At 41.7% G+C, this 72,089-nt stretch overlaps 1 long non-coding RNA gene across 1 annotated transcript; it reads left to right on the top strand.

The window, feature by feature from the left end:
- Positions 1–34,976: 34,976 nt before the first annotated feature.
- On the top strand, positions 34,977–69,168 carry LOC101176759. Its single transcript, XR_178742.3, has 3 exons — positions 34,977–35,242; positions 56,226–56,401; positions 68,002–69,168. It is a non-coding gene; the product is annotated as an uncharacterized LOC101176759 (long non-coding RNA).
- Positions 69,169–72,089: the final 2,921 nt, after the last annotated feature.

Here is a 72,089-nt window from a genome sequence, read left to right as displayed (position 1 = left end):
CTAGGGAAAAGGGATTAGAGATGTCATCAAATATTTGAAGTGTCAAAAATAGCTGTGCCAATTTCCATCCCACTGACAATGTATCAAATTTTAAAGGAAAACCCTAAGAGCTCGTTGATGCCCTCTTCCTGAAAATTCAAAGCCAGGCCTTTGTTCAAAGCCAGGAGGTGGTGAAACAGAGCTGGGAGCAGTATAAGACTATGTGGGACCACTGTTTCCTCTGAAGATGTAGTGAGAACAGACCAAGGAACTCAGGGTAGAAATACAAAGGGTAGGTACATGACAGAGGAGAAAATGGAAATGTGGAGGAGGTTGGCTTTTCTCATAGAATCCTGACACTTTTTCTAACTCCGAGAGCTTTTTCAGAAATAAATTTAATAGACAAGGCTGCCAACTAAAAGTCTTTTTTAAAAAAGTATTACAATAATCAGTAGTAAATCTGAAGTATTAAAGATAATAGTAGTGGTTAGAGTCATATACAAATTCAACATTAAGGCCTTAAATCTAACTTGTCAGTCAGTTATTTTAGCCAGAGCATTTGCATGGACACCAGGCCCCCTGGAGGCCCTCTGCAACTCTAGAGGTTCAAATAATGATGCCTAACACCATGTGGCAGATATGATCAAAACGAATCTACATATATTCCTACATGCATTTAATTCACACAGCAGATGAAGAAACTAAGGCATAGTGGAGTAGCTAGGTAATTTTCTGAAGTTTAGAGTGGTAATAAGTAGAGGAGCAGGATTTTAATCACTTTGCTCCAAGAAGCTCTGATTGTATCAACTTCTGTGTGGTTGACCAGTTGGCTGCTTGCGTCCACCATTCTTCCTTTCTGGAAGCGGCTGGGGATGCATTCACTTCCCAGCCTCCCTTGCAGCTAGAACATGCACACGTACAACCCAATATTGGCCAATGGGAACTTAGGGAAGTCAGCTGGGGGACTTCAGGGAAAGACTTTTTTTTCCTAATAGAAGAAGATGCCTGCAAAGAAACCTCTTTCTCTCTTCCAAATATTGTGGGAGTGTAAATGTGTCACTTAGAATGTGGCAGTACTTTTTGCACCTATGCTGCCAAGCTTGCAGATTGCAGAGTGGAGTGATGGAAAGAGGCTCTATTCTTCATGATGCTATTGATCTGCTAATCCAATCTCAGCCTTGCCTGCCTATCTCTCAACTTCTTCTATTGTAAGATTATTAAGTTTCGTTTTTGTTTAAAACCACTTTTAGTGGATCTGTTCTGTTACTTGTAGCTGAAAGCAACTAAAACATTATTACTTTATGCCTCCAAGAATACTTAATTAATTGTAATCTCAGTATTTTGAAACTGTATTTTAAATGGAGCTGGGAAACTCTATAAGAAGGCTGGGCGTGGTGGCTCACGCTTGTAATCCCAGCACTTTGGGAGGCCGAGGCGGGCGGATCACGAGGTCAGGAGATCGAGACCACAGTGAAACCCCGTCTCTGCTAAAAATACAAAAAAAAATTAGCCAGGCGTGGTGGCAGGCACCTGTAGTCCCAGCTACTCAGAGAGGCTGAGGCAGGAGAATGGCGTGAACCTGGGAGGCGGAGCTTGCAGTGAGCCGAGATTGCGCCACTGCACTCCAGCCTGGGCGACAGAGAGAGACTCCGTCTCAAAAAAAAAAAAAAAAAGAATACAGAGCACACATTTCATATACACCAATCAGACTCCTGCTTCATTCTGTTCTTTGAGCTACAAACACAGAAAACATTGTTAATGACAAATTGAGTCATTTTTAAATGAATCTCACTAAAAGTACAAATAAAAAAACTAATTCAGTTTTTTTAAGCTGGGGGAAACCTAGTTTTAAAAAGTGCTAATTTACTTGGCTGTGCAAAGGCCTAGTAGTAATTGTTGAAATAAAGAGAAATCAGAAATATGAATTGGAAGTACCCCCTGCCATGGACCAGGGTGTGTATATTTTGCTCTGTACTTTTACCATAAATAGTTTTCAAAATTTTATATAACTATTCATCAAGAGATGATCATTTATACTTTGGAAGTTTAAAAATTCAGAATGGTCCTCACTTCTGCATACTTCTATTGGAAAACAGGATCATTATTCTGTTTGGATAGAATATAATGTAAGGGAATAAAATCTTGAAAGCAGTTTTGGTAGAAATCAAAATTTTTGCTTCAGATTACACTGCCCTAAATGGCAACCTGACTGAGAATAAATTAGTGTGAACTGATTCCACACTGTCAGGCAAGCTGTCCGCACCTGCTGAGGTGATAGTTGAGGGTGGGGGAGTTCTGTATATATTTAGACAAAGAGAGAGAGATGGATTTGAAGGAACTGGCTCATGCAATTATGAAGGCTGATAGGCTGGAGACCCAGGGAAGAGCTTATGTTGGAGTTCAAGTACAAAGGCCATCTGCTGGCAGAATTCCCTATTCTTCTGGGGAAGTCAGTCTTTGTCTATTAATGCCTTCACCAGATTGGATGAAGCCCATCCACATTACAGAGAGTAATCTGCTTTACTCAAAGTCTACTGATTTAAATGTTAATCTCATTTAAAAATACCTTCAGAGAAAGATCTATTTGGTAAAACATTATTCTATTAGGTTGGTGCAAAATAATTGTGGCTTTTGCCATTACTTTTTAATTATTATACTTTAAGTTCTGGGATACATGTGAAGAATGTGTAGGTTTGTTACATAGGTATACACATGCCATAGTGGTTTGCTGTGCCCATCAACCCATCATCTACATTAGGTTATTTCTCCTTATGCTATCCCTCCCCTAGCCCCCCCACCTCCTGACAGTCCCCATTGTGTGATGTTCCCCTCCCTGTGTCTATGTGCTCTCATTGTTCAACTCCCATTTATGAATGAGAACATGCGGCGTTTGGTTTTCTGTTCCTGTGTTAGTTTGCTAAGAATGATGGTTTCCAGCTTCATCCATGTTCCTGAAAAGGACACGAACTCATCCTTTTTTATGGCTGCATAGTATTCCATGGTATATAGGTGCTACATTTTCTTTATCCAGTCTATCATTGATGGCATTTGGGTTGGTTCCAAGTCTTTGCTATTGTGAACAGTGCCACAATAAACATATGTGTACATGTGTCTTTATAGTAGAATGATTTATAATCCTTTGGGTATATACTCAGTAATGGGATTGCTGGGTCCAATGGTATTTCTGGTTCTAGATCCTTGAGGAATCACCACACTGTCTTCCACAATGGTTAAACTAATTTACACTCCCATCAACAGTGTAAAAGCGTTCCTATTTCTCCACATCCTCTCCAGCCATCTGTTGTTTCCTGACTTTTTAGTGATTGCCATTCTAACTGGTGTGAGATGGTATCTCATTGTGGTTTTGATTTGCATTTCTCTAATGATCAGTGATGATGAGCTTTTTTTCATGTGTTTGTTGGCTGCATAAATGTCCTCTTTTGAGAAATGTCTGTTCATATCCTTCACCCACTTTTTGATGGGGTTGTTTTTTTCTTGTAAATTTAAGTAGATTTAAACAAATTTGTAGATTCTGAATATTAGCCCTTTGTGAGATGGAAAGATTGCAACAATTTTCTCCCATTCTGTAGGTTGCCTGTTCACTCTGATGATAGTTTCCTTTGCTGTGCAGAAGCTCTTTGGTTTAATTAGGTCCCATTTGTCAATTTTGGCTTTTGTTGCCAATGCTTTTGGTGTTTTAGTCATGAAGTATTTGCCCATGCCTATGTCCTGAATGGCATTGCCTAGGTTTTCTTCTAGGGTATTTATAGTTTTAGGTCTTACATTTAAGTCTTTAATCCATTTTGAGTTAATTTTTGTACAAGGTGTAAAGAAGGGGTCCCGTTTCAGTTTTCTGCATATGGCTAGCCAGTTTTTCCAACACCATTTATTAAATAGGGAATCCTTTCCACATTGTTTGTTTTTGTCAGGTTTGTTAAAGAGCAGATGGTTGTGTATGTGTGGTGTTATTTCTGAGGCCTCTGTTCTGATCCATTGGTCTACATAAAATGAGTTAGATATTTTGAGATATCTGTTTTGGTACCAGTACCATGCTGTTTTGGTTACTGTAGTCTTGTAGTATAGTTTGAAGTCAGGTAGCATGATGCCTCCAGCTTTGTTCTTTTTGTAGGATTGTCTTGGCTATACAGGTTCTTTTTTGGTTGGATATGAAATTTAAAGTAGTTTTTTTCTAATTCTGTGAAGAAAGTCAATGGTAGCTTGATAGGGATAGCATTGAATCTATAAATTACTCTGGGCAGAGTGGCCATTTTCACTATACTCATTCTTCCTATCCATGAGCATGGAATGTTTTCCCATTTGTTTGTGTCCTCTCTTATTTCCTTGAGCAGTGGTTTGTAGTTCTCCTTGAAGAGGTCCTTCACATCCCTTGTAAGTTGTATTCCTATGAATTTTATTCTCTTTGTTGAAATTGTGAATGAGAGTTTATTCATGATTTGGCTCTGTGTTTGTCTATTATTAGTGTATAGGAATGCTTGTGATTTTTGCAAATTGATTTTGTATCCTGAGACTTTGCTGAAATTGCTTATCAGCTTTAGGAGATTTTGGGCTGAGACGATGGGGTTTTCTAAATATGTGATCATGTCATCTGCAAACAGAGACAATTTGACTTCCTCTCTTCCTATTTTAATACCCTTTATTTCTTTCTTTTACCTGATTGCCCTGGCCAGAACTTCCAATACTATGTTGAATGGGAGTGGTGAGAGATGGCATCCTTGTCTTGTGCCGGTTTTCAAAGGGAATGCTTCTAGCTTTTGCCCATTTGGTATGATATTGGCTGTGGGTTTGTCATAAATAGCTCTTATTATTTTGAGATACATTCCATCAGTACCTAGTTTATTGAGAGTTTTTAGCATGAAAGGGTGTTGAATTTTATCGAAGGCCTTTTCTGCATCTATTGAGATAATCATGTGGTTTTTGTCATTGGTTCTGTTTATGTGATGGATTACATTTATTGCTTTGCATATGTTGAACCAGCCTTGCATCCCAGGGATGAAGCCAACTTGTTTGTGGTGGATAAGCTTTTTGATATGTTTCTGGATTCAGTTTCCCAGTATTTTATTGAGGATTTTCACATTGATGTTCATCAGGGATATTGGCCTGAAATTTTCTTTTTTTGTTGTGTCTCTGCCAGGTTTTAGTATCAGGATGATGCTGGCCTCATAAAATGAGTTAGGAAGGAGTCCCTCTTTTTCTATTGTTAGCAATAGTTTCAGAAGGAATGGTACCAGCTCCTCTTTGTACCTCTGGTAGCATTCGGCTGTGAATCCATCTGGTCCTGGGCCTTTTTTGTTGGTAGACTATTAATTTGTGCCTCAATTTCAGAACTTGTTATTGGTCTATTCAGGGATTCGACTTCTTTTTGGTTTAGTCTTGGGAGGGTGTATGTGTCCAGGAATTTATCTATTTCTTCTAGATTTTCTAGTTTATTTGTGTAGAGGTGTTTATAGTATTCTCTGATGGTAGTTTGTATTTCTGTGGAGTCGGTGGTGATATCCCTTTATCATTTTTTATTATGTCTATTTGATTCTTCTCTCTTTTCTTCTTTATTAGTCTGGCTAGCAGTCTATTTTGTTAATCTTTTCAAAAACCAACTCCTGGATTCATTGATTTTTTGAAGGGTTTTTCGTGTCTCTATCTCTTTCAGTTCTGCTCTTAGTTATTTCTTGTCTTCTGCTAGGTTTTGAACTTGTTTGCTCTTGCTTCTCTAGTTCTTTTAATTTTGATGTTAAGGTGTTGATTTTAGATCTTTCCCACTTTCTCCTGTGGGTATTTAGTGCTATGAACTTCCCTCTGAACACTGCTTTAGCTGTGTCCCAGAGATTCTGGTACATTCTGTCTTTGTTCTCATTGGTTTCAAATAACTTATTTATTTCTGCCTTAATTTCGTTATTTACCCAGTAGTCATTCAGCAGCAGGTTGTTCAGTTTCCATGGAGTTGTGTGATTTTGAGTGAGTTTCTTAATCCTGAGTTCTAGTTTGATTGCACTGTGGTCTGAGAGACTGTTATGATTTCCATTCTTTTGCATTTGCTGAGGAGTGTTTTATTCCAATTATGTGGTCAATTTTAGAATAAGTGCAATGTGGTGCTGAGAAGAATGTATATTCTGTTGATTTGGGGTGGAGAGTTCTGTAAGATGTCTATTAGGTCCACTTGGTCCAGACCTGAGTTCGAGTCCTAAATATCCTTGTTAATTTTCTGTTTCGTTGATCTGTCTAATATTGACAGTGGGTGTTAAAGTCTCCCATTATTATAGCGTGGGAGTCTAGGTCTCTTTGTAGGTCTCTAAGAACTTGCTTTATGAATCTGGGTGCTTCTGTATTGGGTGCATATAAATTTAGGATAGTTAACCCTTCTTGTTGTATTGATCCCTCTACCATTATGTAATGCCCTTCTTAGTCTTTTTTTGATCTTTGTTGAATTAAAGTGTGTTCTATCAGAGACTAAGATTGCAACCCCTGTTTATTTTTTATTTTATTATTTTTTTTTTGCTTTCCATTTGCTTGGTAAATATTCCTCCATCCCTTTATTTTGAGCCTATGTATGTCTTTGCACATGAGATGGGTCTCCTGAATATAGCACACCAACGGTTACTGACTCTTCATCCAATTTGCTAGTCTGTGCCTTTTAATTGTGGCATTTAGCCCATTTACATTTAAGGTTAACATTCTTATGTGTTAATTTGATCCTGTCATTATGATGCTACCCTGGTTATTTTGCCCATTAGTTGCTGCAGTTTCTTCATAGTGTCGATGGTCTTTATAATTTGGTATGTTTTTGCAGTGGCTGGTACCTGTTTTTCCTTTCCATATTTAGTGCTTCCTTCAGGAGCTCTTGTAAGGCAGGCCTGGTGGTGACAAAATCTCTCAGCATTTGCTTGTCTGTAAAGGCTTTTATTTCTCCTTCACTTATGAAGCTTAGTTTGGCTGGATATGAAATTCTGGGTTGAAAATTCTTTTCTTTAAGAATGTTGAATATTTGCCCTCACTCTCTTCTGGCTTGTAGAGTTTCTGCAGAAAGATCCACTGTTAGTGTCTGACTGGCTTCCCTTTGTGGTTAACCCAAACTTTCTCACTGGCTCCCCTTAACATTTTTTCCTTCATTTCAACCTTGGTGAATCTGACGATTTTGTGTCTTGGGGTTGCTCTTCGTGTGGAGTATTTTTGTGGTGTTCTCTGTATTTCCTGAATTCGAATGTTGGCCTGTCTTGCTAGCTTGGGGAAGTTCTCCTGGATAATATCCTGAATAGCATTTTCCAACTTATGGTTCCATTCTCCCCATCAATTTCAGTTACACCAATGAAACGTAGGTTTGGTCTTTTCACATAGTCCCATATTTCTTAGAGGCTTTCTTCATTCCTTTTCATTCTTTTTTCTCTAATCTTGTCTTCACTGTTTATTTCATTAAGTTCATCTTCAATCTCTGGTATGCTTTCTTCCACTTGATCGATTTGACTATTGATACTTGTGTATGCTTCATGAAGTTCTTGTGCTGTTTTTCAGCTCCATCAGGTTGTTTATGTTCTTCTCTAAACTGGTTATTCTAGTTAGCAATTCACCTACCCTTTTTTCAAGGTTCTTAGCTTCCTTGCTTTGGGTTAGAACATGCTCCTTTAGCTCAGAGGAGTTTCTTATTACCCACCTTCTGAAGCTTACTTCTGTCAATTCTTCAAACTCATTCTCTCTCCAGTTTTGTTCCCTTGGTGGCAACATGTTGTGATCCTTTGGAGGAGAAGAGGCATCCTAGTTTTTGGAATTTTCAGGCTTTTTGTGTTGTTTTTTTCTCACCTTCATTGATTTATCTATCTTTGGTCTTTGATGTTGCTGACCTTAGGATGGAGTTTCTGTGTGGACATCCTTTTTGTTGATGTTGATGTTATTCCTTTCTGTTTGTTAGTTTTCCTTCTAACAGTCAGGACCCTCTGCTGCAGGTCTGCTGGAGTTTGCTGGAGGTCTACTGCAGACCCTGTTTGCCTGGGTATCATCAGTGGAAGCTGCAGAACAGCAAAGATTGCTGCCTCTTCCTTCCTCTGGAAGCTTTGTCCCAGAGGGGCACCAGCCAAATGCCAGCTGGAGCTCTCCTGTATGAGGTGTATGTTGACCCCTGCTGGGAGGTGTCTCCCAGTCAGGAGGCACGGGGGTCAGGAACCCACTTGAGGAGGCAGTCTGCCCCTTAGCAGAGCTCAAGCGCTGTGCTGGGAGATCCGCTGCTCAGGCAGGAATGTTTAAATCTGTTGAAGCTGCACCCACAGCCACCCCTTCTCCCAGGTGCTCTGTCCCAGGGAGATAGGAGTTTGATCTATAAGCCTCTGACTGGGGCTGCTGTCTTTCTTTCAGAGACATCGTTTCTAGAGAGGAGGAATCTAGAGAAGCAGTCTGGCTACAGTGGCTTTGCAGAGCTGTGGTGGGCTCTGCCCAGTTCAAACTTCCTGGTGGCTTTGTTTACACTGTGAGGGGAAAACCACCTACTCAAGCCTCAGTAATGGTGGACGCCCCTCCCCACACCAAGCTCGAGCATCCCAGGTCGACATCAGACTGCTGTGCTGGCAGCGAGAATTTCAAGCCAGTGGATCTTGTCTTGCTGGGCTCCATGGGGGGTGGGATCCCCTGAGCTAGACTACTTGGTTCCCTGGCTTTAGTCCTCTTTCCAGGGGAGTGAATGGTTCTGTCTTCCTGGCCTTCCAGGTGCCACTGGGGTATGAAAAAAACTCCTGCAGCTAGATCAGTGTCTGCTCAATTTTGTGCTTGAAACCCAGGGCCCTGGTGGTGTAGGCACCAGAGGGAATCTCCTGGTCTGTGGGTTGTGAAGACCATGGGAAAAGCATAGTATCTGGGCCAGAGTGCACTGTCCCTCACAGCACAGTCCCTCACAGCTTCCCTTGGCTAGAGGACGGGTTTACCCTACCCCTTGCACTTCCTGGATGAGGTGACGCCCCACCCTGCTTCAGCTCACCCTCCGTGGGCTGCACCCACTGTATAATTAGTCCCAGTGAGATGATCTGGGTACCTCAGTTGGAAATGCATAATTCACCTACCTTCTGTGTTGATCTCACTGGGAGCTGCAGACTGAAGCTGTTCTTTTTCAGCCATCTTGCCAGCCACTGGCTTTTGCCATTATTTTTATTGGCAAAAGCCACAATTGCTTTTTCACCAACCTAATAGAATAATGTTTTACCAAATATCGGGGTATCATGGGTATGATGGTTAATTTCACATATCAACTTGACTAGGCTAAGGGATGCTTAGAGAGCTGGTAAAACATTACTTCTGGCTGTGTCTGTGAGGGTGTTCCTGGAAGAGATTAGCATTTGAATCTGTGGACTGAGTAAGGAAGATCCACCCTCATCAGTGTGGGTAGGCATTATCTGATCTATTAAGAACTGCAATAGAACAAAAAGGTGGGAGACTGGCAAATTCTCTTTCTCTTCTTAAGGTGGGACATCCGTCTTCTCCTGCCCCCAGACAATGAAGCTCCTGGTTTTTGGGCCTTTGGACCCTAGGACTTACCCCAGCAGGTCGTGCCGCCTCAGTCCTGTCACACTGGTGAGGGTAGATTTCCCCAATCTCTGTTGTCCAGCTTATAGGTGGCAGGTTGTGAGAGTTCTAGGCCTGCATAACTGTGTGAGAGCCAATTCCTATAATATATCTTTTTTCCTTCCTTCCTCCCTTTCCTTTTTTTCCTTCCTTCCTTCCTTCCCTCCCTCCCTTTCATTTCTCTTTTTCTTTTTGTTCTTCTCTTTCTCTCTCTCTTCTTCCTCTTCTTCTTTTTTCCTTTCTTTATTTATTTCCCTTTTTCTGTTTCTCTGGAGAGCCTTGACTCGTCCAGTTGCCTCACCAAGTTTACACACAAAATTAACCATCACAGGGGCACAGTCGACTGAGAGCTTGCAGCTGCCCCACGTTCGGTCCACTGGAACATTCATACCAGGGCCATGTTTCCTGGGGGCTGTTCCCTGCCAATGGCTAAGTGCAGGGCGAGTACTAGAGTCAAGCCATTCCTGCCCTACATGGGCTCCTCCAGTAGATAGCCTTTGCTCAGGATTCCCCATCAGCCTGGCAGAGACTCTCTAAGCTGCACTGCAGGTGGAAGCTCCACTTATCTAGTTCTCCTTGTATCTTGCTCTTTTTTCACAGGTTTTACCCTTTAATTGAAATTGAAATCTCCTTTCATATTTTCCAGCTCCTTCCTCTTTTATCTTTCACAGGAAATATATACGAATATAGTTAAAGACATACATCCACCATCAAAAATTTTTAAAACTGGTATATAGGTTTTCCAGCCAGTGTGTACTAGGAATTGGCTCACACAATTATAGAACATTAATAGTATGGAACATTATAATTCATCAAAAGCCAAATGCAAATGAAAGTTGACGCATAGTTGAGAAAAAATATTTCAGAATATCATTTTCTGAGCTACACAACTCCATGGATTCCATTTAAATAAGAAAAACATAGACGATGAAGGGAATGGTAAAACCTATTGGCTAAAACATTGCTAGAAGTTAGGGTTAAGTTCTTGTAGGCTGCAGAATGGACCAGCTAAACCTAGTTTAGAACATTTCAATTTTTACTTGACTATATTTATAAAGAGCAAACTCAGTATCTCAGTGAATTTGACTCCCAAATAAGACCAAGAGTTAGTCCTTGAAAGCCAAAAAAATTGGCAGGCCAAAGCAAATCTCTGCTCCTCTAGTGTTGAAGGTGAAAGAGGGAAAAGTTCCCAGCTAGCTGTGCGCTAATTTTAGAATTGCAGAGCTCAATACAAGAAGCCAACCGAAGTCATGCAAACACCGTGGGTAAACAATGCCATGCCAGCTGCTTTGGACAGACCAAACATATGGCAGGTGAAGGTAGACAAGATTTCCTCTGAAAGGTTCACTTATTATTCTTTATAATCTTAGTTCTCAGTGGGAAAAAAAATGAGATTGGCCGGAATTTTGGAGTAGTATGTTTATCTGCTTGTTTATTTTTAAATATCTTTATATTTGTTTTCTCACATTAAAATATGAAAGCATTCTCATCAAAGACAAAATTTCAGCAATCCTGAAGTGGATATTGTGAAGAGCAAATGTTTCCTAGCCCCTCCATTTCCCCTGCTTGTTCCCCTCCTTTCTGTGACTCTCCTGTCCCCCTTGCAGAAGTAAGCACTGCTAGTAATTTTGTGTGTATCTAAACATTTTTCTAAGCACATGCAAAGAGAATAGACTATTTTAAAAGAAAAATCTCTCACCATGTGTTTTTGAGGCAATCGATACCTTTTGTTACCACTCTCCAACATGGCTGAAAGATGCGACGAAGGAGATGGTCTATGCTCAGGACTCCCTGTTCGCGTTTCTGTTTCTCTAAAACTTCTGTACCTAATTTTAATTAATTTAAATGTACATAACTACACGTGGCTAGTGGGTACTGTATTGGACAGTGCAAGTCTAGGAAAAGTAATCTTTCTCCAGAGAAGACCCCATGGAAGGATTCGGAGGAGGAGAGCCACATCCCCATACTCCTTCCACCTGGGTTTCCTTTTCAGTCCCTGAACCATTGGATAACTTGGACTCTGCAGACTACAGCCTTTAGACACAGCCAGGAAATATAAAACATACCACACTCATTGGAAGTAAAGGTAGAGAGGAAGAATTGGGTCGGTCACCAGTTGCTATTTCCTCTTAGAATAAAGCAAAATATAAACTCTCTGTAACCACAGATTGGAAATCAATTGAGTCTATTTCTTTGGGTTTATGAGGACAATCACATAAACAAATCTTGCTAGATAGTCACGTATTTATTGTGAAGAGGCCTACAGAGAAGGAAATCCCCAGTTTTCCTCCATACCCCAGGTCAACATTTAATTGGCCTCACTCTACATTACTCAGAAGACATTTTGGTTCTTGTCTACTTCCTGGTACTCACTATGGAGCAGCTGGTCATCATCTCTCTTCTTGGATTATAATTTTAAAAAGCCTCATTCAGCTTCCATATTTGTTCTATGAGCTTCTCAGCCTAGATCCCGGGTAATCATAATCAGTCACAAATTGCTCCCTTTGACCTAAGGGGCAGTGAGCAAATAGCTGGAAAAGTTGAAGATGATACTGCATGGAGACACGAGCTATCAGATGGCCTGTTCTTGGCACATGAAAGGGTATGATCTATAACTTGTACAACACAGATACATCTTGAGATCCAAAACTGAGCATAGAGCTTATTTTCTTCCATTTCTACTCAACTTGCTTGTGTGGCCAGAGGATACCATTTTGTATACAGGGCCGCGTTAAGACTTCCAAGCATGCTGGAGGCAGAAATCCTGTTTGAAGCTAGTGGATACTTGTAGTGGTTTATTTGTTTCCCAAATGAAAATAAAAAATAAGACACAAATCCCATCTTTTATGATTAAAAAATAATTTCAGTTCACTATTTTAAAACAAAAATACAAAAAAGTAGAAAGAAGGGAGTAATAATCACCAAAGCCTTCCACCCAAAGATGATAACTAGTTATGTTTTTTTGTGAATATTATTACAAACATTTTTTCTCTGCATGTACATATGAATATGTACCTCCACTCTTAGGCCTGCAACATCTGGAAGGATGTGAAGGCAAAACCCATTTTCGGAAAGAAAGTATGGATGATAGCTCACTAACTTGGGTCAATAAGATGGTACAGAACATTGCCTTTCCCTTGGAATTACATTTCAGGGCAAAAGCAGTCACCTCAGGTGGGCATCTGGCTCTGAGCCTCTTCTCTGGTCTATCATTCTCTTCCCCTCTTCCCCCCTATGATTCTTATATGCAGTGGTGAGATCTCGGCTCACCACAACCTCCATCTCCTGGGTTAAAGCAGTTCTCTTGCCTCAGCCTCCCAAGTAGCTGGGACTATAGGCGTGCACCATTAAGCCCAACTAATTTTTTTTTATTTTTTGTAGTGACAAGGTTTCACCATGTTGGCCAGGCTGGTCTTGAGCTCCTGACCTCAGGTGATCCACCAGCTTTGGCCTCCCAAAGTGCTGGGATTACAGGTATGAGCCATTGCGCCCGGCCGATAATTCTTACAGTTTCTTCTACTCCCTGCCCACTCCCTGGAGGATCTAGCTCCATTCTAGATGTTCAGGGCCCTATCCTGTGCCATCCCCAAAGGGCTTCTCTCTTTACTAAGCAGGGTAGAAGAGGCTAAGTGTTGCATAGAGAAATTGGCTTTGAGGACCAGCACTCACCATCAAGTTCATGTTGAGGGCTAAACCTGTCCACCTGAGTACCTTTGCACCACAAACGTCTACCACTGGGAAACGGTACAAAAAGAGGAGAATGTGAGTTATTCTAACACTTTGAGGATAGGAAGAGGCACCAATAAAACCTGAATTCCATCATACTGTTTTGGCAATAAGGCCAGACTCCCTCCCAAGACATTCCCTTTAAGCCTTGATGTTTTATCTGTAAAGTGAGAAGAGTGATATCTTCTTCACAGGGTTGTTGGGAAAATAAAATGAGATACATGTAGCAGATTAAAGAAGGCCAAGAGTGAGATAGACCCCCTAGGCAGCTGCTCTCCAAGAGGTCTCTAAAAGCATCAGTGCCCTGATATTCCAGGATAAGATCTTTAGCTGTGTAAGTTCAGAATTTAGATTATTAGTTCGTTTAGATAGGGCCTTATGGTAAGTATTGGTATTGCAGAATATACTCACATTACCAAAACTCACTAGAGACTGAACTATAAACTAGAAAGCAATTTAATAAACAATAAAAATTATGACATCTTGCTGGTCAGTAAATCTGCAGGGAAGGTAACTTATAAGCAGAGTATTCCTCAGTGAACTGGAAACAGAGCTGGATTTTTTTTGGGTAATCATAGTGATTAATGTCTTCTAACCATGATAGCCTGGGGGCAACCACCATCCCAACTGGGATAGTGCTGCTGCATGGACTGAATGCTGGAATGTGTAGATTAAGGCAGGCTTTTTTCTGTGTACTGCCTGGATGAATAAACCTTGTCTTTTTAGCTCCCACCACACCCACCATCACTGCCCCCACCTTCTTCCTGCCACCACAGTGCCCAGACTTGGATACGTTAACATTTCTCATTAGGATGCAATCATGCTTCTACTTAAATTATCTTAGGAAGAGCACATAGTACTATTGGAAGTTAATAGGCATTACTATAAAACAGGTGCCATCGTCAAGAAAGTTTAAAAAACACTGAATTAAACAAGCTAAATACTTAAAAAAAAAACCATCAGATTTCTCAGAGGCTGAATAAAAAAAAAACCATCAGATTTCTCAGAGGCTGAATGTGAACTATGTCGACATTGTTCACCATTCCATCTACCTCCTTAAAAAAGAGCACTTACTAAATCTCTGTTGAGTGAATGAAAGTCCTAGATGATCTTTCTATGTGACTTTGGGCAAGTTACTTCACCTCTTTATGTCCAGTTTCTCATCTGCGAAATGAGGATAAAGTATCTACCTTACAGGGTTGTTACGAGGAATAAAGGAGTTAATGTATGTAAAGTGCTTAAAACAGTGCCTGGCATATATTAAGCATCATGTATTTTGTATTCATTACTTCCATACCTGTTTATACTTTCACTGCATATGTGTGCATCCATAAACATGTGGTACAATTTTGTGTTTTACAAGTTTGAATAAATTGAACCATACTAGATCCATCAATTTGCAACTATTAATGTATGTATTTTTTAGTTTATTCATTTTTATTGGTGTGTGATATTCCATTGTATAAATAACTGCAACTAAACTATCTCCTTTTTTTGTGCATTTAGGCTGTTTCTAGTCTCTGCTATTATGAATAATTACATTGCAAATATTCTTATACGTCTCCTTATAAACGTTGTGTATAACTGCCTAGATAAATTTTGTTTTTGTTTTTGTTTTGTCATATTCTCACAAAGTAATCTTATCATTAAGTCCTTGGGGGGAATGATACCAATTACATAACATATTGAAAAGCTGATGCCTGGCTCAGAGAGGATGCCCTATTATTCCACATGATTTCATCTTCCCAATCAAAGCATGTACTCTAAGGAGAACAGGAAATGGGAGAATGCAGCAGGTTATACTTCAAAATAGCCTCATGGCCCTGGGGCAGATTGTTTGTTCTTTGGACCTCAGTTTCTTCACCTGGAAAATGAGTGGTTATCACTTAGGTCCTTTCACACCTCCGAGTTTTTAATGTCTGTATTCTACATGATCTAGAACACCACTGGAGCAAAAAAAGCACTCAATAAATGCTTGTTGATTGAAATGGGGCCAAGGTGACAAGACGCACTTTGAAAAAGCTGTTCCATGAGTGCCAGAACAACATGTTCCCATAAAGGAGTGGAAGAGCACAAGACTAATATAAAGCTTTTGGGAAACCTTAAAGCAACAGGGAAAGTCCCCCAAAGCAGAAATTGGCTAGATTACCACAGGAAAAATATCAGGAAATTGCACAATTTTGTAAGAACCAGATTAAAAATGCTAAGGGAAGGAGACATTCTACTTTTAAGAGATGTGAAGCAAGAGGCAAGAGACAGTTGTTGCTCAGAGTGAAATAATGTAGGAAGTCAACAGCCTCTAAACATCCTCTCCACCACAAAGGTCTGCTCTTGTTGGAGATTTTTAAAAATAGAACAAAAGGTTATCACTCCCACCAGCAGACACAACGTCCTAATGTCTCCAACCAAAAGTTCTCTTCTTTGACCCTGCTTCCTCCTCTAATTACCATCATATGGCTAATGGCATCGCCCTTTACCCTATCGTATCTCCTCATCCCTGAAAGGAGAAGGAGAGGGACCTTTTGTTATAATAATGCAACCAAGTCTTCTTCCATTATAAGAATGCACCATGTTCCTCCCAGGTTGCACTGAGTGGAACCAATAATCTGGAGGTGAAACAAGGTGGGACAAAATGAAAGTGCACAGAGGCGAGAAAGAGCAAAATTGAGATGGTGACATGTTACACCAGAAAATAGAACATTTCCGGCTGTAGCTGGTACTGCTGGTTATTTCATGACATGGTTTGGATCTGTGTCCCCACCCAAATCTCATGTCAAATTGTAATCTCCAGTGTTGGAGGGGGGAGCCTGGTGGGAAGTGATTGGATTATGGGCAAATTTTCCCCTTTGGTGCTTTTCTTGTGATCGAATTTTTATAAGATCTGGTTGTTTAAAAGTGTATAGCACCTCCTCCTCTCTTCCTCCTTCTCTGGCCATGTGAGATGTCTTGCTCCTCCTTCGCCTTCTGCCATGATTGAAAGTTTCCTGAGGCCTCCCCAGGAGCTGAGCAGATGCCAGCATCATGATTCCTACACAACCTGCAGAACTGTGAGCCAATTAAACCTCTTTTTCTAGTAAACTAGCCAGTCTCAGGAATTTCTTTATAGCAGCGTGAAAATGGACTAATATATCTCCTAACATCTTTTCTCTCCTCTGCGAAATGAGGATAAAGTATCTACCTTATAGGGTTGTTATGAGGAATAAATGAGTTAATGTATGTAAAGTGCTTAAAACAGTGCCTGGCATATATTAAGCATCATGTGTTTTGTATTCATTACTTCCATACCTGTTTATACTTTCACTACATATGTGTGCATCCATAAACATATGTGGTACAATTTTGTGTTTTACAAGTTTGAATAAATTGAACCATACTAGATCCATCAATTTGCAACTATTAATGTATGTATTTTTTAGTTTATTAATTTTTATTGATGTGTAATATTCCATTGTATAAATAACTGCAACTTAACTATCTCCTTTTTTTGTGCATTTAGACTGTTTCTAGTCTCTGCTATTATGAATAATTACATTGTAAATATTCTTATACATCCCCTTATAAACATTGTGTATAGATGGAAATAGAAGTTTAAACCAGGATGTGGAAGTTCAGCCACAAAACCTACTTCCCAGCCTGCTTTGCAATTAAACATGGCCATATGACTAGGATCTGGCCAATGGGATTTGAGTGAAAGACATATGTGTAAATTTCTCACACATTCTCTCACTGTAAGGGCATGTTAAAGGGAAGAATTGTGTCCTTGCCTTGCTTTCTGACTGGAATGTGGATGGTGGGGGCAGTTAGAGCAGCTCTTGTGGGCTATCTTATCCACTGAATTGTGTCCCTGCCAAATTTATATGTTGAAGCCGTAAGTCCCAATGTGATTGTACTTGAAGATATGGCCTATAAGGAGGTGATTAAGGTTAAATAAAGCTACAAAGGTGGGACCCTAATCCAATAGGACTAGTGTCCTTTAAGAAGAGGCACCCAGAGGAAAGGTCAGGTGAGGATACAGTGAGAAGGTAGCCATTTGCAAGCCAGGAAGAGACACCTCACCAGAAACCAGCTCTGTTGACACCTTGGTCTTGGACTTCTAGCCTTCCGAACTGTGAGAAAATGAACTTCTGTTGTTTAAGCCACCAAGTCAGTGGTATTCTGTTATGGCAGCCTAATACAGGCATGAGATAGAGGCCACACATTGAGGATGGCAGGACAACAAAATTAGAAGGAACCTGGGTACATGGTGGCTGTGAAGTTGCCCTGCCAACCTTGGATTACCTTCCTGAGGTTCTACATGAGATTGCACAAGCTTCTGTTATTTGGGGGTCTTTATTAAAGCCTCAAAGCATGTATCCAAATTAACACAGCAACCCTCCTGGGTAAAGAAGGATTGGTTCAAAGTGAAACATTCCTATGTTGTATGTTTATAATTAGCTATAGTGTTTAACTGTATGGTAATGTTAGTTAATAGTGCATCCATAGTGAAATAAATCATTTTAAAGCATACTTTTTGGCTTGCAACCCAGTTAAGATCTCTAACAGAATATCAATTACATAAACAATTATTTGACATGAAGTGATGGCCACTAAATATATATTCTGTAAACTGGTATCCACACAGTGATGCTTTAGTGCTTTCTTATAGCTACCTTCTCCTTCATCTTCCATTTTGTAGAAAAGGAGATGGTACTGGAGATTAAGAATGTCTACCTGGAAAAGGACGGGTATCCACTGTGTCTGTGATGCTTCCAATTTGTAGTCTCACACACCCTCAAGAAACTAAGCAGAGGCATGAAAATCATGATCCACAACTGTTGTCCTCAGAAACATCAAAAAAAGAATTTATGATGATGGACAAAATTTTTGAAGTGGCTCAAATTTATTATACTAGTTGGTTGTCTTTGATAAGTAACTAAAGTTTAAGTCAGTTCTCTGTGCAGACACAGATGGTAAAACGTATCCTTAAAATTTCATAAAAGCAACAAAGTTAATACTATTGAAATAATTTCTGAAGTTGATAGAAGGGATATGTTGAGACAATTTATGATGTGGTGCATGGAAACCGCTCCTGTATTGCAATTCTGAAGAATGGCCTGGCAGACCATGAGCTATTTATACAGTGCACATGTGTGTATATACAACACACTTACAGACTTTGTGCACGATTTGTCTTCCACCTCTCCAAAGTCCTCTTCAGAACCAGGGATCTCTGCATTTGCTTATTTCCTGTGACATTTGCTATTTCTCTGCATCTGGCCCCGTTTCTTCTCTCACAGTTTATAATAACCATCCCACCCATTAAAGATATATGGACAGCCACCCCCTCCAATTGTTAATACTGCTCTTAAAATGGATGGCAAGGTCTCTGCTGAGTATGTTAAGGATTCATAAAATCAAGTCTAAACTTTCAATTTGTCACTCTTGGAGTGTGGGAACCTGACCTCTGATATATAGTCTATCTCTTATCCTTCCATCTCAAAGTTTTCTTTCTTCAGTTTTTTTTTTTAATAAACATAGTTATTGAGCACCTTGTGGCAGATGTGGTGTTAGACTGTTTTGCATACATTGTCTTACTTAAAACACAAGAGTAGACTCTGTTGGTATTGTCTATCCAATATCACATGCTCCCTTATTTCTTACTAACAAAACTTGAAATTTGCAGAAGAAATGGACCCAGATATATACTTGCTTTTCCCACCCTCTTTTGCTGGTAGACATAACTGTGTCAGACATGACTGTGCCACCAGCTGGCCAGTGAGTAGAAGGATACTGTTGTAGAGCGGTGGTTCTAAAGCTGCATTTGCTCTCTTGATAAAGGGAACAGAGATAGCTGGCATTACGGCATCTTCTTTCTGCCTAAAACCCAGATGTGATGATGGCCGGAGCTGTTGCAACCATCTTGCAGTGGTGAAGATGTCAGCCATAATATCACTGAGCTGTTGAACCTATGTAAGCAGCTGTCTGAACTAACTGCCAAGATTGACATCCTTGAACTTCTGAACCTGTGTCAGCAACTGCCAAGTTCCAAACTTCATATTATGAATAAATAAAACTAGCAACTCCTTGTTTAAGTCCCTATAGTCAGATTTTGTTATTTGCAGTTATCCTAATTGATACAACTCACAATGACACTGAAGTTCATTTTAATTCTGCTCAGTCTATCTTTTGTCTTCTTTTCCTCTCCTTTACTGTATTCTCAGTCCATTTGTTTCTCCTCTCAGCTCTGTTTATCCTGATCCCTTTCCATCCAGTGTTTCTACTTGATTTCATTTTCTTTCTGAGTTTTTCCTCCTTGCTCTGTTTCTTCCTGGAGTCTATAGAGGGCTGTCCTGTCCATCTATTGTATGATGAAATCTGACTTGGTCCAGGGAAATCAGTGATGTGGCTTTGATGTCCTTGTGGCCAGCCTTTCTTATGTTACCCTAACCATGACACATACATACTCCTAGATGGTTGAGGTAAGATAAGAACAGAGTTTTCCTTAGGTCTTCGAAAAGTATCCTGTAAAGAGCAATGATTTCCATGCTCTATGTGTACCCTCACAATACTGCTGCTGTTTGCCTACCTAATAGTCATTCCCTCGTCCTTCCTTCCTAGCCGAACCCTGATATTTTTCTGTGATAATTGAGGCAGTTTGTGCTGATAGAATGAAGGCCCCTCCTCCAGCCACAAGAAATGATCTATAACTATTCAAAGAATAATGCTAATCCCATTTCCCTTGACTGAAATGGTCCATTTCCATCTATTCATGCATGCAGTCTACCTTTTCTATTAGCACCTTCAGCATATGAATCCTAGTTATTTTTAAGTCCCTTTGTGATAATCCCAGCATTTCTAAGCTGTCTCTGTTGGTTGCTTTATCCCTTAATGATGGGCCTTTCCCCCCCTTGCTTGTTTATGTCTCATAATTTCTACTGAATGCCAAGCATTGTGTTTGAAGAACGGTAGGGGCTGAAGTGAATGGTATTCATGCCCAGGAATGGCCATGCCTCTTGTTCTGTCAAGCTGTTAGTGTGGGGGAGTTGAGATAGGTCTGGATTTTGTTACTGCTGTCATTACTCGTAGTGTACCACAGACTTCGGATTCCTCTGGTGGGATGCTGTCTTTAGCTCTTGTTCAGTGGGAGGCCTTGGGTACTACAGTAAGTTTTTCTGCTTTTGCTCCACTCTCAGATTTCAACTGTCCTTGCATGGTGGTTCCATGGAGGGATTTGCTTTCCCTGGTCTTGCTCCTCTTCTTGCAGTAGGCTACTGTCACTTTTCAGCTGGTGCTAGGTTCTTGATTGGGTGGGGATGGGACACTCTCAATTTTTCTAGTCCAGCCTCAGTCTTAGGTAGAAACTGTGCAGCTTGGCTTCTTCCTCTCCCTTTACTGCCCATGGCCCCAAACTCTGTCTCCTAGTGGTGTGTACCCTTAGGTAGGAGAGATTTTTCCTGTAGCCTCCCCAGAAGTGGCAGAACTCTGCCTTGTTTTGGTACAAGATCCTAGGGCCAAGAGGTTTTCTTGCTCCTTCTCTAGGGGCAGATTGATTTTGTTTCTATTCTTCCCCAAGAAGCAGTAGATCTTTGCCTGGTTGCCAGGGCCAGGAAGGAGGCATTTATATACCCCTTACCCAGAGGCAGATGGGTTTTCCTTACACCCCTCCCCAGGAGCTCTTCAGAGAAGTTTTTGCTGCATTTTCCCCAGTGGCATAAGACTTTAGCTTTGTATGGCAGAAAGGTTAGGGGAAGTATGTATTGCTTGTTACCTCTTCTCCAATGGCACTTGATACCTTCCTACAAACCTGGGCCACTGAGAGGTACTGTCTCTGGTCTCCTACCCTGCCTTCAGTCTCCATGAGCCCCTGTTAGAGGCCCATGAACCCCTGTTAGAGGCCCATGAAGAGCTTGAGAGAGAGAGCTTCTCTTGTGTCTACAGCTCCTAATATACGAGCCCACACTAAGTCTTTAGGAATTTGTTAACATTTCAGCTTTCTTCTTACTCACTTCTATGGCAGCCACCTTTTCTCCCTATGCATTGCCAAAAAAATGAAACAGTCTGTATATCTCATTTCTCCTAGGAGAGTCTTGTCAATTTTTGGCGTTCAATTTCTTTGGTTGTCTTGAGACCTCAGCTCTTTGATGGGCTTAAGAAAAGTTATGATTTTATAGATTATCCAGATTTTTCTCACTGTTAGTAGGAAAGCAATGTACCCTTGTGGTTTTCTATATTCTAGGTAGAGCCAGAACTTTGAGAAACCTTAGCTGTTTTAAATATAAAATTTGTCCAAAATCTGCCCACTTCTCACCATTTTTACCACCCGCATCCTGATCTCATCCAGCATCATCTCTCACTTGCTTTATTACAAAATCCTTCCAACCAGAGTCCCTGCTTTTCTTCATGCTTTGAATGCAGTCTTTTCTCAACACAGTGGCCAGAGTGATCCTTTTAAAACATAAATCAGATCATGAAATGTTTTTTTTTCCAAAACCTTCCAAGGATACCCCACCTAAAATAAAAACCAAAGTCCTTTAAGGAGGATAGAGGGTGTAAGGCACAGCCCTCTCCCTCAATCCCTGTGCCCCAGTCACATGGCTGCTTGCTGCGCCTTGCACACGTTCTAGCCTTAAGTGTTTGCAATGGCAGTTCCCCTCCCTGGAACTCCCTCTCCCCAGGTACCTGCACCATTGCTCTCCTCTCACCTCCTTCACATCTATGCTCAAAAGACTCCCCTGGCAATGCTATTTAAATTGCTGCCCACCCACTCCCCACACCTCCAATCTTGCTTATTCTGATCTACTTGTTCTTTTTCTGCATCACATTTATCATCTTCTAACATATTATGTAATTTACTTATTTTAGTCATTTTTGCTTATTTTCTATCTCCCTCTGCTGAACTGTCAACTCCAAAAGTAGAGGAATTATTATCTGTTTTGTTTTATGATGCATTTTAAGTAGCTAGAACCACACCTAGAACATAGCAGGTGCTCTTCTAAATATTTGTGGAATCAATGAATAAATGTTCATGGTGGTATTATTTGTGGACTGGGTTGCTGAAGGCAATCTGTCTCCATAATTGGGACAGTGGTGGGTAAGTGTCGAGGTTGTATATCATGAATATATAACATAATACAACATGTAAAAGTTAAAATGCATATGCACAAAAAATTACTCATTTTGCAAGCACACATACATGCAAAAATATATATTAAACATATTAGGATGTATGGTGGCAGGGAAGGACAACGTGAGTGTGGAAGGGAGATAGGAGGAAACACATAAGGAAGAAAGAAAAGTGGAAGGAAGGGAAAGAATGGAACAGACTTCCCAAAGACAAATTAAAATAATGCATCGTGAAACAAGGAATGGGAATTAATTCAATACAAGGCATGTGAGGTTAAAAAAATGCGTTTCAGAACTTTTATTAACTCAAATTACTCTTCCCCTCTGTGAATCAGAACAGAAGTTTACTGTGATTTAACTTCTCAGGTGGGGAATTTGTGGTTCAGGTTGAGTAATTGATGTAGGAGTTAAGACTCAGAAGACCCAAGACTGCACCTCATGAAGGGGCACTGTGATGCCCCTTGTCCGCAAGTGATTTATAGCATTGCTACAACGGCTGAGTCAGCCAGCTCTGCAATTTATTTCTTCAAGCTCTTTAACTTTTCCCAAGATTGATAGATTTTCCGTCTCTAACCTAAGCTGTTTCTTTCCCTCCCTCTTATATGTTCTACCAATAAAATGTTTTCAAGCCAAGGGCAAAATGATCATGTAACTTTCTTTTTGCTGTTTAAAATCAATTATGGGCTTTTTGGGAGTTTATGAAGTTACCTACATACATAAAGCAATAAACAAGTTGAATCAAACAAATCCCAAGTAAAGAGGCCAGTCATTAAGAGTCACTGAACGGAAGGGGCTCAGTCCCATGTGGTTCATATATTCTGAAGCTTTCCTGGAATAGAGCTTCACATTTCTCTGAACAGGAGACATGCAAGCATTTATTATGAAACCCTCTTATTCTGATCTGCATGGGACATTTTGTTCCTGATAACATGAAGCTGGTCCTTATCTCAACCAATTCTTTACGTGCTTGTGTTTTACTTTATTTTATTTATACCCCAAACACTAAAATAAATTATTTTACTGCCTTTCACAAAGAGATACATCAGGGAAGCCGGGTGTGAGAAGGAAGCTCTGCTGTTAAGGAAATGAGAGCCCGGCCGGGGACTGGGTCTCTCTAGCCTCCGTGTGAGCTCATTCAAAGCATGTCTGAGAGTTAAGAGATGGGGCTGTGCCCTTAAACAGAAACGATCACAAAGATCCATGATGAGTTCTTTCAGCAGATGGGGAAACTAAGGTTAGGATTGAATGGAAGGATTTTGAGGGTGAAGCTAGCAAAAGGAAATGTACTCACTCGGAAAGGGAATGGGTCGTGAGTCTCCTGCATTTCTTCTCCCTCCCTTGGTGCTGACAAAGCAAGTCTTCCCAAGGTTTCCAGGATAAATGGCCCAGAAACATATGGATTATATTTTCCCAGAAACTCAAAGGTCTTTCAAGTTGAAGTGGGAAACTGCTCTGAAAATACACACCAGAGGTTACCTTTGGGCCCCAATTCATCCAAACAGATTTTAAGATATTTTGCTGATTTTTAAAAACTAAGCAAATTTATAGACTTGAATATGTCCTTAGCACAAAGAATAAATAACAGTCACTGGTAGGTTTTCAACCCTTTTAGGTGAATTTCCCTTACTGTAGCAGGCTGGGCCAAGGCCCCAGGCACCCATGGTCTGGGGATAGTTTCTAGGAACTGTGGGTTATTGCTGGCAGCTGCTTCTATCTGCTCTCGTGACCTTTCTTCCCTCCCTCTTCTCCAGCAAGGGTGCCATCAGCACAGCTTACCACAGAGGGAGTGTGCCTCAAGAGAGGAGGTGAGGGGAGAAGCCATTCATTCATGCAAAACCATACGTTCATTCATTCATTCCTTCATCCAACAAATATTTCTCAAACACTTAATATGTGCCAGGCACTTCAGGTGCTGGTCATTTTGCCTTCTGTTGAGCTGGGCTGCATTCGATTGCTAGGACTACTGTAACAAGCTGGTGGCTTACATAACAGAAGTGTATTGTCTCACAGTTCTTGAGGCTACAAGCCCAAGATCAAGGTGTTGGCAGGGTCGCTTCCTTCTGAGGGATGTCAAAGAGAGAATCTGTTCCATGACTCTCCTCTAGCCTCTTGGGCTTTGCTGGCAATCTTTGGCATTCGTTGGCTTATAGAAACATTACTTTGATCTCTGCCTTCATCTTCACATGATGTTCTTCCTGTGTGTGTGTGTGTGTGTGTGTTTCCAAATTTGCTTTTTTTATAAAGACATCAGTCACATTGTAATTAAGGTCTACCCTAATGGTTTCATTGTAACCTGATTACCCCTATAAAGATTCTCTCTTTAACTGAGGTCACATTCTGGGGTACTGGGGGTAGGATTTCAACATATGAATTTGGGAGGCACATAATCCATGATATGGACTAAGCAATATCAGACTGGCTGATCGTGTCCTGTGTATCCATCCCTTTGAGCTATAGGAGAATAGCCTCTCTGCACAACCATCTTCTCTGGAACTTGGGAGCCAGGAGTCCCCAGAAATGCCCCCAAGAAGTAGAAGTTATATCTAGGAGGCATACTTGGGCCTAGGGATCTCTTTAGTGGCTTCCCCAAAAGACTATGGTAAAAAACCTACTCCCAATTTGATTAAGAAGATTAGCAAGTTGCCTGGAGTCCCCATTCCTCTTCTAAGACAGGAGAGAGAAGCAGGTACCCTAAGCAGCAGTGTGGCTTCAAATGCCCTGGGCTACTAGCTTTTTTTTTCTTTTTTTTGGCATTAAGTAAAATGTGATTTGCATATAATTCTTTTCTCTAACCAACAAATCATTATAATTTGCTCTGGGAGAGCCAAGGTGGGTTTCACAAAATTAATATGTTGTCTACTGGAAAGAAAAATATTCTAAAATGTGATTTTCCGGTCTCTTTAGGCAGTGTTAAACATTTGTATCCTACTCAGATTCAGGGGATCAGGGAATTTTAGAGCTGAAGGTGTCTTTAGAAATCAACTCATCAAGTTTTTACACTGAACTCAGGAAGCAGTTAGCCTGGAGAGGTGGCTTATTCAAGGTGACAGTCAAGGTAGAACTTGCTATGTGCCCAAGATGCTGAGCACTCTCTGAAGATCTTCCTGTTTTCAGGAATGGCTGCTAAGTGGTGAGATGAGATGTGAATGCAGGGACTGCAGCTCTGGAGCCTGACTCTTAACCACAATGCAGCAGTCATTAGTGAAGCACTGGGTTTTGCAGCCAGACCTCCTGACCCCGCTCCAGTGTTTTTCCACAATCCTACCCAGCTTTCCATCTTGCCTTACTCCAGCCCACTATGCATACAACTGCTAGGACAATCTCTGCAAAGTACAACCTCATCATAATGTTTTCTGCTTACAAACCTGCAATCACTTTCTCTTGCTGACTGAGGTTAGTACAAATTCCTCACTTTGTATTGAATGTCCATGACAAAAATCTCTAGTCTTGTTTCTTAGAGTTTCCTTGCACTCCTAAACTCTTAAGACAAACTTGGCTGCAAACACTTCTCTAAAAGGAGCCTGTTTCTTCTGCCTTTTCCCAAGCTGTTCCTAGACCTGGAGAGCCCTCCTTCCCTTTCCTTTAGAATAGTCTAAAAGTCCCTTTATTTTTTTTTCTTGTTCTTCTAATAGATATAATTTAATGTGCCAGAGGCTGCTGATTGCCTGTCAATATCTATTTTCCCTTTCACCTTTTAGAAATAGAATCTTTGAGTTTTGCTAGGCATATAGCTCCTTGGAATGAAGGCGTTTCCCAGCTTCCATCATAACTCAGTGTCCAAGGAGCTGTGACCGGAAGCAAGGTGTACAACAATTGCGTCACACCTAAGAGAAGGAAGTACGTCTTCCCTCTCCTTCTCCCTCTTTCCACTAGATGAAATACAGACCAAGGTGGTGTGTTGGGGAGCTATACTGTCTTTAGCCATGCAGATAAAGGCAACAACATAAGAGATGGCAGAGCCGAGAGTTAGATGGAACCTGGGCCCCAACAAAATGGACCTGTCATATCAGCCCTGGACTCCCTGTGCTCAGACCATTATGTATAAGGAAAAAATATTTCTGTCTTGTTTAAATCTCTGTTTGGTTTTGGTAATTCTTGGCTGTCTTTGCTACAGTAGCCAATCTGTATCCTTAGAAATACATTCTTACAATGAGTTCATGTCCTTTGCAGGAACATGGATGAAGCTAGAAGCCATCATTCTCAGCAAACTAACACAGGAACAGAAAACCAAACACCACATGTTCTCACTCATAAGTGGGAGTTGAACAATGAGAACACATGGACACAGGGAGGGGAACATCACACACCAGGGCCTGTCAGGGGTTGGGGGGCAAGGGAGGGAGAACATTAGGTCAAGTACCTAATGCCTGTGGTGCTTAAGACTTAGATGATGAGTTGATAGGTGCAGCAAACCACCATGGCACATGTATACCTATGTAGCAAACATGCACATTCTGCACATGTATCCCAGAACTTGAAGAACTTAAAGTAAAAAAAGAAAAGAAATATAGTCTCACTTTTTTGATCATCTACACCCCTTTGAGTTTTTCCTAAAGCATTTCTTAAGTTTACCACGTAGCAGAGTAAACATGGAGTTTGAGATAGATAGCCCTGGCTTTGAATCCCAGCTCCACCACTTCTCAGCTGGGTGGCTCCAGCCTACTTGCTTAGTCTCTCTGAGCTTCAGTTTCTTTACCGGCAAGCACTGAAGACAACAGTCCATGGAGTAACTTTCCACTATTCCGAGCTGCCTCTCCAGGGCGATTTTCATCTGGCTGTGTGGACCTCATGAGTCACTCTTCTCCACTATAGGAAAATACCAACCACAGAAACCAAAATGTTCACATCTGCTACTCAGGCACCCTCTCCCACGAAGCAAGCTGGAAATGCTGACACATTCTCCAGCTCTCCCTTGGCTGTAATCTGGGCAGACCATCACCCTTCTGTTTGTAGATGCAAGGCTATGATTCACCCTTCCTCAATCCAACTCCTTACATAAAGAGATTATTATAATTCCAAATTCCAGCTTATTCTTCCTACACTCATAGATGCTTAGAGTTACAAGGCACTTGAGGGTCTTGTGGTCCAATCTTCCCTCTGAAATCAGTGGGGCCCTGGTGAGGACTTCCTCCACAGCCTGTCTCACCAACAGGCATCTTGCCTCTGCTGAACGTGTCTACTTGTCACATGGCAGCCTGTTCTATTTTTTGACAGCACAATCATTATAAGGTTCTTCCTGATACCTTTATTTAGTCCCATTTCTGGAAGGCTCATTACTTAAAATGTTAACCCAGGATGGAATAATTCAGAGACTGTGCTCTACAGAGAGCTGATCTAATTTCTTGTATACATCTTTATTGATGTCAGTTTTGGGAGACTTATCTTCATCATCTTCATCTTCTACTATCTCACACATGGCTAGTGGTTTTCAAATGTTTCTAATCAAGCATCTCTATCAGTAAATACTTTTTGAGCATGTGTCTCCAAACATATCCATATTTATTTATATAATATGTATTACTGTGTTAGCATTTTAGAAAATGAATGAGACACATATAAAAATAGATATTAAAGATGATAAGAAAAATGTAAATGTGAGTTCAAATAGTTCCTGCTCGCATTTCAAGAGATCATCTTGCACATCCTCTGGGCTGCAGATCTCTCTCTTTGGAAATGACTGAACTATTCATGATGCCCCTCCTCACCAGCATACAAGCCGTATATGAGGACAGAGATTCTGTCTTATGTTCTCTGTTGTGCCCAGTGCTTAGAACAGTATCTGGTGCATAGGACACATTCTGTAAAATTTTTAAAATCAATCAGTGATTCCCAGACCTTTATTTATAGCACCGATTCTTCATTTCCAACTGTCTGCAAGACAGCTTCACCTGGATCTCCTCAGGTATTTCAAACCCAACACACGCCCAGCTGAACTCTTCATCTCTAGTGTCTTCCTCCACCAAAGTGTCATCATTTGATTCTCACTGCCGACTTCACACCTGGCCCCCCATGTCACTAAATTGGTTGACATTAAACACACAACTGACTGATCTCACTTTAAATTAAAGACCATACATCTCAGGTGGACAGCCACCATTGCTCCTCAATTCAAATACATCTTCTATCCCACTTCCTCTCCTGATCTTGTGGCTACTTCTCCATATCTCCTCCCCACTTCTCAAAACTTCAGCACCCTTCTACTTCCTTACTATCAGCTGAATATTTTGCTGAGAAAATAAGAACAACTGAAGAGGACTTCTCTTGGTAGGACCAAATCCACTACACTTCAAGCACCTGAGTCCCTACGTTCTTCTTTCCCTGCTCTTCCAGTGAGTGAGATCGTACCTATTCCTAAGACTAACCCCTCTCTACTTGTGCACTGTCTCTCCTGCTCACTCAAAGCTTTGACGCCTACAATTCATTCCTCTTTGTCCTGCATCATTAATTTCCCCCTTTGCACTGAATATTTTCAATCTGCACATAAACATGCTCTAAAAAAATGAAGTAAAATCCTTTTGACTCCCCTCAGCCCCCACCCAGGTCTCATTTGCTTTCTCTGTACACTTCTAATGCCAAGATTTTTGAAAGTAGTGCCAAGATTTTTAAAAGTCGTTTGTAGTCGTTATCTTCACTTGCCTACCTCCCATTCTTTCTTCTGTTTGTCATTACCACTTTGCCAACATGGCTATTGTCTAGGTTGCCAATGATCTCCATTTTACCATGTCCAGTGATCAATTTTCTAGCCACATTTTACTGGATCTCTAAGCAGCATTTTGCACATAAGATCACTTCTTCCTACTTGAAACAATTTCTTGGCATTTGAGACACCACACTCTTGAATTTCTCCCACCAGCAGCTCCATCTCAGTCTCTGGCTGCTCCTCCTCCTCCATTCAACTACTGTATCTTGAGTGGCCAAGGATCTGTCCAGGTCTGCGTTCACTTTCCTATCCATATACAGCTCCCTGGGTAATCTCATCCAAGCTTGTGATGTCAAGTATGTTCAAAGCTATATTTCAACTCAAACCTTACCCATGAACTTCAGACTTGGGTATCCAGCCACCTCTCCTCTTGGGTGTTCAGAAGACTTTCCACGTGTAGTGTATCCGAAACAAAACCTTTGATTTCCTCCTCTACCTCCTTAAATCCTATTCCTCCCAAACACTTTTCAAGCTCAGTAAAGGGAACCAACACCCACCCGTTCTTAGGTGAAGAACCCAAGAGTAATTCTCGATTCCTGTTTTTCCCCACATCCAATCCATCAGCAAGTCCTAATTTTTCTATCCTTAAAAAGATGAAAAGACAACCCCCTTCTCAGGACTTTTACTGTGACAACCCAAGTCTCAGCCACCATCTTCTTTTGCCTCTGTGTCTCTCAAATTTGTTCTATTCCCCAGAACCACAGTGATTTAAAATGACAATAAAAACATAAGTCAAATTATGTCTCTTTCCTGCTCAAACCCATCCAATGGCTTCCCATTACACTTAGATTAAAATCCACACTCATGGCTGGGTGTGGTGCCTCACGCCTCTAATCCCAGCACTTTGGGAGGCCGAGGTGGGTGGATCACTTGAGGTCAGAAGTTAGAGACCAGCCTGGCCAACATGGTAAAATCCCATCTCTACTAAAAACACAAAAATTAGCCAGGTGTGGTGGTGGGCACCTGTAATCCCAGTTACTTGGGGAGCTGAGGCAGAAGAATTGCTTGAACCTGGGAGGTGGAGGTTGCAGTGAACTGAGATCATACCACTATACTCCAGCCTGGGTGACAGAGTGAAACTCCGTCTCAATAAATAAATAAATATAAAAAATAAAATCCACACTTACTATTATGGTGGTCAAGGCTATAAGAATCCAGCCCCTGCCTACTTTTCTCATTTTTGTTGTTTGTTCAACAAGACTCTCTTGTTTTAGTAGAAGTTCTATATGCTCACTATCCCCTTTGCCTGGATATCTTCTCCCCAGGACTTCTCATGGCTTTCTCCATTAGTCTCTGCTCTACCATCACCTCCTCAGAAAAGTCTGTCTCCTGCATAAAATAAACATTGTGCCCCATCCTTATATCATGCTTTACTCTTCTTCAGAAAGCTTCTCACAAGCTGAAATTACATTATCTCTTGATATATTTACTGACAGTCCTCCAGTTGAACGTAAGGTCCTGAAATTAGGGCTTTTAAAATTTTGTTCAAAGCTGTATTCCCAGTGCCTAGATTAGTATCTAGTACATAATAGGTTCTCAATACACATTTCTCGGGTGAATTTATATGTTTACCTCAATTACCCAAGAAGAAACATGGGCAGTCATTCTAGTTTTTTTCTGCTCAAGACATTTTATTCTCCCACAACCATGGGTCAGCAAGTCCTTTGGCCTACTCTCCCAACATCTCTTAAATCCATCCTCTCTTGTCCTCCAATTCCCATCTTTCCCACGATTTTTCTCTCTATACCACCTCCAGAGAGGTCTTAAAACATAAGTCCAATTGGATCTCTCTTCTGCTTAAGAGGCTTCAATAGCTCTCCATCACCTGAAGAAGGAAGCCCAAACTCCATATTATGATGTGATCTGGAGTCTGTCTGTATTTCCGACCTGGTTTCATGTCAATCCTTTTTCCACATATGTTCTATGTACCCAGACAATTTGCATCCATTGAACCCAGGCTACTTGAAGTTCCCAAATGAAAACACTCTTTTGCTTACACTGTTCTCTCTACTTGAGTGCTTTTCTCTCTTTTTAAAGCCTGGCCAAGTACTGCTTATTCTTTAAGCACAAAATCACCTCTTCCCAATTTCTGAAAGCAAAGAGGATTCATCCTCTGTGTTCTCAGAAAACCATACCTGGTTAGTATTTCTATGGTTGTTGTTGTTTTACCTGAATGTCTTATTCAGTCACTTGTTTACTTATTCAAAAAATAAGTATAGTCTTATTGAGCAACTACTATATGCTAGGCACTATCCTAGGCACTAGGGATACAGTTGGATACAAAACAGGTAAAACATTTGCTTTCAAGAAGCAAAGGGATGGTCTGGCATGGTGGCTCATGCCTGTAGTCCCAGAACTTTGGGCAGCCGAGGCAGGCAGATCATCTGAGGTCAGGAGTTCGAGACCAGCCTGGCCAACATGGTGAAATTCTGTCTCTACTAAAGATACAAAAATTAGCTGGGCATGGTGGCATGCACTTGTAATCCCAGCTACTTGGGAGGCTGAGGCAGAGAATCGCTTGAACCTGGGAGGTGGAGGTTGCAGTGAGCAGAGATTGTGCCACTGTACTGCAGCCTGGGAGACAGAGCAAGACTATCTCAAAAAAAAAAAAAAGAAGCAAAAGAAGCAAAGGGGAGTCAGACAGTGAAAAATAAGTAAAATACACAATGATTAGATGATGCTGAGTGCAATGAAATACAATAATTCAGAGACAGAGCACATGGAGGCTCCCACATGGGTGGAAGCTGTCATACTGACTAGGGCACTGGGGAAGGCTTCACTGGAATGACATTTGAGTTAAATCCTGAGCAGGTGAGGAGCATCTGGGGATGAGTATTCTCGGCCAAAAATATAGTAAATGAAGAACCATTGATGTGGGAGTGAGCTTGGCCTGATTTAGAAAAAGCACAAAGGCCACTATGCTTGGAGCAGAGAGAACAAGGGAAAGAGAAGCATTAGATGGGGTCAGAGAGTAGCAATGGAAGCCTTGAGGTTGTGGCATGAGTGAGGTAGGGCGGGTTGGAGGATACTGAGCAGAAAGGAGTGTGGGCTCATGCGTGTTTAAACAGCATCCTGTGTCCTGAAGAGAAGGGTGAATGCAGGGAGACTGGGGAGGAGGCTCCTGCCATAGGCCAGGCAAGGTGCTATAGCAGCTCGGGCCAGGATGATTGTCCTTATTAGACTCGAGTAACTTGAAATCTGGGACTAGATCTCATTTATGTTTTAACCTCCAGCATCCAGCACAGTGCTCCACACACAACACAATAGGTGCTCAAAGGCACTGAATAAACAAATAAGGCAAGTTGTCTCAGCAAGCAGCTACAGCTTCTGAAGTCAGCACTGTTTGTTTTCCTAGGGCCATGTCTTAGTCTGTTTTGTGTTGCTGTAAAAGAATGTCTGAGACTGGGTGATTTATAAAGAAAATATAGAAGTTTCACTAGCCCTTGGTTCTGCAGGCTGAGAAGTGCTAGGGCACGGGCCTGGCTTTCCGCAAGGGGTGTCATGCTGCATTACAACCTGGCGAACAACAGTAAGGAGAAGCAGACATGCAGAAGAGAGGGAAACCTGAGGGATGTCCTGGCTTTGTAACAACACCCTCTTGGGGAACTAATCTATTTCTGGGAGAACTAATCCAGTCTTGAGAGAGTGAGAACTCACTCACCAACATGAGAACAGCACCAAGCCATTCATGAGGGATCCACCCCCATGGCACAAATACCTTCCACTAGCCCCCAACCCCGGACGCTGCCACGGTGGGGATCAAATCTCAACATGAGCTTTGGTGGCAACAAACGAACCATATCCAAACCATTGCAGGAGAGATTTTGCAACATTTTGTTTCCAGCAGGCAAGCTTCATCTTCTGTGTTTCCTAATTGAATGGCCCTTAGGCCACATTCTGAGGACAGCGTGGGTGTTTGCATGAGGGCCAACACAACCAAAACTTGATTGTGAAATTGTTTTTCTTTAAATTACCTTTGGACATTTGAAACATGTGTTTCAAAAAATAAGTAAAAACCACCCATTCTCCAAGGCGGGCCGCCTTAGGTAATTGAGTGCCTCAAGACCCCAGGTGCATCCTAGAACGCAGTCCAAACCTGTCTGAAACCCAAATCAAGTCTTTGATGGTGAATGTCTGTCTTTCTGGTTCTAATTTAAAGATAAAAAATACCTGTAATCCCAGCACTTTTGGAGGCTGAGGTGGGCAGATCACTTGAGGCCAGGAGTTCGAGACCAGCCTAGCTAACATGACGAAACCCTGTCTCTACTAAAAATACAGAAAATCTAGCCAGGCATGGTGGCGCACGCCTGTAGTCTCAGCTACTTGGGAGGCTGAGGCAGGAGAATTGCTTGAATCCAAGAGGTGGGGCTGCAGTGAGCCGAGATCTCAAGACTCCGTCTCAAAAAAATAAAAAAATAAATCTTCATTAAAAAAAATCCAAATCAACATTTGGATAAGGTAATTTGAGAAGGATTTATTAACATGTGAATTTATGTATTTATTTATTTATTTTTAAGAAAGAGAAATGTACAGAGAGATGGCAGGAGAGCAGTCAGGTAGCAGTTCTTTAAACTCTCTGTAAAGCTGGATGGTTATATGATTTCTCAGAGTTGCTGCAGGGCTTTGATGAGATAATATCACTAAAATGCCTTGCATCAAGCCTACCATAGAGTGACACTCAAGAAATGTTAGGGCCGGGCGCGGTGGCTCAAGCCTGTAATCCCAGCACTTTGGGAGGCCGAGGCGGGCGGATCACGAGGTCAGGGGATCGAGACCATCCTGGCTAACACGGTGAAACCCCATCTCTACTAAAAAATACAAAAAATTAGCCGGGCGTGTTGGCGGGCGCCTGTAGTCCCAGCTACTCGGGAGGCTGAGGCAGGAGAATGGCGTGAACCCCGGGAGGCGGAGCTTGCAGTGAGCCGAGATCGCGCCACTGCACTCCAGCCTGGGCGACAGAGCAAGACTCCGTCTCAAAAAAAAAAAGAAATGTTAGTCCCAGCATTTTCCCTTAACAATTGCCTTTTTCCCTAACAATTCTCTCAGCTGTTTGCCAGGGATCTGAATGTCCTGGGTCCACCAGGCTTCTCAGTCTGACAAGATCACTTTTCTCATCTGATAACCTCAAGGTTGCAAGGTGAGTTTTACGTGCCCTTTCCTTCATAATGTGATATCAATTTTTACATGATTTTTGATATAACTTTAAATTCTTCAACATTGTGTTTAATTTTTATTTTAGACAAAGTCTAAATTTTCCTAGACCTTGAAAATTTCATTTTTTTTAGATGTGAGCAATAATGCAAATTTTTTTAACCCTAAAAGTTTGTTTTTTTCCTTCTTGATTTTAAAATAAACTCACACATTTTCATGGGTCCCTAAGAGTACCATGGACCCTGGACACTGTGCCTAATGAGAAATGATGGAAAGAGAAAAAAGTCCAGCAACTCAAAGCTGCTCAAGGAAGGGATATTGCTTCTGTGGGAAGTTTTACTCGTCCCTCAAATGGGTTTTCCTGGCTCTTTGACTCTTCAGTCCCTTCCAGAGGACAATAGTAAGATTTGTTCTTTGAAACTGAAGGAAAACGGTAAAAGGTCGGTGACTGGGTTGGTGAACATTAGCTAATGTGAAACAGAACACAGGACTTGTCTAACAAGGAATTTGCATATTCCCATCCACGTGGCCTGGCGTAGGTTCTGCCTGGGGCCATGGGTAATGAATGCCTGCACGGCCTCTCCAGACTGTCAAGGGAGCAACTTGCACCCAAACCTAACCTCAGGGACCTCCAGGCAGATCAGGGAGCAGGTCATTCACTACTCATGAGGACAAAATGAACTGACTCAGCCTGCTTTTCGGGGCAGGGGATTGATTCCTGGACCATTAGGGAGTGTTTAAAAGAGATTAATTGGCTGCTGGTGGGACCACTCGTCACTTTCCAGGCAAGACAGGGCTACCTTCAGCATCTCTAGTGCAAGTGGTGAATTAGCACTTCAGAAGTGAGATGGCATGGACAGAAGCTTCTGGGGCTGAGCTCACCATTGGAAGCTTCCTTCCAGCTTCCTGAAGGTCTCTGGAGGTGTCTTCTTACCCGGGAGGATGATCCCTGGTGGCTCCCTGCTGACATTCTTCAAAACTAGGCTATTTCCCCAGTGTCCTGCGGATAGAACAGAAGAGGAAATGATGAAAGTAGGTTGCTCTATTATTAACTCATCTTTTAATTTCAGTTCCTTTGTTTTAGTATGTTTCTTGATGCTAGGCACGGCACCCATTCATTCATTCATTTATTCATTCAACAAATGTTTATCAATGATATGTGACATTCTAGGCACTATTCTAGACATTCAGAATACAGCAGTGAACAAAATAAAGATCCCTACCAGTGAAGTAAAAATTCTAGAGGGGAAAAAAGGCAAGAAACAATAACACAACTGCACAGTTTATTGTCTCTAAGATGGCAGTGATACAAGATGCACTGTTAGTCTATGTGCCACTAAAGAAAGAAAGAATGCTGCTAATAAATTGCTGCCATTATAGAATGCATCTTGATTTTATGTATATTAAGACGTGAAACTTAGAATTGATTACATAAGATAAATAAACTATAATATATTAAAATGTGGCTATGAAAAAAGCGAAGCTGGGAGGGGAGTGGTGATATTGAACAAAGGCTTGAAAGAAATGGGACTGTTAAATTAATGGCAACTCCTTTTGCAAAACTGCTTTATTGAGATGTAATTTATATATAATAAAACTCACCCTTTTAAGTGTATAATCCAATACATTTTAGTAAGCTTACAGAGTTATGCAAACATGATCTAGATTACCATGATCTAGATTTATAATATTTATTTCTTTTTTTTTTAAAGAACATGAAACAGGAGATCTACCTCTTAACAAATTTTTAAGTTACAATACAGTGTTGTTAACCAGAGTCACAATTTTGTACAGCAGATCTCCAGAACTTAATCATCTTATATAACTAAAGCTTTATACCCCTTGAATAATAACTTTCCATTTACGCTGCCCCATCCCCTAGCAACCACCATTCTACTCTGTTTCTATGTGTTTGACTTTAGATACATTTAGATCCTTATGTAAGTGGAATTATGCAGTGTTCGTCCTTTTGTGACTGGCTTATTTCACTTAGCATAATGTCCTCCAGGCTCTTCCATGTTGTAGCATATGGTAGAATTTTTTAAAAGCTGAATAATATTCTACTGCATGTGCAGTATGCCACATTTTCCTTATCCATTCATCCAGCAATGAACATTTGGGTGGTTTCTACCTCTTGGCTACTGTGAATAATGCTGCAATTAACATGGGAGTGCAGATATCTCTTTGAGGTCCTGATTTCAAATCTTTTTGATAAATCCCCCAAATGGGATTGTTAGATCATATAGTATTTCTATTTTGATTTTTTCATGAACCTCTATACTGTTTTCTATAGCAGTTGCACCATCTTACATTCCTACCAACAGTGTGCCAGGATTTCAGTTTCTCAACAGCCTAGCCAACACTTATCTTTGTTTTTTTGTTTTTTTTGTTTTTGGATAATAGACATCCTAACAGCTGTGAGATGATATCTCGCTGTAGTTTTGATTGTATTTTCCTGATGACTAGTGATGTTGAGTACCTTTTCATATACCTATTGGAATGGCAGCTATTTATTGAACAACTGTGAGATCCAAGAGGGCAGATATCATTTGTTTACCACTGTGTCCCCACTGTTAAAGCATCTGGCACATGGTAGGTGCTCAATAAACATTTGTTGAATGAACGAGCTACTATTCATATATGCCAGGCACTTCACAGTGAATTCTTATCAAACGTTTGGAGGTAGGCATTGTCATGCCTATTTTATGAACAGGGAAACTGAGGCTCAGAAAAGTAACTTGTTCCTGGTCACAAACCCAGGTGAGGAGAATATAGTACTTGAACCCAGGTCTGTCTGATGTTAACACGTAAACTTTTCCTCTACATCTCACTAGCTTCTCTGCTTCTGCCATTTTAATATCCCTCTGGTACAAAAAAAAAAAATTGGAACACCAAGCAAGCAGGGGCTCTGGATAAAAATCAGACTTATAGAAACCAGAATGAAACCTTTGGGAATAGAAAGCCCAATTCACTGCCTGGGAAATGTCACATTTTGTGGAGGTGCAAGCAGTCGGCTTGTTATCTCAGATCTCAAGTTCTAGCTACTTCCACTTTAAAATCTATTATTTGAGTGAATTAAGACTCCCTGCCTCTAAAGAGACGATTTTTTTAGTAAAAACTCTCCCTTGTTAAACAGTTTAACTCAAACTGGCAGCATAACTGTTAAAAATAAACTTACTTTGATACTTTGCAAAGCATAAGGCCAAATAACAATGGACGTGGACACCCACCACAGCCTTTCTAATACTAAATCAAACATCCTATATATAGAAAAACATCTTGGGTAAAATCTGTTAAGCCAATGTTGGCTGAATTCAAAATTACACCTAATTTGAAACAACTGCTTTTTCCTCAGTCAACTGGCTACCCTATTGTCCTTTAATAAAAATAACAGAAAATCCAAGTTTGAAGTCAAGTTCTCCCCGAAGAAAGATATGTTTCATATTCAAAGGCTCTACTGGTGACACTTGTGATATGAGCTGGGGTCTCCATTGTCTATCCTGGTAGAGTGGGAAGATTATCAGTGGTTAGGCAAGGTCCCTAAAAACTTGAAATTTTTGCTACAAACATGAGGGAATAATTAAACTTGGTTGGAATAAACAAACTTTCAGGGCAGTCTAGGCAGAGATCAGAATTCTCAAAATCCAAAGGCCTTTGTTGTGTTTTATTCATAACCTGCTCAGAAGAAAGCTGAAAATGGATCCTATATACCAGGAGCTCATTCCTTTTTTTTTTTTTGAGGCAGAGTTTCTCTCTGTCACCCAGGCTGCAGTACAGCGGTATGATCTTGGCTGACTGCAAGCTCCGCCTCCCAGGCTCAAGCAATTCTCGTACCTCAGCTTCCCGAAGAGCTGGGACTACAGTTATGTGTGCCACAATGCCCGGCTAATTTTTGTATTTTTAGTAGAGACAGGGTTTCACCATGTTGGCCAGGCTGGTCTTGAACTCCTGACCTCAGGTGATCTGCTCATTTTGGCCTCCCAAAGTGCTGGGATTACAGGTGTGAGCCACCACACCTGGTTTCATTATTTCTCATTGAGGCAAAATGTTCCATTGTATGAGTAGACCAAAGTTTACTTGTACATTTCTCTGTTGGTGGACATTTGGGTTGCTTCTAGTTTTGAGACATTAAGTGAAGCAGTAGTTACCTGCTAGGGGCTGGGTCTATTAGTCTGTTTTCATGCTGCTGGTAAAGACATACCCCAGACAGGGAAGAAAAAGAGGTTTAATTGGACTTACAGTTCCACACGGCTGAGGAGGCCTCAGAATCATGACGGGAGGCAAAAGGCACTTCTTACATGGTGTCAGTAAGAGAAAAATGAGGAAGAAGCAAAAGCAGAAACCCTTGATAAATCCGTCAGATCTTGTGGGACTTATTCACCATCATGAGAATAGCACGGGAAAGATCGGCCCCCATGATTCAATTTCCTCCCCCTGGGTCCCACCCACAACACGTGGGAATTCTGGGAGATACAATTCAAGTTGGGATTTGGATGGGGACAGAGCCAAACTATATCATTCCACCCCTGGCCCCTCCAAATCTCATGTCCTCACATTTCAAAACCAATTATGCCTTCCCAACAGTCCCCCAATGTCTTCACTCATTTCAGCATTAACCCAAAAGTCCATAGTCCAAAGTCTCCTCTGAGACAAGGCAAGTTCCTCCACCTATGAGCTGGCAAAATCAAAAGCAAGCTAGTTACTTCCTAGATACAATGGAAAACCAGGTATTGGGTAAATACAGCCATTCCAAGTGGGAGAAATTGGCCAAAACAAAGGGGTTACAGGGCCCATGCAAGTCTGAAATCCAGTGGGGCTGTCAAATTTTAAAGCTACAAAATGACCTCCTTTGACTCCAGGTCTCACATCCAGGTCATGCTAATTCAAAAGGTGGGTTCCCATGGTCTTGGGCAGCTCCACCCCTGAGGCTTTGCAGGGTACAGCCTCCTTCCCACTGCTTTCACGGGCTGGCATTGTGTGTCCGTGGCTTTTCCAGGTGCACAGTGCAAGCTGTTGGTGGATCTACCATTCTGGGGTCTGGAGGACGGTGGCCCTCTTCTCACAGCTCCACTAGGCAGTGCCCCAGTAAGGACTCTGTGTGGGGGCTCCCACCCCACATTTCCCTTCCACACTGCCCTAGCAGAGGTTCTTCATGAGGCCCCGCTCCTACAGCAAACTTTTGTCTGGGCATCCAGGCGTTTCTATACATCTTCTGAAATCTAGGTGGAGATTCCTGAACCTCAATTCTTGACTTCTGTGGACTGCAGGCTCAACACCACGTGGAAGTTGCCAAGGCTTGGGGTTTGCACACTCTGAAGCCACAGCCCAAGCTGTATGTTGGCCCCTTTCAGCCACTCCTGGAGCAGCTGGGACACAGGGCACCAAGTTTCTAAGCTGCACACAGCACAGGGACCCTGGGATTGGCCCATGAGACCACTTTTTCCTCCTGGGCCTCCAGGCCTGTGATGAGAGGGGCTGCTGTGAAGGTCTCTGACTTGGCCTGGAGACATTTTCCCCACGGTCTTGGGGATTAATATTAGACTCCTTGCTACTTCTGCAAATTTCTGCAGCTGGCTTGAATTTCTCCTCAAAAAATGGGTTTTTCTTTTCTACTGCATCATCGGGCTGCAAATGTTCTGAAGTTTTATGCTCTGTTTTCCTTTTAAAATGGAATACTTTTAACAGCACCCAAGTCACGTTTTGAATGCTTTGCTGCTTAGAAATTTCTTCTACCAGACACCCTAAATCATCTCTCTCAAGCTCAAAGTTCCACACATCTCTAGGGCGGGGGCAAAATGCCGCCAGTCTTTTTGCTAAAACATAACAAAAGTCACCTTTGCTCCAGTTCCCAACAAGTTCCCCATCTCCATCTGAGACCACCTCAGCCTGGACCTTATTGTTCATATCACTATTAGCATTTTTGTCAAAGCCATTCAACAAGTCTCTAGGAAGTTCCAAACTTTCCTACGTTTTCCTGTCTTCTTCTGAGGCCTCCAAACTGTTCCAAACTCTGCCTGTTACCCAGTTCCAAAGTCGCTTCCACATTTTCAGCTATCTTTTCAGCAATGCCCCGCTCTACTGGTACCAATATACTGTATTAGTCTGTTTTCACGCTGCTGATAAAGACATACCTGACACTGGGAAGAAAAAGAGGTTTAATTGGACTTACAGTTCCACATGGTTGGGGCGGCCTCAGACACATGGCAGGAGGCGAAAGGCACTTCTCACGTGGCAGTGGCAAGAGAAAAATGAGGAAGAAGCAAAAGTGGAAACCCCTGATAAACCCATCAGATCTCATGTGACTTACTCACTATTACGAGACTAGCATGGGAAAGACCAGCTCCCATGATTCAATTACCTCCCCCTGGGTCCCTCCCCTGACACATGGGAATTCTGGGAGATACAATTCAAGTTGACATTTGGATGGAGACACAGCCAAACCATATCACTGGGGGAAGAAGGCACCGTGGTAGTGCTATGGACCGAATCATGTCCCCTCCATATTCGTATGCTGAGGCCTTGAGCCCCAATATGAATATATTTGGAGACGAGTCCTTTACGGAAGTAATTAAGGTTAAATGAGGTCATAAGGTTAGGGCCCTGATCTGATAGAATTTATGTCCTTTTAAGAATAGACACCAGAGCACTTGCTCCAGGTGCACAAAGTAGTGGCCATGTGAGCATACACTGAGAAAGCAGCCATCTGCAAGCCAAGAAGCGGGCGCTTACCAGCCATTCTAGTCCCCTGATCGTGGACATCCAGCTTCCAAAACTGTGAGAAACCGATTTTTGTTGTTGAAATCACCCAGTCTTTGGTATTTTGTTCTGGCACCCTGGCAGACTAATTTAAGTAAGGGTAAGCAGGTTATTAACCAGAAAGAGACACAAAGGAGCTTTTCACATAAAGGCGATGGATATATTCTGTATCTTGATCAGGGTAGTAGTTACGTGGGTGGATACATAGGTGAACAAGTTTATCAGACTGTCAGTTTCAGATTTCTACATTCTTGTGCATATAAATTTTCCTAAACTTGAAAAAGGCCTTCTTATCCCCATCTTTCCCAATGGAATCTGTGTTTCAAAAAGATAACAGTATAGTATTCATGCCTTCAAACAGGCCTGGTAGAAAGGAAATTAACATACATTATTTATCTCGTATATATGTATGTTTCTGCCTGTGATACATAATGGGGATTGAGCACTTAGCACAAGAGTAAGCAACTGCCAAATGCAGCTCTGGGTTCAGACCTGTGTGGGGCAGACCTGAGAGCCAGGCCCCTTTTCCTACCATACTGAAACTGACAGCAAAGCCGCTCAGCTAAAGGGATGTGCAGAAAGGACGCCCTGGGGTTTCCCGAGGCTGCGGGGCTGCCAGGGAGCCCTGGGGTCAGGAGGGCAACTTTCTGGGGCACAGTGCTCGAGTCACCTCTCCGAGGAACGGCTCTGCCTGCACTGCTTCTTGTACTTTGTTTACCCGCCCCTAGGAAAAGAGCTGAGAAGATGATGGCAGGGAGCAAGCAGTGAGGCGGCAAATGGCTCCGAGAGGAGCCACGCAGACAGCTGGGCAGCCGTGCCAAGAACAACAGGAAGCTCGCGGCCCCACCCCTGCTCGCTGCAGCCCTGGCCTGGAGACCCAGGGTTATTTGCTCTGAAGGGCCTTCTGCAGATGTTACATAAACAAAACCTCCATTGACTCCAGTTCTGAGCCTGGCCTAAAATAGCCCGCGGGCTTCCCCCTACCACTGTGCAGTTTCTCCGCCATCCCTTTTGGTCCCCTTGTGTGCTAGCTGCTTCCCTCCATTGACCACATGTGCAGACAACTCTCGCCAGTGTCCCTAAGAGGCCAGTTCCCTGGGGAACAAAAAGTGGGGCTCGTTTGCCCTCCCTGGCAGGTCAGACACAAAGCATCCCTCTAAGACCTTTGATGGCTACTGGCCAAGGGACACGTTTCCCCTCCCCAGGGAGGCAGGAAGCTGGGCTGAGGCACAGTGGGGTTTGGTCAGCAGCCAGCACAAGAGGGACGACGGTGCTTTCTCTCTGTGTCTGTGTCTCTTTCTGTGTGTGTCTACGTCTCTCTCTCTCTCTCTCTCTCTGTCTCTTTCTCTCTCTTTCCTAAGGGCAAGCTCTCCAGGTAAGGGCACGAGTTCTTCGTCAGGGTCTCTATTTTCACTTGATGTAATGACTGAACACTCTACTCTTGACTCTTCCTCCAAGCTCCTATAAAATTCCCTGACCCCATTTGCACTTCAGCTCCTTCATTCTGCAGAAAACCATTCCTTCGTGAACATCTGGAGAGTCACAGATCTGTGCCACAGCACAGGGTCACTCTGGGCCTTGCCACTCAACATGGGCCCCTGGAAGCTATTATCATCTTTTCCCTTTGACCTCCCACACTTCTCCAGGATCTTAACTCATAAAAAAAACAAAAACAACACCAGCAATAAAAACATATTTATGTCAAATACTTACTATGTGCCTGATACAAGGCTAAGCATTTTATGTGTTTTATTTTCTTTCATACTGAACAGTCTTATGAGGTTGGTACAATAATTATCTCCAGCTGACAGAAGGACAAACTGCAGTTTGGAAAAATTATAGAACTTGTACAAGATGTGACAGAGGTGGAACAGTCAGACTTGTATTTAGTGTCTCAACGACTGCATTGCATGTCCGGGGAAAAAGAGGGCAGGACTCACAACTCCTCCTTTCCATGGTCTTTCTTCTATTCAAAGGCCGTGCTATTGTATCCATGGTCAATGTCATTAAACATATCACTGATCAATTAATTATCCAATCAGTATTTAAGGACTATGTTTTCTGGGCAAGTTGCTATTTGAGTCTATACCAGACCAAAAAAACAAAAACGTATGATGTATACTATGTGAATATCTAGCTCCTACTGTATCAACAGTTGTACTTTGGTTGTGAGAGGGCTTTATGTTTCTCTGGGCTGAAGATCCTCAAACCAGATGGCCAGCCTGGAACTAGAAGTTCTTCTTTAATTTAATTTTTTTTTAATTTCAACTTTTATTTTAGATACCAGAGGTATACGTGCAGGTTTGTTACGTGGGAATATTGCATGAGGCTGAGGTTTGGAGTATGGATCCTGTCACTTATGTAGTGAGCACAGTACCTGATAAATAGTTGATTGCTGCCCCCATCCCCCACTGTCTAGTAGTCCACAGTATCCATTGTTCCCATATTTATGTCCATGTGTGCTCAGTGTTTAGCTCCCACTTATAAATTTGGTTTTCTGTTTCTACATTAATTTGCTTAAGATTATGGCATCCAGCTGCATCCATGTTGCTGCAAAGGACATGAGTTCATTCTTTTTTATGGCTGCATAGTATTCCAAATGTGTGTATGTACCACATTTTCTTTATCCAATCTTACCACTGTTGGGCACATGGGTTGGTTCCAAGTCTTTGTTATTGTGAATAGCACAGCAGTGAACATACAAGTGCATGTGTCTTTTTGGTAGAATAATTTTGTTTTCTTTGGGCATATTTTCCTTTGAGCAAGCCCAGTAATGGGATTGCCAGGTCGAATGGAACTAGAAGTCCTCCCAACTTACAGGGGGGAAGATGGGAAGGAACGGAAGTGATATGGAGAGCTTTGAGGATCCGTGGAACAAGAGGATACTTCAGAAAGGCCCACACTCAGGCCAGGGGCTGGAGCCAGGCTGTGGTGACCCAGCAAGGGGCTAATGGAGCCTGGGAAACCCTGGCATGCTGAAGAGTTTAGCTCAGATCCACATTCTCTTCACTCTGGGGGCTCCTGTGAGGCTGGCTCTCAAATGAAGCCCCCAGGGCTGAGTCGGCTTTCCTTTTGGACCAAGTCAAAGCCTTCCTTTATCTCTAGAAGAAAGCCCTACTCCTGTGGGGTTCCCCTGGTTTTATTGTCTATTCACTTCTTTTATTCATCCATCCGTGTCCATTCATTCCAGAAACATTTCGTGAGCATCCACTGTGTGCTAATACTAGGCACCAGGGTTACAGAAATGAATTTTAAAAGTAATGGAATATGGTCCCGGCCTTCCGGGAGTTCATACTGTAACATAGGGGAGAGAGAAGTAGTTATGGTGCAGGATGATAAAGCCAGCTATGAATGTAACTGCAGGCTTGGAAAGCCCCTGAGCTGGTTGGCCTGCCAGGTGCTGAGGAAGTGTGAGTGACCACCTGTTCCTGTGCAGAGGGAAGGAGGGTGAATGTCCACAGAGACTTCCAGAAGAGATTGCTGGTGGATGCTTATTTCCTTCTCTTGAGCTTCCTTACCTGTGAAAAGATCTCCACTAGAGGAAACTGGCCACTGTTTACCTCTTTTACTCATCTTCCCAGGAGACGAGGAATGGCTTATCCGATTGGAGAGTTAGTTCCAGAGAGGGAGCTAGGACAGAGTGGCTCTGGTTTTTCCCTGGTGGAGATCATTTCCTTCTACTGCTCTGTGTCATAAACTTTACAGAGGTTGGCTGTGGCCAGGAAGGTGCTGCTTGTAGCCCAGTAAATGAGTTTAGTTCAAGAGAAGATACTGAAACGTCCACCTAGCTAAGATATTGAAAGCCACGTTCTCCAGCCTGACTTTTATCAATATTGTCAATTTTGATCTTCATTTGCCTGATTCCTATAACGGGGACAAAATGTACTGTTTATTGGATTCCCTCAAACTCTGTCATTCATGACACTTATGTCTGTGACAGGGATGGACTCATCTCTCTGCCCGACTGGGAGTCATCTACATCCCTTGTGCTAAGCTCTGCAGAGAGAGGAGGCACATTTTCAGGGACTTCCCTGCCTCATTCCCTGCTTGAAAGCTTCATTCTGACCCTACTCTGCAGCAAGAGAGGAAAAGGAACTTCCAGGATGAAAACAGAAAATCTGGATGGTCCGTTTTTCAGAGTCTGTGGCAGTTCTACAAAGGTCATGAACAGCCTTTGGTCTGAGCCCGGAACGCTCACTGATGTCCCAGATAAGACTCTGCCTGGCTGCCTGCTGTCCTCTCGGGCTGTCTTTATTTTGGAAGGGGCCCTTCTGTCAATGTATTCTGGCTTGGCTTTCAGGAACACCTTTGCCCTGTTGTTTCTGATGCTTGACTTCCCGTGGACTGAACTTGGGATCGTATTTTTCCCTAGAAGAATATGCTGTAACCGTATTATCCTGTAACCCTTAGAAGGCAGGTCAGGATTACTGCCCCTTCTTTCTCAGAAGGCAGATTACTAAGATGCCAAAAGGGACCTAAGGTAGGGAAACACCCAAACAGGATTGGCAAAAACCCAGAGGGCCCCATGTATACATCCCTTAGTATTCTCGCATCAGACAATGCCATTTTCGCCTTCATTCTATCAGCTTGTTCCTCAACAGCTAACTGGGCTGGTTCTTTTCTCCCAAATTGGACACCAAAAGCTTCAGAGTAACCAATAGCCCAGTAGAGGGAGCTGTGTTAAACAAGATTTCCAAGCTAAAGGGTAAAATACAATCAGCTAAGCAGGTAGCCCTGTGTATAATTCGGAAACTTGTATGTTAACGGGTGGTTGCCTATTCGAAAGCTCTGAGCCAGAACACAGCTTTTGCAAGGTGGTGTCTTGGGTTTTGTGGGTTGCTCAGGATCATGCATCTTGCTTCCATCAACAAAGCATGATCTCGGCTCCACATGGCAATTCCATGGTTAGACAGGTTTGTAGATTCCACAGGTAGCCCTGGCTCTGGGAGCAGGAGGGAAGTGGGCAATTCCTCTGACCTTGCACACACCAGGCAGCGCTCATGCTCACGGTCTCTGGAGATAGATTCTGTGTCACAGAAACCTATAACTTAGGGGAGTTATTAGTGGCAAGCTTTGAGGGTTCTGGCTAGGAAGGAGATGCAGTGAAAGGAGAATCTTTCACAAATATTTGGAGCTTCCGTTCACCTAACTCATCTAGCTGCCCGTGGGGTCTCGGACTGGGCTAAGTTCAAATCTAGGGCACCCCTTGGTATAATTTCATTGAATAAACCTCTATGGTCAAGAGAATTATGAAATGTGGAAAATATCAAGAAAAGCAACATATACTGTGTGCGTGTGTGTGTGCATGTGTGTGTGCGTGTGTGCATGTGTGTGCGTGTGTGCATGTGTGTGCATGTGTGTGCGTGTGTGCATGTGTGTGCATGTGTGTGCATGTGTGTGCGTGTGTGCATGTGTGTGCATGTGTGTGCGTGTGTGCGTGCGTGTGTGTGCGGGTGTGTGCCTCTGTGTGTGTGCACGTGTGTGTGCGTGTGTGTGCATGTGTGTGTGCACGTGTGTGTGCATGTGTATGCACGTGTGTGTATGCATGTGTGTGCATGTGTGTGTGCATGTGTGTGCCTCTGTGTGTGCGTGTGTGCATGTGTGTGCATGTGTGTGTGCAGGTGTGTGTGCATGTGTGTGTGCATGTGTGTGTGCGTGTGTGTGTGCGTGTGTGTGTGCATGTGTGTGTGTGTGTGTGTGCATGCTTTGGTGTGTGTTTGAGTTTGCCTGAGAATAGGAGTTCCCACAATTGATCTTGGATCATGAAAGATATCTATGGCAGGGATAAGAGAACTAGCAAACTAGCATCCTTAAGGACTCAGCAGATGCCTACAGGTTAAAAATTCATGCAGACCTATTGGGAAATAAGAAAGAAATGAGATGGTATGTGAGGTGACTTTACTATGTGCAATTGTTTGCCGGGGCCTGTCATCACAAAATACCACAGATTGGGAGGCTGAAACAACAGACATTTACTTTCTCACAGTTCTGAAGGCTGGAAGTCCAAGACCAAAGTGCCTGTTGGTTTCTTCTGAGGCCTCTCGGTTGGCTTGTAGATGGCTGACCTCTTGCTGCCTCTTTGAGGTTGCCCCTCTGTGCACACCCGCCCCTGGCATCTTTCTCTTTTTATAAGGACACAGTCATATTGGGTTAATGCCCCGCCCTAATGACCTCAGCGTGATCACTTTCTTAGACCTTTTCTCCAAGTATGGTTACATTCTGGAATATGCCGGCTGGGGAGGGGTAGGGTGGGTTGGAACTTCAACACATGAACTTTGGGGGAAATAGATTCAGCCCATAACACTGTGTATGTCTATGGGGACAAAGAATTGTACTGATTAAGGTAAATTATATCAGTTGTTATAACTGATAAATTCTGAAGTCTCAGAGCATAATGCAAACAAAATCTATTTTTCACTCACATGAAATTCCATTTCAATCAGCCAGAAGCCATGGGATGGCTGTAGAAAATGCAGTCATTCAAAGACCTAGCTGCCATCTTCAACACATGTTGTGTCCATGGATATTTTGGAAGGAGAAGTCAGAAGGAAAGTGTGGACAAGGCACAAGACTCTTAATGGCCTTCACCCAGAAGTGACACATCACTTCCACTTCCACTGCATCAGCAGGAGCTAGTCTTGTGCATACATCTAGAGGAAAGAGGTCTGGGCAATGTAATTTGCATCTAAGCCCAGGAAGGGAAAGTGGGTTAGGTAAACATCTGGTCAATCTTTGCAGGAATGAAGTAAGCTTGGCCAGCTGAGTCTAAAGATGGGCCGGGTGTTCTGGGGAACTGGTGAGCAGGTACTAGAAAGTAAAGTAAACATGCATTAAGGAACCCTTCGAGGTTCCCAAAGTCATGATGAACCTTGGTCTTGGGTGGTGTTCCCCAACCTCTTTCATGTCATGGCACACATAGGAAAGGAACATTCTTGTACTGTATATTAGACTCTCTGGATGAGGTTATTCAAGGCCAGAGGTGATACATGAGTTAGGAGGCCCCATGCACTCCAGGTGGCCACCTGGCCACTGTGAAGGCTGAGGATCTTATGGCATTTGCCATTGAAGATGTCCAGGGTTAATGACTGGTGACCTGTTTGCAACATACTGGTGTGCTGCAGCTTACAGGTGGGAATGTTGAGGTCTGTGAAGACCAAACCTACTGCCACCATTATGGGATAAAACAAAAAGGGAAACCAGGTGCTCTAAAAGCCAAGGGCAGCAGAATTGTCCTGAAGGACTCTGCAAGATAATAAAGCGTAGGGACCACAGATTTTCCCTTCATCTGGAGTCCACACTCTTAAAACTAGTGAGTTTTAATTATGTTATATTTGTAGCAACTCTTTCTTCTCTCTCTGGAGTAATTAATTGGAAGAGAATTACAAAGGAAACCCAGACATGGGTAGTAATATTCATCAGAGGACACAACAGGGAAAGAAAACAGAACATAGCCTCTTGAACATTTTAACATAGGTTCAAGATTTTAACATTTATACACTCTGTCTTTGGTTTGACTTAAATCATATCCACTTTGAACTAACAAATATTTCATGTTATCTATAAATAACTCAGTGAACGCTTACAAATTATAGGACAATGTAGTTAGATCATAATTTGGCAGAGTGGCTGAAGGCCAATTAGAAAGCTCATATCCTTTTAACAAGCACACCACTGAAAGAAATCAATTTGCATCCCGTGATTATTGCGCCATCAGAGAATCTTTGCGATGTTATTAACCCTGGACATCCTAAATTACAAATGCCAGATAACACTTAAAATTGATTAACAGTGTATTTTGAGATAAAATGGTGTTTTTGCCTTGTTAATCAGCTCTTTCACAGAAATTATTCTTGCTTTCCACGAAGTTACGAAAAATAAATTGGAGAAATATTTTATTAAGATTTTAAAAGCAAACAAATAACTTTCAGGATAATATTCAAATCCTTTGTAATTTTCTTTCTCCATTTTCATCAACCATGGGAATGCTTAACCACACAGGAAGAAGTTGGTGGACTTGGAAAGTTGCTGAATTCTCTTATTTGAATCAATCCACATTAAACACAAGCTATTGTTTTATTAGCAAGTGAAGGATAAACATAGCTCACACTGAGTGGATATGGAAGAGAAATTGGTTTCCTCTAGCCCAGTGATCCTTGAACAAATGAATGATTCTGACGGAAACCTAAGGAGAGAAGATTTTCCTGAGATTGGGTGGAGACAAACCATTCATGTATCGAATCCCTTGTCACCCACAAAATCCAGCCTACCAGGTTCACTAGTTCCTTAAACCTATGTACCACTAGGGGTGCATGAGACAATTTTAGATGGCATCAAGAAGAATAGCTTATTATTAACAGGAATGTTCTTAAATTAATGTATGTTAATAAAAATATACCCAACACAGTGAAACCATGATTTCATCAATAATAGTATCTAAAATGAGAATAAATATATATGTTACAAAAAAGGTGGCAATTAAAAATATAAGTATGATTGGGATGGGTGCAGTGGCTCACAACTGTAATCCCAGCACTTTGGGATGCCGAGGTGGGTGGATCACTTGAGGCCAGGAGTTCGAGACCAGCCTGGCCAACATTGCGAAACTCCGTTTCTACTAAAAATACAAAAACTTAGCCGAGCCTGGTGATGCATGTAATCGCAGCTACTCAGGAGGCTGAGGCATGAGAATCACTTGACCCCAGGAGATAGAGGTTGCAGTGAGCCAAGATCGCACCACTACACTCCAGTCTGGATGTCAGAGTAAGACACTGTCTCAAAAAAAAAAAAAAAAAGTTAAGTACAGTTGATCTTCAGTATTCATAGATTCTGTATTTGTGAATTTGCCTACTTGCTAAAATGTATCTGTAACTCCACAGTTGATATTTGGAGTGGTTTTGCTATTGTTTGCAGACATGTGTGGAGCAGCAAAACATTTCAGTTGCCAGCTATCTAAGTTTTCAGCTGAGGCCCAGCAAGGTAATGCTCTATTTTGTTCAGCTCTCATACTGTAAACAAGTGTCTATAATCAAGTGATTGATTTAGTACCATGTTTTTTTGCATTTCTGCACTTTTTGTTGGTAATTTCACTGTTAAAATGACCCCCACTTGTAGAGCCACAGTGCTATCTAGCTTTCCTGAGTGCAGGAAAGCTGTGATGTGCCTTAGGGAGAACCCACGTGTATTAGACACTTTTCCTTCAGGCATAGTTACAGTGTGATATTGGTCATGAGTTCAATGCCACTGAGTCAACAATATGTATTAAATAAGGTGTCTTTAAATGGAAACACATATAAAACAAGGTCATGTATTGACTGATGAAAATGTTATGACCAGAGGCTCACAGGTACCTAACCCTGTATTTCACCTGGGAACAATGGTTCAGTATTTGCTAATTCAGTATTTGCAGAGATGTTATAGAATATAACTAGTGTGAATAATGAGAACTGACCATGCATAGACATCGAGGTGCTTTTGGTGGCACATGGAGATGTGCCACGCAGATCTCCTCTCAAGGAGGGCCTTGCTGCAGCCATGGGGAATGTGGTCAGCAGACTGCCTCCGGCTGGAAGCTCCTTCAGGGTTCACCTAAACTGCAGAGAGCCACCTGCCCGAGGCCATGTCCTTCTCTGATGGTGGAACCTCTAATGGGGTCCCAATCCTTCCTCTTGCTCCAGACCCCCCATTACATCTCATTATATTGGCTGAGGCTTTGTCAGGCCTACACAGCAGTTTGATTTCTCCTTCTGCTCAATCCTACTTCCTTCCTGTTTCCTCTGCAGTGCTAGTCCCTAATCAACATCCTATATCCCAACCTTCATTTCAGCTTCCATTTCTGAAGAAGCTAACCCATTACAGTGGTTCACAGATGTGGCGAAATATAGAGAAACACTTTGCTAAGATCCTCCCTCATTCCTCTCCTGCACTCCACAGATATCAGCTTCCTTGCTCTCAACTTCTTGGTTCTGGACTCTTGGGTTATATCCAAATTCAGACACCCACCCCCAGCCCAGGGTCACTGCTGAAAGCTGTGAAGTCTGAGTCCTGCTCAAGGACCCATTTGAGGAGATGAACTGAAATCCAGCCTGTGCTCCACTCATTAATTCATGGGTCCTGGTGAGGGATGTGCTGCCTGAGAGAAAGCCTGCTGGTCCTAACTGGCTCCCAGCAGCTGTGTGGCTAGCTATGGCCATGGCTGTCTCTGCTCTCCCATCCCCCTGTGGCGTGGATCCCCGCTTCCCACTCCTACCCTCTGGACCCCTGCTCTCCTGAGCAGTGTTGGCCTTTGCTGTTGTTGCCTCTTGCCACTGCAGCTTCCACTGTTTGGACTCTTCATTTGGGCCTTCTCATCTTTTCTGCCCCCAAGAGGAGGTGATCTGAGCTAAGCACAAAAACATTTCAATTTCTAAGCCTTTGGAAAGGTTTTCCCTTCAGATAGAGTGCTCGTACCAGAAAGCATCCACTAGAGAGAGCTCACATTTTCACTCCCTCTCAACCTCTCTGAATCATGTGTGTCTTCTGTACACTAAAATAAAGACTGTGCAACCTCTCGCCGGGATGTGCCTCCAAAGATCTGAGGGAAATTTGTAAAAACAATAGCTAATGTTTACTGGAGCTTACTACATGCCAAACACTCTGCCAAGTGCTTTATTTTTTTTTTTCAGCTATAAATATGTTTTGTTCCTATAGCATTTAAGAGAACCCTATAAAAAGTTGTTGTTAAACCAAATTTAAGAAAATTTTTACATGGAAATTTTACTGAATCCTCATAGGATCCCTAAGAGGTTGGCACTCACATTCTCATTTAACGAGTGAGGAAACACAGGCTTAGAGAGGTTAAGTAATTTGCCTCACACCTTGAATTCAGCACAGCGGGGTTTCAGGTGTGCTTTCGTCTGACTCCGGCACTGTGCTTACTTCTGTGATGGTGAAGGTCACAGAAGAGCCGGGCTCAGCCTGAGACAAAGGCTCCTGCTGCCAGAAACAGCAGGAAAGACGGTGAGAGCCAGGCTGATGAACAGGCCTCCCTTTGGAGTGAGAAGAGAATGATGTTCTTTTTTCCCCTTTGAAGGATTCAACTCAAGTTCAAAATCACAGTGGGATGAAGATCTGAGCATTTGAGGTTGGTTGGCTTCATTTTAACCATGTGCCTAAAAATTTGTCATCATTTAAAGACCATTTCCTCTGCACCTGCATCCAAAATGCATCCAGGGTCCAGTGTTTTAAGGAAGAATTACTCAGATGCTCTGTTTTGCTTCTTCACAATCCATGCATTCCACTTCTAACCACGTTGAAGTTTGTGGAGATGATGGCCTCGAGGGATTGGGAGGATGAAAATCAGGAGAAGTGAAGTTGATTTCTCCTTGACCATGTGGCTTCTTGAAATTTCAGGGTAGGCAGTAAAAGAAATGGTTGGTTGAGATTAAAGACTGAACTGTGCATCTTAGCTGCAATTTATGTCATTTCATCTGGGAGAAACATAAAAATCAACAGCTTTTAATGAATCTCTGCTTGGATGTTTTGTCATTCCTCAAAGAGTCTTTAGAAACACATTGAATCCCATGCCCAGATGATTAGGATTGAACCTTGCTGTGGGGGTATAGTGATGAGCAACATGGCTCTTATATTTCTCCAATGTTTGTCAAGACCAGTTTTTGTGAAAAAATGATTTATTAATTATTATATGAATAATCTGATGTATTAGCCCATCAGTGAGTGACCTAGACAGGGATGTCGGTGGCATTCCAAGTGTCAGCCAGACACCCCACGCTTTCTATTTGCCCATCCGGTATCCTGGGTGCTACAGCTCTGGGGTCATTCTCCTTAGAGATCTTAGGATTCTTGAGGCCTCACATTTCTAGCTGCCACTCACTTCTCAGCTTGCAGACATGGCCATGCTGCATTTCACTGACCCATTGCATACGAGTCCAGCCCCTGGGGAATTGCCTTAACTCTCAAGCATCTTAGGAATACACTTTTTCCTGTTTAAAAGAAGACCCTGGAAAGGGCAACAAAATCAGAACTCATCTCTAAGAATTCTGGCAGTGGATCCTGGAGGTTAACATCACAAGCTTTGGAGTCAAACAGGCCTGGATTGAAATCCTTCCTCAATCACTTACTAGCTGTTTGGCCTTGGGTGAGTTACTTGACTTCTCTATAAATGTCAATTCCCCGTCTGTAAAATGGATATAATTTTATATGTCTCATTCTACTGTTGTGAGGATGAAGTGAGATTATGCATGGAAAGCACTTCAGCGTTGAGAAGCACTCCAAATATGATAACTGTTAGTGCTATCAGAAGAGAAATTCAACATATCAGCAAAAACTCCCATCTACAATCTTAAAAACATTGTTAAGTGAAAGAAGCCAGACACAAAAGGCCACATGTTGTATAATCCCTTATATATGAATGTCAAGAGTAGGCAAATCTCTAGGGACAGAAAGTAGATTAGCAATTGCCTAAGGCTGAAGAGTTGGAGGGGAATGGGGAGTGACTGCTAGTGGTTATGGTGTTTCTTTTAGGAGTGATTAAAATGTTCTGGAAATAGATAATAGTGATGGTTGTACAAATTTGTGAATACACTAAAAACCACTGAATTGTACACTTTTAAAGAATGTGTTTTATGTATGTGAATTGTATCTTTTAAAAAGTTATATTTAAAAAAGAACTATGTATGATGCAGCTAAAACCAGAGACTTTTTAAAGCTAATTTGTTTCCTGGAATCTCTCTACCTCTCCAAGCCTGGAAGAAGGATTAACTGTCATCTCACTGGAAGACTGTGTCTCTTTCTAGGTAAATCATTTGTTACATGATGACTGCACAGTAAATGTCAGTCCATTGCAATTTTGGCATTTGTGGGGATCAGTAACATGCAGTTCTCTTGGCATTCTACGAGGGACTGCTAAACAGCCTGGATTTATGAGCATGAAGAGCCAGCCTACCATTCCTAAATCGGAGCTTCTCTGCATCTTGGTTCATCTGGGAGATGTTCCAGGTGATAAGTGAGATGTTTTCCTCCATTTAACGTGAAAAAACCGAGGCAGGGAACAGAAAAAAAGAGTCTATTGGATTAACTGTGACTCTTTTGATGTATCATAGCCATTGGTTCTAACTGAAGGGGTGTGTGTGTGTGTGTGGGTGTGGGTGTGTATGTGTTGGGGGGATGAGTAGGGTAGCTTTGCTAAAAGGGAAGAGGGAAGGAGATGTAGATGAGTCAGTGCCTATTGCAAAACTGGAGTGGATTAATTCTGGAATTTCATTGAGCGTATTCAATGCTTCCAAAGTATAATTTTAAAAATGTGTTTTCAGATTCACATCTCAGACAGAGTTGTCAGCGCTGCTTAGGAACAATTTCTTTTGGTGTGAGTAAGGTTACAAGCTTTTGATAAAAATATTATTTCTTCATGTTTGGAATGTCTAAACAGATTTGTGGTTTTTCATTTTGCTTTAAAACATGATTAAATGTGCTTTAAAAAAATCAAAGCCTTCTGTCTGGGTTTTGAATCTCTTCCAGATTTATAGCTGCTTAATATTATATATGTCATGCCGATTTTCTTTTGGTTCAATCACGTCAATTGAGATTCTTTCAAAGAAAAAAAGCCTTATTAAAAAAGGAATTATTTGTCCACCACATTAAGACTTTAAGAAATGTATCAAGATCTTGATCAAGAACATTTTATTTTTAAAATTCTTTGCTGGAGCTGCTAGGTGGAGTAGATACCCAGAAGGAGAAGCTGAGGGAGATCTCAGGGCAGGCAGAGAATCAAAGTGAAAGTCAATTTGAGTAAGTTCTCCTTGGGCTAGCATGCACACACTGGACTCTTTAATTACCTTTGTTTCTATGGAGAATGTACTCTCCAATGGGACTTAGTTGAGAATGAAGGTAGTACATGCTGTGCTCTACTAAGAATCTTTGAGAGACTAAGCAGGAGAAGAGAAAATGCTCCCATGTAGATGACCTGAATACTTAACAAGCAGTAAATAACAACAGCTACACATATTGTCCATTTACTATGTCCTTGCACTCAGCTGGGAATTTCATTATTTTCCATAAAGCCGAATGGTATTAGTGTGATTGTGTCCATTTTAAAGATGAAGAAACTGATGGTCTAGGAGGTTAAATAACTGGGTCCAAGGTCAAGTAACGGCATGGTTTGTCTAAACTTTGAATCAGATCTGTTTGGTTCTTGCTTTTGACTACACCAAAAACATGACAGATGGTCTTGCAATTGGAAACTGGGTTAATATCCTATTTCTAAAATCTTCTACTGCTTAGTTTCCCTATTCTTAGAGGAGATCTTTTTTTGGAAGCCTAGTAAACTGCTCCTCCTAATGCCTTTCACTAATGAGTGATGCAGCTGCCCAAATCAGAAACTTGAAAGTTATTCCAATGCTCCCGTTTTCTCAGCCAGCACATGGATAAATCAAGTTCTAGAGATTCCACTCCTTCTATTTCCCTGCAATCCACCTTCTCTAGCTCTGCATCCATGACTGCAGTTCAGAGTGTGCCATTTTGCAGTGCTACTTATAGCAGCCTCCTAATTGGCACCTCTGCCTCCACTTTTGCCCCCTCCAGTTCACTTCCCAAGAATGCTTTCATTCCCAGCAGTGATTTTTCAAAAAAAAAAAAAGTGTAAGCAATCTTGTTCATTCATTATTAAAAAATGTTCACCCTCTTTTCATTACTTCAGGATGAAGTTCAAGTTTCCTAATATTCCTTATAATGACTTCACTGATTTGGTTTTATCCTTCCAGCCTCATTTATTATATAACACTCTCTGGATCAGGATTAGATTTGGTTACAAGTGACAGAAAAATGAAAATAACAGTGGTAAAAATTATTAGAAAACTGATTCTTTTTCTTTACATATGGGTGATATCATTCAGTTGTCTAGAATCCAAGTTCTTTTTAGATTATTTTTCCACTTCCTTCGCCATGTAGCTTCTATGTCATTGGCTGGGGTGGCTGCTGGAGATTGAGCTCTCAGATCCCCATGTTAACCCATGGAACAAAGGGAGGACCAAAGAAAGTCATGCCCTTCCCTTTTTGATGGCGTCCAAGAAGTTCCACTTAGGAACTCCCATTTCGTTTCCATGTAACTTGGTCACATGGACACATCTGTTGCAAAAGAGATTGGGAAATGTAGTTATTGTTTTTGTCAACCATTTGTCCAAAAACAAAATGGGGATCCTATTCTCAAGGAAACAGTGGATAAAACAAACTGAGGACAACTAATAGTCTCTGATACTTCCACTCTCAGCTGTTTGCAGTGGCCTGTGCTGAAGTGACTCTTTCTGCCCTTGCTGTGCATCTCACTCCAGGACCTCCTGAAGAGCGCTGATCCTGCACTATACATGGGGTTCTTCTCCTGTGCCTCCCCACTTGTCAGAGAATTTCTTGAGGACATGGATGACTGTCTGGCAGCAACAGTTCCAGGTTTTTATTTTTGTTTCTTTAAATAGAGCATTCTGTTTAGCTTAAATGTGGAAACATAACCATAGACGTCTGAGAATGTGAACACAGGTTATAATTCTGCACAAGAAACATGCATTGCAAGAGTCCCCCAGCTGCTGAGTCAGAGGTCTGTTTGAGGAGGCGATAGTTGAGTTAAGGTCAGAATTAGGAGAAGGAGCAAGCCACGTAACAATCTGGAGGAAGAGCCTTCTTGATAGAGAATTTATTAGGACAAAGGCCTTGAGGCAGGAAGAGCCTTTGCATTTTCAGGGCAGAAGGAAGCACGGTGGCTAGAGGCTGCAAGTGAGAGAGAGAGTGGAAGTGTGGTAGAGATGGTGGGGACAGACAGCGCATAAAGGCAGCACAGGGTGGAAGTTACAAGTACCAGCTCTGGGACAGAGCAGTTGGATGACTCATGGTTCTACCACTTGCTAGCTGGAGATCTGAGTAAGTCACTTAGTCTCCCTGTGCCTTAGTTTTCCCATCTGTAAAATGGTTATAGACTAGTATCTTCAGAGACTGGTTGTTAGATTTCAATGAGTTAACACATACAAAGCCCTTAGACCAGCACCTGGGACGTGGTGGACACTCAATAGATCCTTGGCGCCTACATTCTTGCTCCTGCTGCTGTGCATCTAGATTCTTGCTGTGCCTGTCTTTCCAATATTGTATACCCAAACCTGGGCTCCTATTACCTTCCTGCTCTCTGCATTTAATTAGTTGCTTTCTCAGTGAGGGTTGGGTTTGACTGCATGGAACAGAAAAGTCAGAATGTATCAGGTTAAACATATAAAACCAATTTTTTCTTTCAAGTAGAAATCCTGAGACAGGCAGGCCACTCAGGGCTGAAATGGTGCCCTGTGCACCTTAGAGACCCCTAGTCCCTCCATCTTACTTTTTAAAAAATCATCTTCGACTTTTGGCTTAAGACAGTTGCTGAAGTTTCAGCCATTGTGCCCACATCTCAGAATGATAAAAACAGAAGGACGGAAGAACAAAAAGGCATACCCATTTTAAAAACTTTTCCTGAAGCCCCATCCTACCATCTTTCACCATCACATTGGACAGAATTATTTATTTACATGACCAAACCTAGCTATAAGAAAGACTGGCAAGTGTAGTTTTCTTTTCCAGCCTAACACATTGCAGTTAAGTTACTAAGAAAAAAGAGGAGGCCGGGTGCAATGGCTCACACCTGTAATCCCAGCACTGTGAGAAGCCACTGTGGATTACCTGAGGTCAGGAGTTCGAGACCAGGCTGGACAACATGGTGAAACCCTGCCTCTACTAAAATACAAAAATTTGCCAGGCATGGTGGCGAGCACCTGTAATCTCATCTACTTGGGAGGCTGAGGCAGGAGAATGGCTTGAACCTAGAAGGCAGAGGTTGCAGTGAGCTGAGATCCTGCCACTGCACTCCAGCCTGGATGACAGAGGGAGATCCTGTCTCAAAGAAAAAAAGAAAGAAGAGGAAAATGTTTTTTGGAAGAGGCCCATCTCCTTTCTTGTTGCCTAAATTCTAGACCAGACTCTCATTTTTTGTCACCTCGGCCACTTCCAATGAGCTTTCTGCCTATTTTCATCTTCAACACATTTTACACATAATGTGCTGTGGTTTGAATATGTGTGCCCCTGAAAAATTTATACACTGAAACCTAATCCCCAATGAGATAGCGTTATGAGGTGGGGCTTTTGGGGAAATGATTAAGTCATGAGGTTAGAGCCCTCATGAATGGGATTATTGCCTTATAAAAAGAAAACCGAGGGAGCTTGTTTGCCCCTTCTGCCACGTGAGGACACATAGAAGGCATTATCTATAAGGAACAGGCCCAGACCAGACACTACATCTGCTAGCACCTTGATCTTGGACTTCTCAGCCTCCAGAACTTGGAGCAATAAATTTATGTTATTTATAAGCCACTCAGTATAAGGTATTTTTTTATAGCAGCCAAATGGACTAAGACAAGGAGCCTTCAACGGCTCCCATTTGTATCAAGCAGAGCTCATAAGCTGCTGTCCTGCAAGCTGAATCAACCCAAAGTCATAGTTTGATACTTTCATGGCATTTTGAAAAAAAAAAAAAAGAATCAAATTACTTATCAAAATTCAACAAACCAAAAGTTGCTCTAAAAGCTTGCATGCTTGCGTTTGTTTCATTCAAAGCAGAGGTTCTGGATTCACATTTCTGAATGACAATAATTAGCTGCGGCTGAATAATCAGTCACTCCTTGGATAGGGCTTGAAATTTCTAGTTTGCCCAAATCCCCACTCTTCCTCTTACCTCACACCAAGCCCACTCCCCTAATTTACATTTTCCACCTGTCCCCTCAAGGCATTGACTTTATAAGTCTTGACTTTATAAAATAGAAAACTCCTATTATCTGTTTAAGTCCCTTCCTTGATCTGGTCTTCACTTACTTCTCCAGCAAAACTCCCCACGATTCCCTTCATGTTCTCTGGGATCCAACACACTCCCCACACAGCACCTCTCAACTGTAAGTTCCATGAGGCCCATGTCTGTTTTTTTATCAATATATTCCCAGCACCTGTAATGATGTCTCACTCATAACAAATGCTCAATAATTAATTGTTAAATGAATCTGTGAACCAATACCTGTCTTTTATTACCTCCCTGCCTTTGTTCATGTTGTTCTCACTCCCTAAAATGATGGGGTGTTTTTAAGATACAGGGTTTTGCTCTATCACCCCAGGCTGGAGTGCAGTGGCCCTCCATACTAACCCTCCCAAGTTGCCGGGACTACAGGCATGTGCCACCATACCTGCTATTTTTAAAAATTTTTTTGTAGAGACAGCGGTCTCGCTTTGTTGCCCAGTCTCGTCTTAAGCTCCTGGCCTCAAGCAATCCTCCCACCTTGTCTTCCCACAGCACTGGAATTATAGGCATAAGGACCAAACCTGGCCTGAAATGACCCTCTTAACATTCACATGGCAGGTACAAACCACCCAGAGTCAAACAACCCTCCTCAGTCAAGCCTGCCCTCACCCACTTGCTAGAAGTAACTTTCTCCTTCTGTGAACTCTTACAAAATCTTAGTGCTTTTAGCAATCATGGACATTCCAAGCCACATCCCTGACGGCCTACGTCTTTCACACTTTAGAAGAGAACTAGGTTAGGGAAGACTCAACAGGTCTGGGAAGCAAAATCCCACCTTACTCTGGTGGCTATGTTTGGAGGGAAGTGAGAGAAAAAGAAGACAGGGAGCTACTGAGGCAGTCCAAGCAAGAAATGATGATACTTCTGGCCTGGAGGATGAAAAGAACTCCCTGGATCTGAGAGATTATTGGCACATGAGGTCATTGTGACTTGATGATGTAATGGATGAGGTGGTAAAGGTGAAGGAAAGGGAGATTTCAAAGGAACTCTTTGATTGCTGGTTTATGCAAGAGATGAACTATCATCCCCTGAATGATAAAACACTTAAGGAGAACCAGGCTTAAAAGTTAAGGTTTGTTCGAGTTTACTTTGAAGGTCTTTGAGAAATGCAAGTTGAGATGTCAAGTAAAAGATTAGATGTATAGGTTTAGAACTCAGAATAACATTCTGTGCTGAGGACATAAACCTGAAAGCTACCAGACTTCTCAGATGTCGAAGCCCTGGATATTGATAACCCTGGTAATAATAATTCCTGAATGTTGAGGGAGAAAGTATTAGAATAGATGAAGAGAAGGGGCTTATGACCAAGTCTTGGGAATCTAACATTTCATAGTCAGGAGGTTGAAATTGAGCCTGCAAAGGAGATAGAAACGGAAGGTGCAAAGCCCTAGGAGAAACGAGATAAGGATGGTGTATTAGCCCGTTCTCACGCTGCTGATAAAGGCATTCCCCGAGATTGGACAATTTACAAAAGAAAGGTTTATTGGACTTACAGTTCCACGTAGTTGGGGAGACCTCACTATCATGGCAGAAGGTGTCTCACATGGCAGCAGAAAAGAGAAGAGAGTTTGTGCAGAAAAACTCCCATTTTTCTCATGAGACTCATTCACTGCCATGAGAACAGCCCAGGAAAGACCCGCCCCCATGATTCAATCACCTCCCACCAAGTTCCTCCCATGACATGTTGGAACTGTGGGAGTTACAATTCAAGAGGAGATTTGGGTGGGGCCACAGCCAAATCATATCAGATGGCATTGGACAGCCAAAGAAGAGAGTGTTTCAAGATGGGAGGAGTGGTGTATTGCTGAGAGGTTAGTAAAGATGAGAACTGAACAATATCTGAGATGTGGCATTACGTATGGCTTGAGAGCCTCTGAATGAGCCATTTCTGAAGGCTGCTAGGCCAGGCAGGAGGAAGCCTGCTGTGCATAGGGAGGAGAGGAAAGGGGACAGTGCCCATGGCTATAGTACACCATAGCTGTGGTCAATGCTGGATTAAGGGAGGCAGATGTTAAGTGTCATTCCTGTGATGTGGCTAAAAAATATTTATTGGATTTAGCAGCCTGGAGGTCATGATGTACTTAGGGGGAGGCACCCGTTTGCGAGGAGTGCTAGGGTTAGAACCCAGGTGAGAGAGTTGGGGATTGGAAGAGAAGGAAGTAGAAACTGTGCCAATGATGTGGTGTTGTAATGAACACTGGCTGCACTCTCTTTTGCTTCTCTGCCTCCATCTGCACAAGTGCTTAGTGGGAGCCCCAGTTACCCCCCTCCTTCCTCAGCAAACTGCCTCACATACGATGTCAAAGAAAAGAAACTATGGTGTGTGAAGAAATGCTTCAGCTTTTTTGTGTATCTCAAAGCTAGTGAGTGCCTTGGAATTTTTTAAGAGAGACCATACCCCGCCACCGCCCCCTGCACCACCTCACTCTGTGCTGGGTTTCTGCGTGTGTGCATGTGCATGTGTGTGTGCATGCACACACGTGCATATGTGTATTTAAATGGTTTTAATGTCAAAACTGAGGTCTCCAGCTGGTTTAAAGTATATGAAAGAAACTCCTCCTCTGCAGTCCAGGGGACATCCCTGTGTGGTTTCTGAGAAGGATGAGGAGTTCAAGAAGTGAAGGCTCTGTCATACATAAAGAGAAAACAATTTCACTGTGCAATCCAGGAGAGACAAAGCAGTGTAGCATGTGGCTTCAGGATTCTGGCCAGCAGAGGTGAGTCAGAGAGACAGCTCTTAACTTTCACATTTATGTGTAACGTTAGAGGACAAGGTATTCAGTTAGTGGTGAAAATGCAACAAAAGTAAATGTTGACAACTGCATTTTTTCCCATCAAAGTCAATTTAACCTAATTTCCACTGACTAAGTGCCTCATCCTGCTTTCAAAATTCCACTGAATTTTAGGCAACTAGATCTTTATAGCAAAAGTTGAAAAAATAGAAATAATTTATTGGTCACCTGGGCTTCAGACAGGCCTTGAAATTTCATTCTGTCTTTCCTCTATAACCAGGAATTGTCCAATAGCAATATAATGCAATCCACAAATTAATTTTAAGTTTTCTAGTAGCCATGTTAAAAAATGAAAAAGAAACAAGTAAGATTACTTTAAGAACATATTTTATTTAACCCAACATATCCAAAATACTACCATGTCAATGGGCAATTAATATAAAAGTTTATTAATGGGATATTTTACATTCTTCAGTTCATCCTACGTCTTTGAAACCTGGTATATATTTTACACATACGGCACATCCTAATTCAGATTAGGCACATTTCAAGTGCTCAATAGCAGCACTTTGCTAGTGGCTATCAATCATGCTGAACATCACAACTCGCAACAATCATAAAAAAATCAGGTACAAAAAGAATCTCATCTAACTGGAAAATAGGGAACTCATATTTACTGAACATCTATTAGGTGACAGCCACTGGGCTCTCATGTCATTTACTTCTCACTGCAATTCTGCCACATAGATACTATTATCTACATTTTTTTCTTTTTTCTTTTTGAGACAGGGTCTCACTCTGTTGTCCAGGATGGGGTGCAGTGGCATGATCACAGCTCACTGCAGCCTCAACCTCCCAGGCTTAAGTGATCCTCTCATCTCAGCCTCCCAAGCAGCTGGGACCACAGGCATGCATGACCACTCCTGGCTAATTTTTAAATTTTTTGTAGAGCTGGGGCTTTCTTATGTTGCTCAGGCTGGTCTCAAACTGCTGGACTGAAGTGATCCTTCCATCTCGGCCTCCCAAAGTGCTGGGATTACACGTGTGAGCCACTGCACTTGGTCTCTATCTTTCTTATTGAGAGAGAAACTGAGGCTCGGAATGTTTAAATAAATTGTGCTTCACTAAGAAGTGGCAGAAACAGCATTTAAACTCAAGGCTGTGCTTTTCTTAATGCATGCTGTTGCTTCCCTTGGCAGTACAATCAGTTAAACCTCCCTGAGTCCTTAATGCATCTCATGATGTTCAGTCAAGACGTGCTCACGGTAAGAAGAGCAGCTGCAAGACCACAAAATAGCAAAAGCTCCAAAGAGCAACAAGAAAGAAAAAGGGCCACCCCATCAAACCCCAATTCTTATTAAATAATAGATGTGATAACCAATCTGAAAGCAAATTTCATTGATTGCCTTCCTTGTGTAAATGCGCTTTATGGAGGAAAAAAGAAAGTGTGCAACCTTAGGGGCCTGACCGACTTCTCTGCACTCCCTTCTCTGCCCTTCTCATTCTCATCTTGCAAGGAGCCTTCTGTTTCCTGACACCTTCTTTCTGGCTTCACATTTGTGCACCTCTTCTTCCCTCTGGCGGGAAGATTCTCCCTTCTCCTCTCTGAGTGATTACCTCCTTCTCATCCTTCAAAGCCTGGCTCAAACATCACTTCCTACCAGAAGTCCTCCCTGACACCCTAAGCAGAGTCGACCATTTTTTCCTTTGTGCCTTAATTGTTCATCTTTCTATCAGAGCAATTATTACACATTTGTTCTGAGGTCTGTTTTCCCACAGGGTGTGAGCTCCCAGAGGCAGGGAGAATGCCTTATTCAATCCCTGTGGAGTAAGTGTCTGACTCTGCTATTAGCTAAGGTCTCCTGGCCCTTAAGCCCTACAGAAGATTGGTTCAGATCCTAATTACATTGATTAGGGAAACCTAAAGCAATTCGCAAGGGGTCTCCAAATTCTCGGGGAAGTTCTTATGGTTTATGGTCTTATGGTTAATTCTATCCTCATGTCCTAACTTTGTCAAAATTTGTTCTCTGTGTCTTAGAGCTACTTCTTTCCATTCAGCTCTGACGTTGGGCCCCCACATAACTTCTCTTTGACTCTCCCTTCATCCCAACACCAACCATACAAAAAAGCCATTTTACCAAAGACCAGGGGATTCCAGGAAGGGTGATACACCACAAAGCAAATAGCTTAAAATCTGGTACTAGATTTTTCTGCAACCCTGTTGCCCTAATATTACATTCCTACTTCTTGAAAAGTTTCCAGCCTCTTTCTCTCCAATTCCTTTTCTGCCAGCCTCGTTGCTTGCCCCCTCCCTCCTTCCTCCTCCCCACTCCGTTTTTTTCAGGAGCTGATACCCAATATTCCTCTGATTTTCACATGTAAAATGGTACATCTTTTCCTTCCTGCTAGGGCTCCTCCAGATACTGGCATCATGGATCTCCAGCCCAAAAACTTAGCAAAGTATTTTCCCAAGCACAGTTTCCCTCTTGAGAACGATCTCAGCCAGCAGTTAAGATAATAATAATATCTCCTTCTGTCCAGAGCAGGGTCAGCAAACTTTCTCTGTAAAGAGTGAGATAGCAGATAATTTTGGCTTTCTAAGCCATAAGATCTCTGCCACAATGACTCAACTCTAAGTGTGGCCTTAGACCAGTTACTTTACTTCTCACAATCAAGTTTTCTTACCTATAAAATGGAGTTAATGCATATTTCACAAAGGAGTTGTGTCTGTTCAGTGGGACAACATCTAAGACAGTCAGTGCAATGCCCGACACACACAAAAATATTGTTCTGCTTTCTTCTATTTTTCCACTTCACAGAGCAACTGATTGTAAAAAATATTGCATTAATCTGGGTTTAACTGTTTTAGTAATTCCTGAACAATAGCAATTGCAATGTAGATGATATTAAAGCAGGCAGACTATCACACATAAAGGATTTAGAGATTCAAGCACACTGCTAAATTTGCCAGTTGTTCTTTTGTTTATAAGTAACATAAAACCAGGGCAAGCTGACTTTTGAAAAAAGAACATTTATTGGTTCACATAACTAAAAATTCCTGGGTTAGGTTTTTGTATTTGGTGGGTCCAGGCACTCAACCCATGTCATTGGGAATCTGTGTTCTCTTCATCCTCCTCCTGGCAGGACCTCCTTTGAATGGTTTCCTTCTCAGGCAGATTATCCTCATGCAGTAGAAAATGCCCATGAGCAGCTACAGACTTAGGGTTTAGCATAGGCATCCACAAACTGTAACCCTCAGGCCAAATCCCACCCAAAGCCTGTTTGTGTACAGCCTGTTAGCTAAGGAAAATATTTACATTTTTAAAGGGTTATAAAAAATGCACAGAAGACTATGTGACAGAGACAGAGATGTATGGATACCAAGCTGAAAACGATTTTATCTGGCCCTTACCAGAAAATGTTTACTGACATCACAGCTCCAGTGCACAAAGAGCTCTTCTTGTCCATTTTTTTTTTCTGGTAGAAGATCCAAGATTGCTTTCCTGGGAGCTTCTTATTGTTTCTCTGTGCTGCCTTCTAGAATTTTTCTCATTTCTATATGTCTCAGGCATCAGACAGAACTGGATTAATGGCTTTACTCATTCTCTCTCCAGCTGCCCTTGAATTTTTAATCTTAATTACTATATTGTTTATTCTCAAAGTTCTATTTAGTACAATATGCTTAGTGTTTTCTATGGCTTCTTTGTCTTTCATTATTTCTTTCTTATCTTAATCACTTTAAACGTTCTTATTTTATAGTCCCTAGCCAAAGCTGATTTTGGGGAGGGTTTATATCTTCTGTTGATAGGCCTGCTGGCATTGGCTCCTGTGTTTGGGGTTTTAAAAAATCTTGGATTGTGAATTCATCTTAACATGGCATTTAAACCATGGGAATCCTGGATCTCCAAGTTTGAGAGCATCTCTCTGGTGCTGCTTTTGCCAGGAATTTTAGGAATGTCTAAAAACTGTTTCTATGCTAACTTAACACACAGAGGTCTCCAGCGCCATAGAGGGAGTACAACTTTGAACCCCAAAGCTGGTGAAGGCAGACCTGGAGTTTCAAAAATTTTCCCCCACTCAGAGCTCACTCCAAGGAATGCAAGCTTCTCTGTCATTTCCTTTGGTCTTTTAGGGGAAGGTGGCCTTTCGCTGCTTTTCCCCTTTCACTAAGGGTAGCAACTTTACGTGGGATATCAATTTTTCCTTCTGTCCCAGACTAACCATCGAATCCCAAACTCCTTGGTTTGTGAGATCGTCAAACACCCCCACGTGGCCCCAACTTCAGTTTGCAGGTTATTCTCTGGTTTTGGTTGCCATTTCATTTTTGGCCCCTGGGATTTTCTTTTCTTTCTTGTGAGCTCAGTTGGGACATTTAAAGGGATGCTGGGTCTAGTTTATACTGCTTTTCCAGGTGTTTCATAGCAGGAGGGTTTCATGTAATGCAATCCACCACATTGCCCCAAATGGAAATTCCATTAGGCCTGTGAGACCCCATGTAAGATTATGCCAGCACCATGTGCCACCCACAGAGAGCTTCCTCTACCACTTTTATCACCTAGAGTAGCAAGCACCTTAAGAGGTGCTCACAGGATGTGTGTTGGAGATGACCATTTGGGTGAGTTTCCAGGAAAGCACAGCAAAGCCTGCTGATAATGTGTTTTATGTTAAGGTACCCAGTACAATCATATGCACATGGTGTAATGGCTTCTGCGGCAACAGCATTGTGTGGGGCTTAAGAGTACGTGCTCCAGAATCAGACTATCTAGATTTAAATTCTGTTTCTTCTGCTTCCTAGTTGGGCATCCTTGGGCTAGCCACTTAACTCTTCTTTTCCCAGTGTGTGAAATCAGGGTGATGATGGAACCAATCTCAGGGAGTCACAGAAAAGGGTAGATGAGGTAATGTCTGCAAAGGGCCGAGCCTGCTGTGTGCTCTGGTAAAACTTAGCCTTCGTTTGTTTCAGGGAAAGGACCTGGGCTGGAGAATAGACCCATGCACGAGGTCGGGGAGGGGGCACAAAAGCCCATCAGGATAAACCTGCCCCTTTCCAAAAGTGAAAAAGGGAAGGAGGATGAGGAAAAGGCTGAGGTAACTGAAGAGAATACTGACCCAGTCCTCAGGAGGAAAAACAAAAATTAAGATTCTAAGAAAGGTTCTTCGGGCTAGGCACAATGGCTCACACCGAGGAAGGATCGCTTAAGCCCAGGAGTTCAAGACCAGCCCTGGCAACACAGAGAGACTCTGTCACTACAAAATTAAAAAAAGAGCCGGACATTGTGGCGTGCATCTGTAATCCCAGCTACTCAGGAGGCTGAGGTGGGGGGATCACTTGAACCTGGTAGGCTGAAGCTGCAGTGAGCCGTGATTGCAACACTGCCCTCCAGCCTGGATGACAAGCCAGGCCCTGTCAAATAAATAAATAAATAAATAAATAAATAAATAATATATAAAAAGGAAGGAAGGACGGAAAGAAGGAAGGAAAGAAAGGCTTTTTGAATTATTGAATTTGATGAGGATGACTTAAAGTTTGTGTGTGTTGGTCTAAAAATGAAACCCCACCGAATGGCATTACTGGCTTCCACAAGCACAGAAACGTCACTGTTTATTATGGAGGCTGTGAGAAGAATGTGCAAAGCATATTGGCCTTCAATGGAGGTGAAGTTGGGACTAGGAGAGAGTCAGGGGTCCTTTAACGTTTACCACCTTGGATCTCCATGCTCCCCTTATGCTTCCATTATCTGCCTCTTACCTAATTCCTAAGTGGTCAGTATTGAAGTGCCATGCAATTGCCTTAGAAACTTCCGATGCTAGAAAATTCACTCTCAAAAGGAGAATAAACGATTACTAGAAGTTCCTAAACATTTTCAAGGGAAACTTGAGGTGATACAAAATGCAAAAAGGTCTGCAGAATTTTAACACATTTCTGATACAGGTTAGAATTAGAATTCTTGAAAAGATTTGTTTAAAGTATTTTTAAAACTTTCGGCTACAGAAACAGTTATTTGTGCAAACACTATTTCTAAATGGATTGTGTGGCCCCACCAAGCCGGAGTGTGCAGACTAGGAAGTGGTCCTTGGGCTGCTTCCTCCTGAGAACTGGTTCGAACACTGGGAAATGTGTTTCTCCCTCAACAAGTGCTTATTCAGCAGCTTGAGTGGCAGAGAAAGGTGATAATGGCCAGATATCAGCAACACTCCATTTAGTTTTTTAAATGGTTGACAACATTTCTAGGAGCAGCCATCTATGAGCTTTGAGCAAGGATTTTGTAGGACTCAGTTAAATTCAGGGAAAAACTTGCTACAAAGTTAATCAGACGTTTTCACTGTTAAAAACATTTTTTTTTCTGCCGCATGTTTTTGGATACAAATAGAAAACAGTTCACACAAATTATTGTGATCTGTATGGTTCCTACACAAACACACTGAATCTTTTAGTTTTTATTTTTTCTCTTCAGGATGCCAGTGTCTCTACATCGTGACAACTTTGAATGTGATCATTTTATCACCTACTAAGTCCGGCAGAACTAGAAATTATGGCTGAAGTTCCAGAAAATTCCAGAAAGTACATTTGGCCTTATAATAGATAATTACTAACTGCAAGAGCTGTGCATTTACTAAATGATATGCTCTGCCAAGGGGTGAGTTCCCCATCACAGAGAGCAGCAGAAGCCATCGTCAGTAATGCTGCACGTGGATTTCTGAGTTGAGTATGGGGTTAAAACACAAGACGCTAGGTTTAGTTCAATCTTAAAATTCTATGATTTTATCTTTTAAAAATAATGTTTGCATAGTATTTTTAAGTTTTTAATGAACCTGACATACATGATCTCATTGATTCTTTTTTAAAAAATGGAGATCACTTTTTCTTGGCTTAAACAAAAGAAAATAAATATAAACAATATAGACTTCTGAAGAAGGATGGCAGAATGAAGGCAAAATAAAGACTCTCCTCCTCCAACATCTAAAATATGAATAAAAATAATAAAAATCAGCAAAAAAACCCCCACAAAAAACAGCAACAGCAAGAACACAAAGAAATGGGAGCAACCTAATGTCATAGACTTCAAAAAGGGGAGGACAAAGGAAGGAAGGAGAGATTTTAGAAAAGTGGTTTCTAACTCTGTGCTCCCTTTGGAAGCCTTGGACTACCAAAATATTGAAAAATTGAATCAAAAGCTATAAATCTGAAAAGAAACAAATTAGCAGTGCATATTGTTTTCCCTGAATGCTTTAGGTTATAGAACAGGTTAATAAGAATATGAATTCAGCATAGTGGGTCCCAAAGAGGAAATGATGAAACAAGAGAATGATCTGGAAAAGTGATTTTCTACTGTCCTATAGAAACAAATTAAAGACCAAAACAATGTTATTATTTTTTAAATGATACTTTGGTTCTAGGGTACCTGTGCACAATGTACCAGTTTGATACATAGGTATACATGTGTCACGTTGGTTTGCTGCACCCATCAACTCGTCATTTACATTAGGTATTTCTCCTAATGTTATCCCTCCCCCCGTCACCCAACCCCATGACCGGCCCGGGTGTGTGATGTTCCCTGCCCTGTGTCCAAGTGTTTTCATTCAAAACAACATTATTATAGAACTGATAAATAGATAAAAATTGTCAAAAAAAAAAAAACTAAATAGGCACAGCTCAAAATAAGCTTACAGACAGAAAAAATCCTTAAGATAAAGATAGCAATTGCATGTGAAAAGCACAAAGCAATTTCAGCCTAGTTGTTAAGCCTGGTTGTAGAGAATCTGCAAATAGGACAGACAAAATATTCAAAGCTATAAAACAAAAAAATTGCTCTGATAAATGCAGAAACGAATCTGCAGATTGAAAGAGCACACCATGACCCAAGAAAAACAAATTCTAAATGATCAGCACTGAGACATATCCTCATTAACTTATCAAACTTCAAGGACTTTTTAAAAAAGTATTTTGGCATAGGACATAAAAAGTAAAGGAAGCCAGTTAGGGTTGCCTTTGACGCTAATAATCAATACTGCATGCCAAGATATAATAAAGCACTATCTAGGGTTTCCAAGGGAAAGTGTGACTCAAGAATATTTCACCCATCCAGAATGAGTTTCAGTATAAAAGTCACAGATAAATATTCTGACCCACAACAGAACTCAGGGAACACACACTCATGAGTCCTTCTTGAGAGGAATTATTCAGTGATGAAACAGTCAATTTAGAGATGAATAGAAATAAAATATTTGGAAATATATAGTCTGGGATAAAAAAGACTTCTTAGGAACACATAATTCATTTGAACATGGAACTCATGGTATTAAACAATTATGGGATTAATGTTTCCACAACAGAATGTGAATATTATAAGCAATGATATTGTAAAAATAATATTAGAGCCAAAATTGGGAAGTGAGGGGTAGGGAGATGGGAGGAAGTACAAGTCTAAAGATTTACTCATCTTTCCGATGTGTGAGTCATTCAATATTGTCTAAAACTGAAACATGTTGCTAAAAAAAATGACTCCAACATTTTAACATTTTTCATAGTATCTTTTATTAACCTTATTTCCCCAAGAGGGAATTTTGAGCAAATAGTGTCTCCTGTGGTAAAGAATATTTAATGAAAGGGCAACAATTTTTCAGTTTTATGTTAGTTTTACTTTTCTAATGTTCAATTCAAGTAATATTAAATCCATTAGTTTTTTTGAAGAATGTGTATAATATGCTCATATTTATGTAAAAATATTTTTGCCTATCTATGTCTGTTTCTCTTTCAATCTCTCTTTAGCATATGACATGGCTTGACTCTGTGTCCCCACCCAAATCTCACCTTGAATTTTAAAATCTCCATATGTCAAGGGAGGTACCAGGTGGAGATAACTGAATCATGGGGGTGATTTCCCCCATGCTGTTCTCATGATAGTGAGTGACTTCTCGAAATATCTGATGGTTTTATCAGGGGCTTCCCCCTTCACTTGACACTCATTCTCTCTCCTGCCGCCCTGTGAAGAGGTGCCTTCTGCCATGATTGTAAGTTTCCTGAGGCCTCCCTAGCCATGTGGAACTGTGAGTTAATTAAACCTCTTTTCTGTATAAATTACCCAGTCTTGGGTATTTCTTCATAGCAGGGTGAGAATGGACTAATGCAGCATACATTTCTCTTTCCTTTCCTCTCCTTTCCAAATAGTAACTGGATTTTCATTCAGATTTCCATCTCTCTGCCAGGCAACCTAAGTACTTCAGGGGACTGTGAACCCAGCTCCAGGGCCAGGGTGGAATGATTGGGCTGAGGATAATCCCTTATCCCAGGGAACTCAGGTCAAAACCAACCAGGGTGTGGCATATTCCTGCAGCAGAATCTGGAATGGGCTTGTGACCCAGCTCAGGCCAGTGAAACATGAAGGAAGGCTTGGTGGAGAATTCTGAAGAAGGAGCTTCTCAGCTTTTAAGAGAAGCTCACCATAGGAAACACCCTCTCTCCTTCTGGACTTGTTGGTTTAAAGGTGCAAAACCTGGAGCTGCTACAGACATTTTTCACCACTGCAAATGAAGACTTCTGCCCCATACACAGTGACTGGAAGCTGGATCAGGCCAACCCTGAAGATCACTCTGTCTCTGGATGTCGGTTACACAAACCAATACATTTCCATGTGCTAAAGCAATTCTACTTGGATTTTACATATATTTTTGAAACTGAAAACATTGTAATCTATATATCTACTTAGAAAGATGTGAAATATTCACCTAATAATAATCATTTGGGGTTACTACTAAAAATTATTTTTACTTTTCTTCATTGCTTACTTTATAATGAGCTGTTTCATTTTTTAAAACACAAAAAGTTATTATTCTTGCATATTAAATTGTTAAACATAAAAGTAATATGTACTCATTGGAAAAAAATCCAGACACTTTCTCTTCCAAGTGCCCTAAATAGAATTAGGGAGAGAGAAAAATAATGATCGCCGATCAGAAAATAAAATAAAAATGATTTTAGAAAGAGTCAACATATTTACTCTGCTTAGAAGTTTACATATATAATCTCATTTAATTTTCACAACATATTATGCAGTAGGAAGCATCATTAGCTCCATTTTATAGACAAAAAAAAATCTTGCATCCTGCAATTGTCTGAAATTCCTTTGAAAAGAGACAGTTTTTAATAGCATAAAGACAAAAGATTTATAGCATACACATGATAGAGAAAATTAATATAGTCATGCATTACTTCGTGATGGGAATATGTTCTGAGAAATATGTTGTTATATGATTTGGTTGTTGTGTAAACATCACAGAGTGAACCCACACATCCTCGATGGTATAGCCTAATGCTCTTAGGTTACAAGGCTGTACAGCACGTAACTGTGCTGAATATTGTGGTCACTGTAACACAATGGTATTTGTGTATCTAAACATTAAAAATGTACAGTAAAAGTATTATAATCTTATGGGGCCATTGTTATGTATGTGGTTGAGTGTTGACTGGAATGTTATATGGTACATAACTGTGTATGCATGGGACTGTGTATGAAACAAAATGGAAATGGAGGTAGCAGATCTT

Source organism: Nomascus leucogenys, chromosome 9 (genome assembly GCF_006542625.1).
Source record: "Nomascus leucogenys isolate Asia chromosome 9, Asia_NLE_v1, whole genome shotgun sequence".
NCBI classification, from domain to species: domain Eukaryota; kingdom Metazoa; phylum Chordata; class Mammalia; order Primates; family Hylobatidae; genus Nomascus; species Nomascus leucogenys.
Note: the sequence above shows the minus strand (reverse complement) of the source record. Positions and strands in the feature narration are given on the sequence as shown.